This window comes from Molossus molossus, unplaced genomic scaffold, assembly GCF_014108415.1.
Source record: "Molossus molossus isolate mMolMol1 unplaced genomic scaffold, mMolMol1.p scaffold_m16_p_1, whole genome shotgun sequence".
NCBI classification, from domain to species: Eukaryota; Metazoa; Chordata; class Mammalia; order Chiroptera; family Molossidae; genus Molossus; species Molossus molossus.
The window spans coordinates 42,633,487-42,705,575 of NW_023425344.1; the positions used below are offsets into that span (position 1 = coordinate 42,633,487).

The window sequence follows — 72,089 nt, forward strand, 5'->3', positions numbered from 1 at the left end:
GGTTAAATTCACTCAGTCATTTCCAAGATCCAATCTTCATCTTTCAACAAGAAATCCTTCTATACCACATTTTCCCTTCCCCCAGATGGTTAAAATGCTCATTTTCCATTATATCAGTAATGTGACTTCTCAGGAGAATGTGAGTTTCTAGATTACAGTGGTAATTTATTTATTTCTCTATGCTCAGTATACAGGAGAGCACATGTAAAAGAAGCATTATAGGTACTTGCTAAACGGTGGCATTCATAGTATAGCTATAATTATTTAAAGGGAACTATTAAATCCAATTGTTAAAGTTTAACTAGATCTCCAATCAAAAAGAAAAATAGATTTTGGGATGCATCATTTGTTCCAGCATGCAGTATGTCATCCATATCTGTGGTGCTGTAATTTAAAACCATTTCCCACTCAATTCTGGAGGCAATTTGAATATTATTCAACCTTATGCGAGACTCTGAGAAGAGATTTGAGCTTCAGAAATTTTGACTCCCCTTAGGGGCATGAGAATTAGAAAGGAAATGTTTATCTTTCACCGTATTCTTCTAAACTGTCTTTGTTAATATAAATGTCTCATAAATATTGGGTTCTCAGTACCCCTTTTCCCCATCACCTTTTATTCCCTCTATACCTCTACCACCCCACTCCTCCCCCTCCACCTCTATAATCTCCTCACTCAATATGCTTTTAGACAATACTTGCTGAATCTTTGAGCTACTTGTACTGTTCTTCATTCTGTCTTGTGCATCTTAAGCTGAAAAAATCTTAAATTACAAGAAAATTATATCATTTGTACTTCTCTTTCTCTTATCTTACAAGAAAAAAAATATCTTTCCATTCTGATAGCCATAGGTTGAACAGAAATCATTGAAAAAAGTAGCAAATAGTGAGACATAGCAAGTCACTGTTTTCAGAGGATATGGCCAAAGGAAAAAAAGTAATTATGCATCTTTAGAAATATTACTTATTGGCTGTATTATTACATCTACCTTTTAGTGTCAGGTTGTTGATTTTCATACACTTCCACTAACATTTTTGCAAGGGTTTCTTTTTGTTTCTAATTACAATTTAATAATATTTACTTTAGTCTAATTATAAGTGTAAATATCAGTGATTTTTTAAAAAAAATAAACACATCAATCAAACGCCCTCTCTGATAAAATATCTGAGTGTTGGCAGCCCTCAAGAAGTCCCCCGTGTGCCTTCAAAGTTACTGCTCCACACAACAGTAAACAAGCTTCTTCGTAAGGGAGCGAAGTGCTGGGTCTCTCTGGCTCCATCTGGTTTGGGCCTGAGGTGTTCCCATGGCTTCCGGGCTCATAGCTCCTGCGTTAGGCACTCTCATCATTATAGGAATTCTGCTCGGGACTGGAGTTTTTGTAAAAACAGCTTTCCCATTTTCCTTCCCTTGATTTAAAAAATCCCTGAACCTTGTGCTTACTTAAGGTGAATTAGAGAACCTGCTAGCACTCCATCGTCTTGATTTGGGGCCTTCTCCTTACACCACACTGACATTTTCAGCTTCGTCCTTTTCAAATATTAGGTATAACTGCATAGTGACTCCACTTCGTTAACATGACCTTGCTCCTTTATGTTTGTTCACCTCCTTTCCTTCTTTTTCTTCTTTTTCCCCATCACTATTTACCACCACCCCCTATACCCTCTTCCACCTCCATCTCCCATCACCCTTTCTTAATCATTAAACCCTTCAGACATCAGATTCTAGTCAGTCTCAAAGGGTCTTGAAAACAAAGTCTCAAGTCTGTTGACCACAGAAACAAAGTTTCAGTCAAGCTTAAGGTAACATTTTGACTTCAATTGTGTTTCATCCCCAATCCAAGAAAGCAGAATGAACCTACAGACCACAATCTCACAAAACCTGACAGAACCATGCCCTGGCTGACATTAGAAGCTGATACAATGATCCACTATTCTGGACCCTGGCTCCAACCAATCAGTAGAGCCCATGATTAATTCTTTCCCCACTACATAACCCATCCTCTAGCAGACGTCAGAGATCCAGGTCTTTTAGTATCAACTTACCGATGTCTCTGGCTTGGCACCATTTCCTCAATTGATAAACCTCTACATTCTTTGCTGCAAACATCTGTTTGCTTTGGATTGGGCTTTGATGCACACAGTTGAATAGACACCCCTTTAGTCTGGTAACATAGGCACATGGAACTTTGTACTGGTAATAATTACTTTTGTCACTATGGATTAGTCTGCAGATTTTGACTATGTATGGAATACCTAGGTATATGTGAGTATATGGAATCTTACATTATGTCATGTTTTATGTCTGATTTTAATTGCTTAACATTACTTTGTAAGAATTATACAGATCATTGAAGGAAGCAAGAATTTTTTTTCTCATTTCTCTATAGTATTCACTGGTTGACAATAACACAATTCATTTATTTATCTCTCACCTTGAATGGTTATATCAGTTTCATCTACATTTAGGTTAATACAAATAATCCAATGAAAAGCATCCTATACCTTGTATTTTGGTGTACACATATATGTATTTTAAATTCTATACTTAAGATAAAATTCCTGGGCCATAGGGAATGCATAAATCAAGTTTAATAGAAAAAGATACAATATTCAAAAGTGGTTTATATCATTTTAACTTATACATGAATTATATGTATAATTCATTTATTTTACATTTGCCAACAATGGCATAAAAGAGCTTCTTCTTTTTTTGTTTTTAAATCCTCACCCAAGGACATTTTTACATTAATCTTCAGATAGAGCTGAAGGGAGAGAGGGAGGAAGAGAGACAGAGAGAGAAACATCAACATGAGAGAGACACATCAATTGGTTGCCACTCGCACAACCCCAACCGGGGCCTGGGTCTAATTGCAACCTAGGTACATGCCCTTGGTCAAAATCAAACCCGGACTCCTTAGTCTGTGGGTGACATTCTTACCATTGAGCCACACTGGCCAAGGCAAGAGTTTCATCTTTAAATTGTAATAGTTCATTTTAAGATTATAACACAATGTGTATTTTTTAATGTTTTTTTTTCTTTATTGATTTGAGAGAGAGAGAGAGAGAAAGAGATGGAAACATCAATGAGAGAGAACACTGACTAGGCACCTCCTGCATGCCTCCCACTGTGGATTTGACCCACAACCTGGGCATGTGTCCTGACTGCAAATTGAACCAGTGACCTCTTGGTGCACAACCACTGAGCTACACTAGCTGGGCACAATGTGGTTTTAATTTGCGTTTTCATGGCAACAAATGAGTTTGAACAAAATGTCATGTGATTATTGGCCATTTAAACATCATCTTTTGAAATATGAAGTGCTTGTTCAACCTTTAACCCATTTCTATTGGATTCCTTTTTTTATATACATATTCATATGTAGGATGTTCTTACATTTTTATTTGAAAATGACTTCTATGACTCCTTGACTTACATTTTTAGGCTTAATGGTTTCTTGTAATAAATATAATTTCTTATGTTAAATATATTCCAATTTATCAGTCTTTTTCTTTATAGTCAATACTATTTTGTCCTGATTAAGAAATCGTTGCCTATTGAAGGACATAAAGGTATTCTCCTATGTTATATTAGCAGCTTTCCCTTCCCAATTTATGCATATTGTTTATTTAATGTATATGTATTTATGGTGCAAAGTGGAACACAGTATACAATATGGTAGCCACAGACAATAGGTTTACTTAAATTAAAATTTGGTAAAGTTAAAAATGTAATTTCTCTTTCACACGCATATATCAAGTGTTCAACAACCATATGTGGCTAGTGGCTACCATATCAAAGAGATGTAGAAAATATCCATCTTATAGAAATTTTTGGACTGTACTGGTCTACAGTCACTTTTTTGGCCTCATAATTTTTTTTTTTTTATCCTCAGCCGAGGACATTTTTTTGCATTTATCTTCAGATAGAGCGGGAGGGAGAGAGGGGGCGAGAGAGAGAGAGAGAGAGAAGCACCCATGTGAGAGAGACATATCGACTGGCTACCACCCCCATGACCCCAACTGGGGCCAGGGACAAACTGCAACTGAGGTATGTGCTCCTAATGGGAACCTAACCCTGGACTTTCTGGTCTGCAGATCGACCCTCTAACTGCTGAGCCAAACTGGCCAGGGCTTGGCCTCATAAATATTTAATTTACCGAACATCATTTATTAAAACTACTCTTCCTCCCAAATCAATTTACAAAGAATATTTGCTATAAAACAGCTGCCAATATATGTATAGGCTTGTTCCTAGAGTCTCAATTCTGTTTCAGTAAATTATTAACTATTCTTATGACAAAACCATATTCTGTGTATTATGTGACATATTTAGTAATTCAGTAATAGAAAGTCTCTAAATGGGTTTTTCCATTTTTTTTCAAGATTTTCTGGCTATTCTTACCCTGATAAATTTCCACAAAAACTACCAGAGAAACTTGCCACTCTCTGTAGCCACCCGGAGGCAAACTGTTTGGTTTGTCGGTTGGTTAGTTGGTTTTTGGTATTGCAGTTAATCTAAAGAAAAAGTTAAGGATAATTAACATTTTATAGTATTTGATTTCTTCAGTCCATAAATTTGCATTCATTTTATTTACTAAGGTTTTAAAATTCTCTCAGTAATACTTTATAGTTGTCTTTACAGATGTCTTTCATATCTTTTTAAAAGTTGAATTTTCAGGTATTTAATGCTTAGATATTGTTTCAAATAGTGTCACCAAAATATTGACTATTTATTTCTTATCTATAGAAATGCAATTAATATTTTTTAATACTGACATTGTAGTCTATAATCTGGTTAATCAGGTCATATTAATTCAAAAAATGTGTAGTTTAAAAATATTTTCTTATTAAATAATCATGTCATCTTCAAGTAATAATGCCTTTACTCATTTTTTTTTTCAGAATGTTTTACATTTTACTTTTCTTCGCTTTATTTCAATAAGTGAAAATGTCAATAGTGAAGATGCTTTCCTTGCTCCTGAGGGGGTGAGCATTTGTCACCCTAAAATATGCCTTTTGAGATTATTTTAAGACTCAGAAAGAACCTTTGTTCCTCACCCTTTAGGTGTCCAAATGAATTCACATAGAAAACCTGCTTAAGGTCCAGCTGGTGTGGCTCAGTGGTTGAGCCTCGACCCATGCACCAAGAGGTTGCCAGTTCGATTCCTGGTCAGGGCACATGCCCAAGTTGTGAGCCTGAGCCCCAGAGGGGGCATGCAGGAAGCAGCCAATAGAGTTCGCTCATCGATGTTTCCATCTCTCTCTCCCAAGGGAGAAATCTAGCAAAACCTCTATCTTGGATTCCGTTCTGTGTCCCATAATTTCTGAGTGGCCCCATGAGAATATGTTTACCACAAGCTTGCTTTTCTTCATCTTCCTAGGAATTGCTTATTTTCCCTTTGAAATCCTAACCCCCTGCCTCCCTCTCCTTTATCCAGAATGGTATATAAACTTCAACTGCCCATGTGTCCTCAGGTCTCATATTTTATGGAAGGCCTATATGTATATACATAATAAATATGGTCATTTTCTCCCATTAATCTGTTTCATGTTAATTAATCAGTCCAGCCAGAAGAATTTAGACAGCCTGAGTAAAGTTATTTTTCTGCCCCCATACTCCCAATCTTAAAAAAAGGTCTCATTGATTTTTGCCATTAAACATTGTAACCAACACTGCAAATACTCTGCCCTTATTCCACAATCCTTACATTAGTATCATGGTCCATAAGAATCCCAATATCCCATATCTGCGTCATTAATGGGGAGGGTTTTTCTATTGAAAGCTGCCAAACCTAAACATTTGACAGGCATGTTAATGCCAGGAAATTACAATTCAAGGCCATAGCCCTTAACTTGTCACTGAACCACAGTGGTGTATAAATACTCTTCTCCCTTGAGAGATGTATTTTGAAAAATTTCCCATTAAATTAAACTTTAATCACCCACTATAGTAGCCAGTTCAAAAACCTACCCTGTATGGAGTTCCTTCCATATATCCATTTTCCTTATTTCTATTGGTGTTCCCTACATCACCCAAGTAAAATATATAGTCTTGGATCTTTGTCTCTGCTTTTGAAATATATAGTCTTGGATCTTTGTCTCTGCTTTTGTTTATAGTCTTGGATCTTTGTCTCTGCTTTTGTTTCTGAGGCACTGAAACTAGGGAGTGTGTCCCCCCCCCCCCCCCCCCGCTACCTTTGATCAGATTAAGGAATTTCCTTTGTATTCTTACATGTGAAAGATTTGTTTCATGAATGGATGTTAAATTTAAACAAATGCTTTCTCCTTTATTCTGTGAATGTGGTAAATTACCTTGATTATTTTCTGATAACCAGGTAAAATGCATGTCTAGAATAAATACAAGCTGACCATCAGGTATTATTTACTTAATAGGTCACATATTTGGTTTGCTAATACTTTCTTTAGGATTTTTCTATCTGTGTTCAAAAGAGATCAGTCTATAACTTTCCTTTCTTGCAATGTATGTACTATGTCTTGCTATTGTCAAAGAAAAATTGCACCAAATGAAGTTAAAAAGGCACAGAAGACTCTCCAAGGCTATTGAAATAGAGGAAATATATTGAAGTCAACTCCACTAAAACAAAGTGCAGAAGAGTTTTTAAACACTGGGCGAGTTAGAAGAAAGGCACTAGAAAACATTAGCGAGAATCTGGTAAGTCTACTTAGGACATATTGTTGGCTAAAATTTTACTGGATATAGGCTTTCTACAGAGGCATGAAGATAGAAGTATTATCTTTCTTGATGTTCCATTTCATAGGGATAGCTCCTATATAGTTGGGGTGGGGGGTAATCCTGGGCTCTAAACTAGCAAGAGGCTGGGAGAAAGTTTGCATTGCAAAGCAACATGGAAAACATTGACAGTTACAGATTTTCTGAAGTCAATGCTCTATGAAAAGGGAGGCCAGACCTATAGCCAAGACGAGGCCTATCAAATACTTACTGAAGCTGAAGTAGTAAATCAAACTTCATGTCTTTAACCCTCCTAGATTCTGCCCTATGTATCTTTTGGCTGGTTCTAATTTGCATGCTTTTGCTATAATAAAACAATAATTATAAGCATAGTTCCTTCCTCTGTTCTGGGAGTCATTCTAGTCAATTACCAAACCTGATTTCTGTTCCTTCAAACTTGAAACTGATGTCAGTAGCCTGGAGTACTGTTGCCTTAACCTTGAGTTAGGCTAATTTCAGACTATTCAGATTAATCAAGTATTTTTGCTCCTCTCAGTTTCATTAGCACATTCATTTTTATTATTTTACTTTTATTTTAGTGATTATTCTAGACTTTATATATGCATAACTGACTTGGTTTCCTTTTAGTTCAGGACTGTGAGCAATGAGTCTTTTCAGTTTTGGTCAGCCCAAAATGACTTCATTTCTGCTTCACTTTTGGAGAATATTTTCAGAGCATAGAAATCTAGGTGGATTTTATTTTTCTACAAATTTGAAACATATTGATTTATCCATCATCATCTTGATTACAGTTTTTTTTTTTTTTTTTTCCCTGTTGATAAACCAGCTGTTACTGTGATGACTGCTTATTTAATTGTAATGTGTTTTAATTTCTGGCTTCATTTTAATGTTTTACTTTGTTTTTCATCTTCATTGTTTTACTATATACCTCAATATTGTTTTTGCTGTAATTTTATTGTTTGAATTTATAGTTCTTTTTTGAATCTGTAGATTGATTTTTTTTTTTTTAATATTTTCAGTCATCATATATTCCATTATTGTTACTACCCCATTTTTCTGTTGCAGAAGAGGGATGATGAGTCAGGTACAGAAATGCATCAGGGAAGAAAGCCCCAGATGCCTAGCAAGGAGCAAAACAGGGAAAACAAGAACCTGCCCCCCAGGGTAAACTTTCCTCCCTAGCATATCGATGGTCAGGCGGTTTGGAATCCCTCACCTTTTCCTCCCTGAAGGTAACATCTAGGCCTCATTTGTATTTAAGTCCCAGGCCCCCAAAAGTAGCACAACCAGACAAATGACACTGTGGCTGCCTCAGGTCCAGCAGCATTGACTAATGACCCCCTGCCCTGGCACAGGCCAATCAGTGGAGAGCACAACCCCGAAAGCGCACACTTGGGAAGCTGATGAATATTCTATTAAGATCCTCCTATGAGACCTCCCCTAAGATTCCCACCTGCAAGTGAAAGATAAATACCCTCAACACAAAGGACCCAGTGCTCGCTCTCCCCCATTCCCACTCCCCTTCTTCTCTCTAAGGGAACCCATGAAATTTGCAACCAGGGGAGCAACGGGCAGTCACAGTTAATCCTAGGCTAACCCCCTGAACTGTCCCCAAGGACCCCTTTCCTCTGAACTCTCAATGAGCCAAAGCCTAGGCTGTCCTGTTGCTTTTGCTATATCCTTCCTCATCTCACTGTCCTAAGTGTGTTTTTGCTGCAGCAAATAAATTCTTGCTTGCTCTTCTACACTTTGTCTCTTGATTGAAATGTTTCCTTAAAGAAGAACCAGGTCTTATCTTCTAGCTCGTAACTTGAAAGACATAAACATTCAACTTTTCCTCAAATTCTCATATATCCTTTATATTATTTTTGTTGTGTCTCAATGCTTTTTGCTTTCTGTGGTAGAATCTGAAATTTTTTTTCTTGATCTATTTCTCAATGCACTGCTTTTCTCTGCAAAAAGCAAAATATACAGACAATTAAGGAGGTGATTTTATTCAGGTATGAGATAAGGAGCACATTCATTAATAAAATTTATCTCAATGAAATAAGGGGAACTATGGATTTTTAGAGGCAAACAAATATAGGCTTCATCAGTGAGTCTTACAGGGGTTATAAGAAAGAATAGAGTTGGCCTCACCTGAGTCCTGAGAAGAGGTGAAATTGATCCTAGGATATGTAAAAACACTGGTTTTGTTGTTGTTGTTGTTGTTGTTTTGTTTCAGCAGCCTTTTTTCAGAATACAAAAGCTCAGTAAAATTTCTCAATTCTCCCTGCTTCTGAGAATATCAGCCTTAAAGTTAAACTGGCATCTCTAGCAGTGTTTAACCTATCTGATAAACTCACATATTAAGCACATTAAGTTGTTAATTTCATTTATTTTGTGTCTGTCACAGTACATTTTTTTAAATGTTTAAATGTCTCCCACTAACCTAATGAAATATGGCATTTTGTCATTATTTTCTTGAATATTTTAATCATAACAATTTCAATGGGTCTGTATAATATTTCAATAACGATGTTATCTATGGCTATATTTCTATTTTCTATTTTTTTTCAACATGGTACTCTTTCTTGATATAGATGGCAATTTTTGACTGATTTTAGGAAAAACTGTAAAACCTCTTTAAGATATTTTCATCCCTAGAGGAGATTTCCTATCCTCTGCCAGGCCCTAGTGTAGAGAGGATCACTACTATCCCATCAGTGACTACCTGATTCAAGGTAAGGTTTTAGTTTTTGTACAGCTCAGTGTACCTCTATTTTGTTTCATTCTCTTCATAAACCCTCAGGTTTTTACTGTGGCTCTCTTCCTCGACCTCCTTATCAAATAATAATGCTCCCTAAAGGTCTCTCTGTTTTGAATATATTTTTCTCCTCAGATCCTTAGCATTCTCTTCCACAGAGTCTCTTTTCCTGCTCCTGAAGCATTGGCTGCTTTGTCATATTTATGATGCCTTCGAACCAAACCTTTCTCCAAATTAATTTTAATGGTTTTTCAAGTTATTCACGGCAGAAGAAATGCCTATTACAAGCTACTTCATTATAGCCTGAAGAAGAAATCTGCTTTCACTTATTTCCTTTGCTTCTTTCCTTAAATTGAAACAAATTTGTTTTTAAAATATTTCAGAACTATATTGACCTGCAATTTGTTTTTATTACAGTGGTAAGTAACTCTGTCTCTTGATGATTGTGCTCAAGTATATTAGCTAAAATTTTAAGCTATATTCAATCTTAAAAAGATAATCTGCAGAATCAGAGTAAGGTTATTATTATTATTTTTTAAAGCAAACCAACTGGACTGAAAACAACAGATAATGTCTTTTTATAGAATGTAGTTGTTTTCTTTGGGTTGCTCCTATTTCCACCCATGAGTAGAACTATTATGTATTTTGAATAATTTTAAAAAAGATCTGTTGCTTGTTGATTTAGAATCTGTTTGCCTGACATATTGAATTAAATATTCAGTTAGTGAATGACATATGGCATTTCTTCACCGAAAGATGGCAAATATGTTTTCTTCTTGGAGCACAGACCCTGTTTTTAACCAATTTTTTAAGCTGTGCAAGATAAACAAATTCAAGAATAGATTGTTCAACATTTATAAATAACATATATTCGATGATTGTCTTCCACCACAAAGGAAATCTAGACTCGTGGATAATAAATATTTATGAAGATGAAAACCTTTTCAGAATTCTAAATTTAGAAGCCATACATTAGTTCTCTCTTTGTAACTTTTTTCTATCTTTGTTAAGTTAATATTGTTCAGTTTACAACATTTTTCAAGGCTCCTCACAGTTCAGTTTTAAATGTATACCACTGTGATATCCAACAAAGTATTAACTAGTGCAATACAATAATTCACACTGATATTGCATATACATGTTAAATAAATACGATTTTGTGTTTTAGTCTTAGTCTTAGAGAATTTTGCAGACATTTTATCTTGTATCACTTGAGTATTTTCCCATATTTAAGTACCTAGATAATTAAAACACATGAAGGAAAAACAAAAGACTCGTATTAAATGTCATTGTATGTAAATATGTAGAAACTAGTTAGGAGTGATAATAATTAACATTTTTTTCTATTTTTCATATAACTCCATCAGGTAATCATGATGGGGAATGCTAGAACACAAGAATAATAGCTGTAACTGAGAGACAGTAAAGACCAGTGTTCTATGAACAAAAAAGGTGGTGGCACGTACGACCAGAGCAGGGGTGAGTGTACAAGAGTGTGAGTGACTGTGAGAGAGAGTGAGTGGACATGAGTGTAGATGAGCAACCTGGAGATGTACAGAAAAGTGGCGCAGAGGGTTCCTGCACTGTGGATGGGCAGCAGCCAGCTACCACTGTAAGTGGCCAGGAGGCCTCACCATTGTGGAAGATCCTGGTCTTCTCTGGGAAGAGGCAGCAGGAGCAGCTAGGGCCCAGTGACCTGAGTCCACCAGAGTGCCTTGCACCATCGGACCAGTGGACCCCTCTGTGTCAACATGGACCAGCACAGAGTAGCAGCACTGTCGAGGGTCCTGCTGCAGATGCCCCAACCGGTCAAAAGCTAAGCACCATCCCCCACAGCAATAGTGACTGGGCAGGAGGGAGCCCCACCCCCAACAGCAGCTGAGGTTCTGGAGTTGAGACACACACCAGCAGCAGTAGCTTCAGCTTGGAAGCCCAGCATCTTCCCCCACAGCAGCAGTGACTGGGTGGGAGTGGAGCCCCCTCCCCCAGAGCAGCTGAGGCTCAGGAGCTGAGCATCCTCAGCCCCCAACAGCAGCGAATTGGATGCTGAGAGCACACCTTGGCAAGAGCAGTAGCAGCACAAACCAGAAGCTGACACTCGCCCCCAGCAGCACCAACAGCAGCTAATCAGGAGCTGAATTCCACCAGGCAGCAGTGTGCCCCAGCAGAGTACTGGTGGCCGGGACCAATGCAGCCCAGCAGCGCCTAACACGACAGATCAATACCAGCCACCAGTAGTCAATCCTCCAGGACCCACAGCAGGCAAGAGGTGCCACACACCAAAACAGTCTGGGAGGCACGGCAGCCTTATTTGATACACACTGACCTGCCCACACATCTCAACGTCCCGCACCAGGCCTAGAACTACCAGACAGCTAAAATGGGAAGACAAAGAAACAATAGCCCCAAAAAAGAAAAGGAGGAATAACCAGAAAAGAAACTACATGAAATGGAAGAAAGCAATTTGTCAGATAAAGAATTCAAAGTAATGATTTTAAGGGTGCTAAAACAATTTAGTAAGAACTACAAGCAACTTAATGAGAATTATAAAGAGCTCAGTGAGAACCACAATAGCTTAAAAAAAGAGGTAGAAGCTATGAATAAAAATCATAAGGAAATAAAGAATGACATAGCTGATATGAAAAATACCTTAGAAGGATTTAATAGTAGATTAGAAGAAGCTGATGACTAAATCAGCGAGATAGAAGACAAGGTAGAAAAAAAATGGCCAAATAGAGTAGCATATAGAAAAAAAATAATTTAAAAGCAAGAGGAGAGTTTAAGGGAGCTTTGGGATAATACAAAATGTAACAACATTCGCATCATAGGCATACCAAAATGAGAAGAATCAGATACAGGACAGAGTACCTGTTCAAAGAAATAATGGCAGAAAACTTCCCCAATTTGGTGAAGGAAAAAGCCACACAAGTCCAGGAAACACAGAGAGTCCCTAGCAAGATGAACCCCAAAAAACCCACAGCTAGATACATCATAATTAAAATGGCAAACATTAAAGACCAAAAAAAAGAATCTTAAAGGAAACAAGAGAGAGACAGAAAGTTACCTACAAGGGAGCCCCCATTAGAGTGTCAGCTGATTTCTCAATAGAAACACTGCAGTCCAGAAGGGAGTGGCATAAAATATACAAAGTAATGAAAGACAAGGGTCTGAATCCAAGACTACTCTATCTAGCAAGGCTATCATCTAAAACTGAAGGTGAAATAAAGAGCTTCACAGACCAAAAAAAAAAAACAAAAAAGGCTAAAAGAATTTATCACCACCAAACCATTACTGCAAGAAATGCTGATAGGACTGTTGTAAGAAGAAGAAACAGAGAGGGAGAGAGAGAAAGAGAGAGAGGAACACAGGCATAAATTAAAATGACAACTAATAACTATCTATCAAGTATTACCTTAAAGGTAAATAGCTTAAATGCTCCAATCAAAATACATAGGGTAGCCCTGGCCGGTTTGGCTCAGCGGTTGGAGCGTCGACCTGTGGTACAGAGAGACCCGGGTTCGGTTCCCGCTAAGAGCATGTACCTCGGTTGCAGTTTGTCCCCGGCCCTGGTTGGTTGTGCGGGTGGCGGCCACTCGATGTGTCCCTTCACATCGATGTTTCTCTCTCTCTCTCTTCCTCTCTCTCCCTCCCACTCTACCTGAACAAAAAATGGAAAAATGTCCTCGGGTGAGGATAAAAGAAAAAAAAAAAAAGACATAGGGTAGCTGATTGGATAAGAAAACATGACCCATATATATGCTGTCTACAAGAGACCCACCTCACAACAAAAGAATCACACAGGATGAAATTGAAGGAATGGAATACAATTTTCCAGAAAAATGAAAATTAAAAACAAAACAAACAAACAACAAAAAAAACTGGTGTAGCAATACTCCATAAGATAAGATAAACTTCAAAATGAGGGCCATAATAAAAGACAAAAAAGGTCACAACATAATATTAAAGGAATCGATCCAACAAGAGGATATAAACCTGATAAACAAATATGCACCAAAAACAGGAGCACCAAATTATATCAAAAAACCTCTAGAGGACTTCAAGGGAAAGATCAATTGCAATACAATCATAATGGGTGACTTTAACACCCCACTGACACCACTGAATAGATTATTTGGACAAAATAAGTTGGACTTAATTGGTATTTATAGAACATTTCATCCCAAAGCTGCAGAATATACATTTCTCTCAAGTCCACACAGAACATTCTCAAACATAGACCACATGTTAGGATACAAAGTAAGTCTCCACAAATTCAAGAAGATTCAAATCATACTAAGCATCTTCTGAGATTACAATGGCATAAAACTAGAAATTAATTGCAGCAAAACATTCAAACATATTGAGACTAAATAGCATGTTATTAAACAATGAATGGGTTACCAAGGAGATCAAGGAAGAAATTAAAAACTTCCTGGAAACCAATAAAAATGAACACACAACAACACAAAACTTATGGAACACAGCAAAAGCAGTCCCAAGAGGAAAGTTCCTAGCACTACAGTCCTACCTCAAGAAACAAGAAAAATTCCTAATTGACTTTCTAACTCTACAACTTAAAAAACTAGAAAGTAGCCCTGGCCGGTTTGGCTCAGCAGTTAGAGCATCGGCCTGCGGTCCGGAGAGACCCGGGGTCGGTTCCCGCTAAGGGCACGTACTTCGGTTGCAGTTTGTCCCCGGCCCTGGTTGGTCGTGCGGTGGCAGCCACTAGATGTGTCCCTTTCACATCGATGTTTCTCTCTCTCTGTCTCTTCCTCTCTCTCCCTCCCACTCTATCTGTACAAAAAATGGAAAAATGTCCTCGGGTGAGGATTCACCGATACAATGCCTAAGGCAAGAGAAACAAAAGAAAAAAATGAACACATGGGACTATAGCAAACTCAAAAGCTTCTGCATAGCAAAAGAAACAACCATGAAAAGGGAAAGAGAACCCACTATATGGGAGAGCATAATTGGCAACAATACATCAAATAAGCGGTTAATTTTCAAAATATTGAGTACTCATACAACTCAACAAAAGGAAGACAATGAACCCAATTTAAAAATGGGCAGAGGAACTAAATAGACACCTCTCCTAAAAGGATATACAAATAGTCAAAAGACATAAAAAAATGTTCAATGTCTCTAATCACAAGAGAGATGCAAATTAAAACAACTAGGAGGTATCACCTCACACCTGCCAAAATGGCCGCCATCAACAAATCATCGAACAGCAAGTGCTGGCGAGGGTGTGGAGAAAAGGGGACTCTAGTGCACTGCTGGTGGGAATGCAGACTGGTGCAACCACTGTGGAAAACAATATGGTGTTTTCTTAAAAAATTAAAAATGAAACTACCATTTGACCAGTGATCACACTTGTAGGAATATACCCTAAGAAGCCTGAAACACCAATCAGAAAGAATATATTCATAGCAGCATTATTTACAATCACTAAGATCTAGAAATAGCCCAGTTGTCCATCAATAGATGAGTGAATGAAAAAGCTGTGGTACGTACACACAATGGAACACTATGCAGCTTTAAGAAAAAAAAGATCTTTTATCCTTTGAGGTGACATGGAGGGATCTGGAGAGTGGAGAGTATTATCCTAAGCAAAACAAGCCAATCAGAGAAAGACAAATATCACATGACCTCACTTATTTGTGGAATATAACGAACAAAACAACCTGAGAAAAAAATAGACCCAGAGACACAGAAGTGGGGTGCAGAAAGACAAACCTCAGAAGAGGTGAAAGGGAAGGAGGGAAGAGATAAACCACAGAACTTACATGCATGTATGCATAAACTAGGACATAGACAATAATGCTGGGGGCAGGGGACTGGGAGGAGAGTGTCAATGAGGGGAAAAGGAGAAACATCTGTAACAAAAATACATAAATAAACATTGAAAAAAAAAAAAAAAAGACCAGTGTTCTTTCATTACTACTATTGGAAAGAACTAATTGTTGAAATTACTTGGTTTCTAGTCTTCCTAACCTACTCATAGGAATTTGTATTGTGTCAATTTTGCTAAGTTACATTTCTTAGATTTCCCTTTCTCTTATGATTCTGGGTAAAATCAACCATAAGAAAAAGTTGTGTTAGATGAAGAAAGTTGAAGTCAGTAGTTGACTTTTTTTTTTTTTTTTTTAACACTCTGAAGGTTGAAGTAGTGCCAAGACCTTTACAACTCATGTTTTTATCGATGTCAAGATCATCTGGTTGTGGGAAACAGCTGGGCCATTGGTTTGTGAGCTTCTTGATAGACCTTGTGCTTCAGTTTCTGTACAACATGGCCAAGGCACATATGCATCTCTTTGTTGAAGGGTGCCCAGATTACATAAATTACCCACATCATCAAGATTGGGGGCAAACAGCAACAGATGTGTGTTCTACTTTGTTCTTATGGGATCTACTTTGTCTGAATGGGTTCCTGTTTATCTCCTAAATTTCCATTTATCCTCATAATTTTATTTTGTCCTTATTTGTCCTAAATTCACATTCAATTTTCTTCCCATATCCTGACCCTGACCTCAAGTCCAACATCAGATGCAGAGGCAACAGCCTTAAATAACCTGCTTATTTGCTCTGATAATTATGTAAGGTCTAACTCCTATAACAAGTACTTTACTCTATATCACTCATTGTGCTTATTATTCCCTGAACAAACTATATCATACAGAACCATGAGTGTTTCTAGGAGATTATGACCTTAAGAATCAGTTATTTGAATCGGCTCTGGGTTATACAGAACTGTTTCTCTGGTCTTATTAATTTTAAAAACATTAAAGACCTGTTTTCTGTAGTAATTGAGTTCGTGGTAGTCCATGACATATATTGACAAAACAGTTTTTTAAATTATCATCTGGAGGTGTCTACAATCAATTACTATAAAAGGTTAATCTATGGATGGCCATGTAGTGGCTGCCATAGAAAAACAGTAGTAAAAACATGGAATGTAGTTGGGTTGGTTGGTTATTTCTAAATATGCGGAAGCTTGAGAAAATAAATTGATGAACTTGGTACTTGAACGTGTTAGCTCAATTCTGGGTCTAGTTAAGAAATCAGAACACTTCTATGGTCTCCTGAAATGAAACCTTTTCCTCCTCTTTCACTAGATTTCAGATTTCTAAAAATGAAACTTAACTCTTATTCCACAAATGAGTAAATTACAATGTGAATTAATCCTTATGAGCACATTCTGTTGAAGCTGGGGACTCTGAAACCAGGAATTATTGTGAAGTGTTTTTACCATTGAAAGTAGATTTTCCTCCCTTAGAAAGAGGTTAGTGTTTCTCTGGTTGAATAATCTGCAGTAGCCTCCCTGAAGTATCTGATTTGTATCACAGAACTGCTGATACTCCTTAACAACCATCCCAACATTTCTCCTTGCTTCTGAACTTATAATCAGATTCAAGTTCTGGAAGGCCAAAGGGGGGTAAACACAAAAGTGTAACACATTAGGAAGCACAATAAGCATTTAAAATGTGCAAGATTGCTGCTAATATATATCAGCAAAAGTCTTTAGAATTTGTATGAGAATGAATCCTAGCAGTATTGGAACAGAGCGGAATGAATATAATGTTGGAATTCTTTCACATGAGTACACTAAGCATAGATTCTGGATTCATCATCTTACCATGAAGGACTGAGAATGGGTCTAGCACTGTGTTTTGGTAACTGAAACGTAGACCCAGAGATAAGAGATGAACAAAATTGAAATGCTAGAACTTCCTTGGTATACTATAGAGAAAGGTACTTAAATGCTTAGGATGTTTGAAAATCTAGAATGGATTAATCATATAAGACTTATCTACAAAGCCCAATCCTAACTACAATTACTGAGAGGATGCAGAGGATGTTCCCTTCATCAAGATTACAAGAAATATATCTATGAGAGAAATTTCAGAGTTCTTGAGTCCATGGATGTCTGTTGTCTTAAGCAGAAGCTAGAGGAGCTGCAGGCTCTGCTCTGAAGGTCTGTGAAAAACCAAGTAAAGCTGCAGTTCACACATACTGCTTCTGATGTACCAGCTCACCTTGTTGCCATGGGGCAGCAGCCATACCTGCATTTCCCCCAGTTCCCACTGAATCCTGTCATTCACTTTCACAATCCTGAGCCAGATGTGTGTGTAACTCCATGGTGAAGCTTTTCCCGAAGGTCACTAATACTCTGGAAATTTGAATCAGTCAGAGATAGATGTGATGTTTAGTTTGAACTCCTGAGTTCCAACATGCCCTTAGGGATTTTAGTTTTTCCAGTTTTTTTTTCCCCCCAATCTTCCACATTATATGTCTACCTTTTCTTTTCAACTGTCAGCTTGATGACTTCAGGTTCTGTATCAGACATAAAAGCAATGGTCTTATATAAAGTCTGTAACTAACTTCCACAATTCTATAAGGTCTAATTCCTATTATAAATTTTATATTCTATGTGACTTATAGTAGCTCTGATTCTCTGATAAATCCTAACTGATACATCCATCTATAAGTAAAATATAGGGATAATAAAAAGGTTCTCATCAGCATCATTATAGTGTTAAATTTTAATATCTAATCACTATGTCTAAAATAATTTATTTATTTTTCTGTATCTCTGTCAACATCATCTATTAGCAAACTCATTGTCTCTGAGCAAGATAGAAAAACATGGCTCAGCATAAACCAAAATGAGAAATATAACTGGGAGGAGTTCCTGCTCATTTTAGAGTAAAATGTCTCTTTAAGGCAAAAGTAATGAATAAAAGTCTTGATCACTTTTAGTTTTGTGGGCAGTGACATTAAGGAGTCAACTTCAGAGATATACTTGTCCATTTTATTAGTCAGTAAATATATATGAGAAGTGTCATATTTGGAAAAGCAATTTTGTAAAAAAAATCAACAGCATTTTAATTCTGTAAAGTCCAATGAAAGAATCGTCAAAAATATATTTGGATATCGCATAATTCATGACTATTGGCCCACATCTTCGGCCCATGTTTATGCTCCAAATGATGACAGCCTAAAGTTCTTACAACAATTGAAGTTGGGAGGGCAAAGAAGCAGAGTGGTAAAATGTAGATTAGAAGGTAGTTTTGGTTGGGGAAATTGTAGAAAACCTCTTATTGGGATACAAAAATTCAAGTATGGATCCCTGTTTCCTTAGCATTCACCCAGTCCATTCTCCTTGGATAGGCTAAATAAAATTAAGTGCCAACTATAGAACGCTTAGAATTTGTTTCTACTAGAAATTCTAACTATTTACATGATTAAAACAGTCCCCACTCATATTCAAACCAGACTGGGTAACGACCACCAGCTGCTGTCAAAATATAACCAGGATAAGGATAGATTTGGATTGTTCAGCCATTCTTTTCCTACTCAATTCCCAGTAAGCAACCTTTGTACTTTCACCCAGACTGATTAATTAAACTTCAGTAATATCAGCCCAGATTTTTGAAACATACTTTTTGCATTATGATTGTGTTTATTTGTATTTGATAGATCTCCTCTCGGGTATGACAGCTATAATGATGGATAACCAAAAGTCTCCATCATTTAATATTTTCAGTCTGAAAGAACAGAATAGTGAATGCTAAAAGCTTTCTCTCATTCCGTCTCATGCCCCCCTCTGGGAAATGATGGTATTTATCTGCACACAGGTTAAAATGGGCTTACTCCAAGAGCATTAATCAGTTACTTAATAGTAACTGCAATAAGTGGTTATGGAATCTATTTAAGATTATGTGGCCATAGAAGTCCTTAGCTAGGAGGTAAGAAGCTTTAATATCAAATCATGTCAAACTTTTAAAATCACTACATAGGACTGCACATTTTAAATTACTAAACTAAGACAATGTTTTCAGCTTAAAATGGGTATAAGGCTTTTTTTCCCTCCTTCAGAATCACGAGATGATCATGGATACTCTCTGACATTTTAGCTAAGAGCAAGGGAAAAAAATTTCCCTGAGTAAATATTTTATAATATTCTCCAAGACATGCTTACACAAAGCCCTGATTAAATGTTATATACAAATTCATCTTTATTTTAAAAATATGTGCATATACAATAATATGCATAGGTGTGTACCTATATACATTTGTGCATATACTATATCTGCATCTTTATATCTATGATATTTATCTATACACAGTAAATATATGTAAATATCTATATCTACAAATTTAGGTATTTACATATACAAACCAAATATATATGTTCACAGTTAAAAAGTGGTAATAAATAGGGTAAATAAATGCATAAAAAATATGTTTCTATTAATTTTTTTAGAGAGAGGAAGAGAGAAACATCGTTCGACTGCTTCCTGCATGCCCCTACTGAGGACAGAGCCTACAACCCAGGCATGTGCCCTGACTGGGAATCGAACCAAGACCTCTCAGTTCATGGGACGATGCTCAATCCACTGTGCCACACTGACCAGGCTGTATTTTAAAATATTCTTTGAAACTTTTTCTTATTTATCTATAACATCGTGGTGTCTAAAAGCACAGATTCCAGAAACAGTCCAGATCTAAATTCTAACTCCACAATTGAGTGAAATCGCTCAAATTACTTAGCTTCTCAATGCCTCAGTTTACTTTTTTTCATATTAGTGATAACAATAGTGACTATTCCATAAAGTAGTTGTGAAGACTTCAGAAGTTAAAAAATTAAAGATCTGAGAACAGTGTCAAGCACACATTAAACATATTAAACTCTCTATATGTAACTCTTTGGTTTTATCTGAATTTTTATGTTTTTTCTCTGCAAAAATAGAATGAATTTATACTTTTTTTAAAAAGTTAGAGATCATAGATTTGATTTACAAAAGGATAAGGTAATGCAACTTATTTGCAATGATTAATGCTCACTCTATGCCTATTGCTCAAATTTGCAAGAAACATTTTCTAAAATTTCTGGTACAATACCCTATTCCCCCAAACTGGCTTTGGTCATAATGAAATCAACAGCTGGTCTTTCAGGTGACATTCTGTTTAATTTGAATGCCATAGGAATACAACATAGGCATTTGATTTTATCCCGCTGATTTATCTAGATGAAGAAGTAATTTTGACATTGCATGAATTGCAAGTGAGATAATTATATAACTCAGAAGACTCAAGTTAAGATAAACTGCATCTCATGAGACCATAATAGAAAGTTGAAAGATGTTTGAGCCCTTAACATATTTTATAATAAAAGAATATTTTGAAAAGGAAAGATACAAATTATTAACTCTACTTTGAATTTACCAAGAGGAATAAAATAAGGTGGAAAATATGTAAAAATATAGGAAAAACTTTCTTTTTGATTTTTGTATCTTTAAAATTAGATTATTTTCTATCTAATTTAATATTGGGTGCCTTTACAAATAAATATGCTACCAGAACAATAATATGAATATTAAAATATGTAGCAATGCAAGCATATTTATTTTATATTTTTACATTTCTCGATATTGTTATATCTATTCCTACATAATACATTAGGTGAAATCCATAAAACTACATTAGAAAGGTAGATACAGGCAAAGATACATACACAAATATAATAAAATTATCTATGAATCTCTATTATCATTAAACTCTGCGTTAAATAAAGGATAGGAAAATAATAAAGTTCTTGAAAATATAAGTATTTCTTTTTCAGAACAAAAATTTGAAAATCAAGTTCTGTGTGTTTGTGTGTGTATTTCAACTACGTAATCCTATATACTTGAGGTATAAACATTTTGCTTAAAACAGTCTGTCAATAAAATAATACATTCTCTTTTCTGTCTTAGAATAAACATAAACATAACGCTTTATGGGAAATCACATGTATTCACTGGAAGGAGAGAAGGTATAATGTACAATAGAGCCATCAGCCAGGTGTGATGACCATCACAGAAAGGAACAAACACTTTTTTACACTTTCCAGGAAAAGTTATAGTGTCAAATTTTCCTCCATATATATATATATATATATATATATATATATATATATATATTTGTTCACAAATAAGATTATTTTAATATGGTTTACTCATTTTTTCTGAGGAAAAAATTATTTAACTGGTATTAAAATTGCAATTCAAATATTATTAAAAAAATAATACAAAGACTCTAACCCCTAGTTTTATTATTTAATACAAGAAGTCAATTATATTAAACGACATTTTGCCTTAAGATTAAATGAGTTCCTGACGTTAATCTTTATTACCATGGCTGATGGTATTATTAATTCCAAGGACTCTTTTTATTGGACATAATTATTCAGATTTATCAGGTGTCTCTGAAGAACGTGTTATCAAATAACTTGTCCAACTTCAGTGTTGTAAATAATTGGAACAAGATGGTTTTCAGCCAAGGTAGTTCCGAAAATAAAGCACACAGGAATATCAGACAAAGTACTGTGTCCATAAAGTCTATCAACCTTCCTAAGGCACTGATAAATTTCTATTGTCATCATAATATTTTCTATTACATTTAAATAAGAATATAGTACAATTTTTAAAATGAGTAGATTGAAACATATCTAAGGTATGCTTTCTTAATAGTGGGATTAGAGCTAAGAGAATAGAAATATTTTGAAGTAAATAATGTTAAAAAGGTAAATGTAATAGAATGTGAATAGAAAAAAATATATTACCTTTCCCTTCCTCTTGACCATAGAAGTGAATTTCAACTTTTTAGAAAATTCATCTTTCAAAAAACATTTATAGTTGAAAAGAATTTGGATAGCAGCATGCCCTCTTGCATTCATCCCACGGCATAAGGAAGATGAGCTGGTCTTGCTTACAGCTACAGAAACATCACCATCTTTAGACAATTACGAATATTCATGTGCAATATAAAAATTTATTACAATTGAAAAAAAAAAGACCCAAGACATGTTAAGAGCTTGACTCAAATAATCAAATAAAAATAAATGAATTATAACAACATGGAAGGACCTGGAAAGTATTATGCAAAGTGAAATAAGCCAATCAGAGAAAAAAAAGTATCACATGCTCTCACTTATTTGTGGAATATAATGAACAAAATAAGCTGATGAACCAAATAGATCCAAAGACAAGGAAGTCGGGAACAGACTGATGAACCTCACAGGAAAGAGGGCTGGGGGGGAGGGGGGGGATAAACCAAAAAACTGATATGCATATAAGCATAACAAATGGACACAGACAACAGTGTGGTGAAGCCAGGGGTGGGGGGAGCAGGAGCGAGGAAGAAGGTGTCAATGGGGGGAAAAAGGAGGGACATCTGTAATACTTTCAACAATAAAGGTAAATTTTTAAAAAATAATAAAAATTAAAAAATGAATTATGATGAGGTTAATGTTAACAATTGTATATTACAAAGTTTATTTTAAGACAGATCCATTGAACCTCAAATCAGACAAAATCTGTTGGTAAATTGCACAAACAAAAGCATAAATAACTCTTCAATGTTTAGCTCAGGATCCCACTGAGATTCTGTTTCTCTGGTAAATGCTATCTCATCTCTAGTTAGCTGTAATTTCTGAGTCCTCTGAATTCCTCAAACACTTTTTTATCTTTTTTACTCATTTGTAAATTAATCCAGGATGGCAGGATAACATTTATTTTAATCATGCCATACTGATACATTTTGAGTGAGTGTTTTGTTTTACTTTCTAGATATTAAACTTCCAGATGGCAATAAGTCATCTTTTACCTTTTCTACTGGGGTACCATGGCACATACTTGGTTGCTCATATATCTCTACATTATCATTATACATCTACATTAGCACTTTTTTCCCCTTTTTTCTTCAAAGATGAGCATCAAATACAATTCCTAATTAACGACCACCTCACTAATCTCATTAAGTATTAATTTATTTTGTGCTCGCTTAGGCAGCACATATGCTAAAATTGGAACGATACAGAGAAGATTAGCCTGTCCCCTTTGCAAGGATGACATGCAACTTCATGAAGCATTCCATATTTTTGGTGCCAATGGGGAAAAAAAGGAGAAACATCTGTAACAAAAATAAATTAATAAAAATAATAAAAGATAAAAAATTACTAATTTATTTTAATCCCAATTTCTTCAGAAAAATGAAACTGCCAAATGCATGATATATTGTTGTGAGCCTCATTTTTAAGATAACTTGCCCATGACATTTTACTATCTCTCCAGATAACATCTCCTCTAATACCCTACAAATTTGGGGAAAGCACATCAGAAGTCACCTCCTCCAGGAAGCCTTCACTAGTCTCACTCCCCCTCCCCGGACCAGCCTGCCTGTGCAAGTTGCCTCTCAGATATGTTTGCATAGTCACTCATATTTCACAGTGCATGTTATTTTGTAATACGTAGTCTCTTATCTATGTTCCCTCTATTCCATAGTTACTTTCCAGGCAAGACCTCTACTGCATTCTATCTGTGGCATAACACAGTATCTGGCTCATCCAGGACTTGGCCACCTCCACCTAAAATATGATTAGGGATTTCATTGATTTATCCAACTAACAAATCATGTGTCTATTTACCTGCACTCAGCATAGTGACTATTAAAATTTTATCAAATACATGCTGAATGATCTTTTGTAATAATTGTTATATATTTTGGGATGTTTAGCACAATAACTAACACATTGTGAGATCCCAATAAATAACGTATTTTGAATAAAGGTTATTTGAGGAGGTCCAGTAAATAACAGTATGAAAAGTAACAGAAAAGATCAAAGCTGGGCCAAAATATTAACAATACTGCTGAGGATGGTGAAGGGACTTATTCTATGAGGACATAGCTACTTCCCACCAGCTGCTACAGTGACATAGATTCACTCAGAATCGCAGGAACTGCAAGGCCAGTGGAGTCTCCTGCTGGGTATATGTGTAGATACATGAGATGGGTGAGAGCTGTCCTGGAAGGAGAAAACTTTTGCTCTCTGCAGGCAGACTGGCTCCACAGAGAGGAAAGAAAGACGTGGGCTGAAGGGGACCAAATGATTCTCCAAAGTTACCAGTCTTGCACAGTTTCTCACCACCCCTGAGAGTGAACGACAGGATGGGGAGAGACCATACTCATTTAACTTTTTGCATATGGAAAGAGGTAGTGGGAACAGGGAAGAGACATCTTCTGGACACACTGAATGAATATAACAAGTAAACAAGTATATTTTTATCAGATCCCTGCATCAAGGCGAAAAACATATATAGACAGCCATACAATTTCTCCATCATATTTTTCTCTGCCAAATTAGGGAACCGTGTGGCAACTGAAAATAGCAACAAACAGACCCCCCAAGCAAGTAAGTTCAGACCCAATTCCAAAAATAATCAGAAGGTGGCAAAACATAAAGTCACCACTTTTCATTGTGTCCTGCCAGCAAGTACGACTGGTAAATGGAAAGGCGTTGACTGTTTTCCACATTGCTCACAGTTTATCAACCCTTAGTTCATTCTCGTTCATTCTCCTCATTGTTTACATTCATTCCCCTGCTATCTTCCACCGAGTCCATTGCGCTGACATAATTACCTCATTCTACCTTTTCCATCTAGTCCCAGATCAGTTCTGTCTTAACCTTCAGTATTCTTTTTGTAAATACATGGTACTGCCCAGTCTCCCAGTTCTCAACCTCCCTGTTTTACTCTGAGGCAGATGCGCATATGTATATGTAATATGTTTAGGACCAAGTTTCCTTGATAGTTTTTTTTTTTTTTTTTTTTTACAGCTCAATAACTTTATACTGCTCTATCTTACAGAAAGCAGAATACTTTATGAGTTCAATTTAGTTTGAATTCTAAAGCAGTAACTGAAATCATGAATTTGCTCCATTTGCTTATAAATAAGCAACCTATGGCTTGAATGAACTATTTTAGTGATTACAGTCTTCAGCAGAAAGACATGTTATTTAATCTCAAAAAATAAACATAGCCCTAGTAAGTTGAGGGAGTCATATGATAACATGAGAATAATCATGCGGCAAAGGGACAAAATAAGTTTGTGTCACACAGAACAATTTCTATACAAGAAAAATGGACCAGTTGCCGTGGTATTATAGCCAATGCGGTGGCCTGTCTTATGAAGGTAGCTCCCTGAAATAAGTGCACATTCTACCTAATTAATGGAAAAACTCAAGTATGTGATGACGGTATTAGTAAACTTGGTTTTGCGCTGTCTGTGAGAAAAGCGTTATTTAAACAATATTTCACTGAATAAAGAATAACGCCTCACTTGCTTTTGAACATAGTATCTAGTCCTGTTTTCATTTTCTGTTTGTTAGGAGATACATGATTTTGATGAATTAGAGCATAAAGTTATTAGCATCTTGATGTGTGAATTTAAAGACAAACAACTAGTCCAGCTATCTATATTTATTAACTTTTGATATTTCTAATTGAAATTGACAAATCTGTTTCTAAATATTTAACTTACGTAATATTTTTGGTAAAAATATTTCTCTAATTTAAAAAATATGTTACTACATATTTATGTTAGTTATTTTCTAAAGTCTCTTTTCTACAAACTGCTCTTGCCTCAATATAAATTGTATAAAGTAGTTAAAATGCTTCAGAAAGTATCTTAGAAATTTTATTAATTAAAATTTAGTTCAGGATTTTGAAGCCTAAGTATTACTATTGTGTAAATTACCAAATAATAGTATAATTATAAGAGAAACTAAAATGGCATATCATTGACTGAATTATTTAAATGAAATGTAATAAATGATACATTTATTTTTGGTCAAATAATTTTGATATAAATATAGATGCTACATTGGCAATCATAAAAAATTATGTAAAGTATATGTTTTTAAGTTGTTACATGTGGTCATGTCATCAAATGTCTAATAACAGTATTTGATAGAAATTTATAGGTATGACTTTATTCAGTTTCTCTTTTTACTAGTTTGGGTGCTTTAAATGTTTTAGGGTAAATGTATGTAGAATCATAAAGTCAGCCCAAAAAGGATAAATATTTCCTCTTCATGCTTTGATTCTAAAGCAATAAATTGTGAAGCAACAAAAACAGATTATTTAATTGCAAGATAACAGTACCCTCTGCATATACCATATATATATGTGTGTGTGTGTATATATAATTCTGCCAGTATTTATGATTATTGGTAATAAATAGATCAAGACTATTTTTTTAAAATTATGACCATTAGAAATCCAGATATACCTTAGAATTAAACTTAATTTGACAAGTGTTAAGTTAGATGGTTTTACTGTCCTTATGCAGCAATAGACCTTCATAGAATAGGCAACCCAGGGCCCTACACTTGTCTCAAGTGTGCACATATTTTTTGCCCGCTCTTAGATAGTTCTCAAGACCTCTCTCCTGACAGAATATCAAACAAGCTTCTTTCAAGTTCAGCCCACTTCTGACATAACATCCATTGCACTTAATGGAGTAGCAGAATGAGAGAAATATTACCAGTAAGTCTGGATAAAACTACCTTCCAGGTGCCTTTCATCCTAGGAGAGATTCCCTCATTTTATCCTTGTCAACTTTCTTGGCATTTTGCAATTTTTAGCATTAGTTCATAAGCACACAAGACTCTGGAACATGGGTTTCTCTTCCTAGTACAAAAGACTGTTAGGCAAATTAAAAGTTAACAATATTCCAAGTCCAGGGAAATAGCATTTAGCTTAAGGGAGAGGGGGGTGGGATTTAAGAAAAATTAAGCAGAAGAACTTAAAGCAGAATGAGCAGGAACCAGATCAGTGTGTTTCTCATCAACAATAGCTTATGTCAGGACCCCAGAATATTACTGTAATTTGTGCAATGACCAGCCTGTCATCTATTATTTAACTTCAAAAAAATATCAAACAAACAAAACACCATAATTGATCATTCTTTTTTGAGCAGTGTGTCAATAACCAAAAATTAACTAACAATAATACTTGATGGAAATCCTTAAAAACTACTGCTTACAATTAAGCAAAAAGAGATTCAGAACACATGAAGAGAAATGTAATAATTAAAACATGTCTACAAAGTTCAGTTGAACACTGAAGCAATAGTTCTTGTCTATTTTTGGTTTTCCAGCATTATTCTTGCTTGATCTTATTAATCCTTAATAGTGTTGATATTTGAAGTGCTGGGACATTTTGCAATGATTTCTACTATGGTCATCTTTGGGTAGCTGAGAAAATAATTGCAATCAGTAAAATTAAAGCCTTAATTTATTTAATGTTGAAAAAATATATAATTAGCTGTCAGAGAACTTACTGAAATGACCTAGAAAATTTTGTGGGTTAGAATGAAGCGAAATTACGATGTAAGGAATGGAGTGAGTATTCATATCTGCCAATGACCCACAAAAATCACTCAACTTAGTCACTAACCAGAAATGTGGAACTCAGTATGGTACCAGATATCCTTGCTTTTCCTTGTATCAATATGTACTGCTCATGGAGCTCATCCGTTTATAGGATGTAAAATCTTAGCTCTGTGGAGATGACGCATGCCATTCACCAGCTCTATGTTTTACCTGGATGCCCTATGATCACCTAACATGCATTTTATCATCTTTTCTATGCTGAAATCCCCATTGTAAGTTACTCAGCCTCAAAAATGAAAAATTGATTTGTGTTACTTCATTTACCCCAGTATACAATAAAGCATCCTTCTTTCATTTCATATACCTATGGACTATTTTGTCTTCCTCATAGCCTCAGACTTCTATTATCATCTATAAGCCTACACAAATGGCTTAGACCTAATTCCAACTTTCCCCTATCCAATTAATTTAATATAATTTTTTTATTTTTTATCATTATTATTGAAAGTATTACAGATGCCCTCCCCTTTTACTCCTATTGACCCCCTCCTCCCCACTCCCTAATATCCTTTTTAAAATAAGCTATTTAAAAATTTAGAATAATTTCAGCACATAACATTTTTAACATTGTTTTCTCTAAAACATTGCTTTACTCATGTCAACCACTGACTTCCAATATCTCACTAAAATCTTTTCTCTAATATTTTAAAAATAAGTTCATATGTTCCTTATATACCTTTTAAATCTTATCTCCCTCTATATTACAATTTTTTTTTTTTTACAAAATTGATATTTATACTTTCTCAATGTATACTGGGAGCATTTTGCACTTGCCTTTGTGGCTTTTATCACACCATTCTTCTAGTCTGAAGTAAATTCTTCTCTATTTTCTACTCCCCATATATTTCCTTCCTGATGAAGGAGAAAAATCCATCAGTGATATCACTTAGAGACCATCAGTATCTTTGGCAAGATCCTTTCTTCTTTCATTTACACTTAGCATAGGTATGTTTATATGGATTATCATTTTTACGTTGTTTAACGCAAACCTTTTTTTGTTTTGTTCTTTTTCAACCTGGATTTTGAAGTAAGGAGCCATGTTTTTCTCAAAATGTACGCTCTCAGGGCTGAAACACTGTGCTCACAATGTGTAATCAGTAAACGTATTTTAACATTAGAGACAACTGGTGATAACACATATAGGACAGCCATCTCCACTTAAATACTGAATACTCTGCAAACTACCAGACTCTGTATATTACTCTCAGAAAATATTTGGTGACTATTACCTCTTCTTGAGGATATATGAGTGAACACTAGGTTAAGATCATGCATACTTTAATGTAAATATTAAATGTGGTCCTGTATGTGACAAAGTCTGATATTTTAATCAGTTTCTCTACAGATATATTCTGTAACTTTGGTTAAATCACAAGTGTTTAAATACAGTCATTACTAATCTATAGGTAATAATACTATATTTGTATAATGATATAAACTCATCAAAAATAGCACATTCAAGCCCGGCCAGTGTGGTTCAGTGGTTGGTTGAGCATCGACCTATTCACCAAGAGGTCGCCAGTTTGATTCCCGGTCAGGGCACATGCCCAGGTTGTGGGCCAAATCCCTAGTGGGGGGCAAGTAGGGGGTGGCCAGTCAATGTTCTCTCTCATTGATGTTTCCATCTCTCTCTCCTTCTCCCTTCCTCTCTCTATAAAATCAATAAAGAAAAATTTAAAAAATAGCACACTCAATAAATTCAAAATATAATTATTGTTAATACACATTTTAAAAATCAAGTATACTAAAACAACAGTATATAAACTGTGTCTGCATATTACTTGATACATTACTGCTCATTATAAATTTTAAAAGTGTTAAATTAATTCATATGGCTTATATGAGAATTTACATTTTCTGTAAGAAAAAATTATATTAAAAATGCTGTAAGTATTTTTTTTTCACCAAGTTCAGATTGGTTTATTCGTGGTCACATAGATCCTCAGTATCAAATGCAATATCTGCAGATGGCATGTCACATGAACAAGCAGAAAAGTAAATGTGAAAGATTTAATGATGAACTGTAGAATTTAGTACAGGTATGAAATACACATGCTTAAAAGTTTTAATTCATTTGCTATTTAATTATAGATAGGAAATAATAACTGGAAAATGAGTAATTATGTTTGATAATACAATTCCCAAAATTTAATTATGTTTACTGTATATATGTTATACTTTTTAACAACTCAGGGTATCTAAATCTGGAAAGAGCAGTTTTAACAATCAGGGTAAGCCTAGAACTGGACAAGTCAAACTGATCTCTTGCTTAACTTCTTTCCAGAATTTAGTATTTATCAACATAGTCTTCAATCTAAAAATTGACCTCCTTTTCTATATTGGACCCATTTCTGGATGCTGTTTATCTCTTTACATTCTTTTTTCCCGTTCTGCCTTCCAAGATTCCTCTGATCCTACCTGATAGACCCATCAGTGACATGGCTAGTCATATTGGCTGATGAAACTGCAAAGTTATGCAACTGTATTGACTGAAGTCAGAATTACTACTTCCAACTTTCTCATATCTAGTGGAGATTCAAATAAGTAAACAGATAATTTCAATAAGGCACGAAATAGGTAACTTCTGAGTGTTAGGGCTCACTCTAACATCAGAAGACTGCCTTATAAGATACAGCCATAACATACAAGGTTAAAGTAAGAGTGTTTGCAAAATAGAAACGCATTAAAGAACAAAAAGGAGAAATGCAAATCACATATGCAGAGACAGGTTATAAGTTGTGAAAGTAGCACAAGAACAAAAAAAACATTTCCCAGTCTGTGTGGCTCAGTGGACTGAGCATTGTCCCATGGACTGAGAGATCCCAGTTCTATTCCCGGTCAGGCATATGCCCAGGTTGAGGGCTCAGTCCACAGTAGGGGCATGCAGGAGGCAGCTGATCAATGTTTCTCTCTCACAGCGATGCTTCTATCTCTGTCTTCCTTACTCTCTCTCTAAAAAAATAATAAAAAAAAAAAAGAATGACTAAAACACCAAAAAAATAAGAATTCAATAAAGGGCTTAAGAAAAATATGGTTAGAACACCAATTATTTAATATTTTAATTTATTTTTCTTTATTGATTTTAGACAGAAAGTGAAAGGAAGAGAGAGATAGAAACATTGATGAGAGAGAACATCAATTGGCCACCTCCTACACGTCCCCTGCTGGGGATTGGACCCACAACCTGAGCATGTGTCCTGACCAGGAATTGAACTGGCGACCTCTTCATGCCTGGGTCAACGCTCAACCAGTGAGCCATAATGGCCGGACAATTTTTTTTATATTTTAATATTTTTTATTATGCTTTATAGTCAATATTATTATGTATTAATGTCAGATGTATAGCATAGTGATTAGACAATCGCATACTTTTCAAAGTGGAAACACCAATTTAAAAAAAAAACATACGGAATATAATGAACATAACAGTCTGAGGAATACAGTAGACCCAGACACATGGAAGTAGGGCACAGACTGACATCCCTCAGAAGAGGGGATGGGGGGTGGGGGGGTGGGAAGAGATAAACCACAGAACTTATATGCATGTATGCATGACCAATGGACATGGACAACTAAGCCGGGGACAGGGTGGAGGGGGTGGGGTGGGGGGTGCCAATGGGGTAAAAAGGTAAAATATCTGTAACAAAAAAATAAATAAAAATTCATAAAAAAAAAAACCTCAGACTAAAGAATTATTATAACAGAGTAGGTTAAGAGTCATAGCAAGCATACATAGCATAATGGGAACAAAGCAGTGCCGTCTGAACTAAAACAATGGAAGAGAGAAGTTGAAAAATAAAATACAGTAAATAGTATACATGATAAATCAGTAAGTCTTGAAGACTTCTTAATATCAGAAGGTACAAAGGGGAGGTCATGGAAGAGTTATGGCCTGGTCAAGTGGGTAGATTCTAAGCCTCTAATCCATGAAAAAATAAAATACAGTAATACAGGCGGAGAAGAAGAATTTGGATTTACTCATTCAGCAAATATGCACACCTAATATGTTTTAGTCATTGAGTATGTCTATAGATCTAAGCAAAGAAATATTGTCCCCAACTCCATGAAAATGTAAGTTTGAGGCATCCCATTCAAGAAAGTTTAGAAATAGATGCAACTGTAACACAGGATTAAAAGTAAAATCGTCATTTAATGAGAAAGTGTAAAGCTGAGGGCAGGATGTTTAAACCTAAAATTAGAAATTTTATATTTAAAGAATGACATTTTCTGCGTCCTGAAAGTTGATAACTTGGTCAAATCAACTGTCATGTCAAAAGCTTTTCAATCACGTGGGAGTGAAAACCCAGAAGTAAAAAACCCAAAGTAGCTGAATTAGGATTCTTTTGTCTTTTCTCAGCAATGTTTTGATTTTTCAGTATAGAGGACCTCAATATATTTGTGGGAGTATTAAATAATTATTTCCCACTATTTTACCTCCTAACATAAGATATTAATATTAGTCAAACTTATATCTGAGTATTTAGGATGCAGTGTAACAAAGGAGCCTATTACTCAGAAGAGAACTGATAATTGCTTAAACATGGATAAAGAGAGTGTATATTGATTTTGGGAAAGCTATTTGCATGTCGTCATTGTATCTGGGAGAGTTGTATCACACTACAGAGAGGCATGTCTTTGGTATTGTCTTTATGTGTAAGTACGGTTAGAAAAGACAGTTCTGAATGTTATATTGCCTAGGGATGGACCATATTGGCTTTGTTTTGCATAAACAGTGGTAAATGTGAAGTACATTTTCCTGCATTCCCTTATGTACATGATTCTATTGAAGTTGGCTGAGTGGAGCAGGCCACTGGGTTCTGGAGATTGATATAGGTACCAGATGCTGCTGGAATTGGTGCATGGTACTCTAATCTGCTGGCTGATCTTGTTGCAATGTAAAGGCTGAGCCTAGAGTACTTTTAGCTCCTGAATTACTCCTTTTTTAGCTCTTCAGTTTTTCAGGACAGGCATAGCTCTATGGTGGTGTTTAACTTCTATTACAAATCACCTAATTTATCAGTGTATCTGGTGAAAGATGTCTGTTCAGTTTTTCTTCCTGGGGTGCAGGTTGCCCTGATATGTTTCAGTTAATGTCCAGCTTACTCAGAATTCTGGTACTGCTGATTCAGAAACTTCAGGTAGAACACCAGAATCAGAAATAATAGTCTTACATAGGCTTCTTCATCAGATCTCAAAATTGTAACGGTATGATCCTTACACCAAATTCACTATTTAATAGCACTATTAGTGGTTCTATCATCATTCTGTTCAATCCAAGTCTGACTAAGTGTTTCTTCATAATATCAATTTTGAAAAAAATTGTGTAAAAGTCATTTTATTTCTTCCTTAAATGATTGATGTAAGTTACAATGACACCACATATAACTGGTATATTTTGTTGTAAGAAAGTTTTTATTACAAATTTAATTTTTTAATAAACCTAGAACTAGTTATATTTTGTATTTCTTTATGATAACTTGTTTTTCAAGGAATTTACACATTTAAGTCATAAATTTATTGACATATAGTTGTTAATGCTCCCTTTTCTCTCTTCAAGTATATCTAAAAGTATATAATAATAAAGCCAAGTTTTAAAAATATAAGTATATTTGAATGCACATATAAAATGTATATTTTATTTATTACAAATTTTATTATCATTACAATGTTATTTTATTTTCATATGATTTTATCTCTATACAAAACTTCTAAAATATTTAAATTCACTCCTTATACCTGAAGAAACTAAAATACAAAAGACATTACTTGTCTTAAGTGCCACATAACTAGTGAGTAGCAAATCTAAGACTCGAACCAAACAGCTTTCATGATCCTATTGTCCTGTTTGTCACATCATGCTGCTTTTTTCTAATGCCTGTGCATTTCAGGAACCAGGCAAATGCAGCCATCAAACAAGGCTTGAAACTTAGATAGAAAAAATTAAATAAATTCTCATTTACTCTTGACAGAGTAAATGTTTTTCAGTATTTAAGGTACAAACTATCATTTAGTTGTGGCTCCTATGATGTAGTCATCAATGTCAACAGAGTCTACAATTACAGTACCCATTTGCCTCATTTGACTGATAGTAATTGAGTTTGCAAAGCTTGGAATATATCCCTGTAAGAGGGCTCTCTCTCCACTTTCTTGTTGTCTCCTCCTGCTGTTCTAGATGACGGAAGTTAAAGGAACTTTTTGTTGTTCTTTCACATGGAATTTTTAGTTTCAATCAGTAGAGGTTTTTTGTGAAAATTAATAGCATTTACCAAGACACAATTGTAAGTGGACATTCAGTAATATATGGATTCATTTTTTTTATTTATTTATTTATTTATTTATTTATTTATTTATTTATTTATTTTATCCTTACCCAAGGACATCTTTCTACTTTTTTCTTCAGATAGAGTGGGAGGGAGAGAGAGGAATAGAGAAAGAGAGAAACATCAACGTGAAAGGGACACATCGAGTGGCTGCCTCCTGCACGACCCAACCAGGGCCAGGGACCAACTGCGACTGAGGTACATGCCCTTATTGGGAAGCAACCCCAGGTCTCTCTGGACCATAGGCCAACACTCCAACCACTGAGTCAAAACAGCCAGGGCTATGGATTCATTTTAAATGAGGATTGAATAATATACTACTAAAAAGTCTCATATACATATTTTATCTTATAATGCAGACTAGAGAACTGTAACTACAAGAAAAAACAATATAGAGCATCTTTAAAAAAATGAAAGGGTCTCCTCCCGCCGAGTGAGCATGATTTGTTGATTTATAGCCATGAGAATATAAACGTATTATAGTGAAGATTTTTTTTGTAGGCATTTAGATGACTGCATTTTATAGAAGAATAAATAAATTCATTGTCCACTGGCACATTTATAATTAGATGGCAACTTCAAATAGAACATTTTTCATGAGTTACTATCCATCATTAAATTTTGATACTCATTATTCTAAAACAGTGTTATTCTAAAACCTACACAGTGTCGATTCAGAATTAAAGAAGTCAAACTCAGTCACAAAAATAAAGGGAGCTTAGATATATTAATCCCCCCAGTCAAAGAATACCTAAGGGAGCTCTGGAAAATTCAAATATCAAGGAGATTGGTAGCATAACTATAGATTTAAATATGTGTTCATCATTCTCAGTTTCCCAAAATGTGTTGCAATAAGCTGTATAAAATTAGTGGATTAGTTAAGAATATCATTCTAATTAATTAATTGATACATAAATAAAATTTTAAATAGATGTATTATATTATTACTATTCTCTAATGCATACCAGTTTATGCTGTGAGCCTGTATACATTCTTGTATAATAAATACAAATATACTTTATATGATATGAGAGCCCAATGTTTCAGATAATTATTAACTCTCAATGATTCCTAAACCAACTAAGGCCTGTGTTATTTAGTCCCATACAATTCTGTATTTCTAAGTTCTGTAATAGAACTTATTAACAATTTTTATTCATTAAATATTTATTTTTTTAATGTGTATGTATGTCTCCTTAGCCTATAGCCCCTTGTGGGTAGGACTGGGAATGCCTTATATAGTTGCATCCCAATGTTCAGCAGAAAATGAGAGATCAATAAATATTTATTGGATGAATGAATCAACAAATAAATAAATAGAAATCTCATCCAATAAGAAAAATATAAAATAACTTTAAGGATGATCACAAATGCACAAGAAAGCCCAATTAAACCAGGCCAAGAGCAAAACCACATAACTAACTCATACTCTTATGAGTAGCAATATATGTTCACTACTTTAATTTGCTGAGTCTTTGGGTTCATTTATTACACAGCAATGACTAACTGATACATGACTTTTCCAACAGTTGAAAAGGAAATCATGTTACCAATTAAAGTTTTGAGTATTACAATTTTCAGTAATCTATAACATAAAGCCATGTTACTATAATTCAGAAGATATTCTTTCTCTTAACCGTGTATGGGTTACATATGATATAAACTTATTAAGAAAACATAAAATAAGGGATGTTAGAACACCTTCTTGCTTTACTCAGGTTTGAATTATGACACATTTTTTCTAAAAATTATTGCTCCAATTTTTCTCTACCCTTACCATAACCTCTATATACTCAGTTATTCTATGTATACATTGAACTGTCATAACCCTCTGTAAAATATGTGATAACCTTTATTTTATCTCAGAACTTTAAGTGTGTTATTTTCTCACTCATGAATAAGTTTAAGACTAATTTGTCTAATTCCTACACAATGTTTAGAACTCAGCTAAAAATTCAGCTTTTTATAAATGCCTATCTATGCTCAGTATGTTTTTCTGAACTGGCTGTTTTCTATTTACAAATAATTGCTCTTTCAGGACTGAGAACATATTTAAATAATACCTTATTACCAACAACTAAAATAATGTCAAGTTTTAAATGATAATAAATAATAACATTTAATAAATGTTTGTTAAATATGTAAATTAAAAGTTTATTAAATGTAAAATTTAATTATATTTGTCTAAGTGACCCTTGTACTGTTTGTTTCAGGCCATTCTAATTAGGAATATGTAACACTGGCTGCAATAACACAATTTTCTAAAATCTCAGTTGCTTATTACATTAGAAGTTTATTTCTCACTCATAAATGGTTAAAACATGCATTCCCTATTGACAAGAAGCTTCACTGACATTTGACTTTCTCAATCCTGACAATAGTAACATTTTTGGCCTAGACAAGTATTTGTTGTTGTTGACTCTCCTTGTAAGATGTAATAATAATACCTATGGCTAAATGCCAATAGCACCTTCCTAGTAATGAGAACTAAAAAATACATCCAGAGCTTGTCATATATTCCCTTAGGGGGCAAATCATCCCCAGTAAAGAACCACTGATATAATTGATTACAAGGGATTAAGGCTCCTTCAATCTTGTGGTTACAGATTCTTCAAATCATGACTTTGGAGTTCTTTCAGCTCACAGGCATCAAGGTGCAGAAGAAAAAGAGCACTGAGATTCAAATATGAGAGAATTTTGTGGCCCATGCATAGAGATGAGGCAACTTCCTTCTATCACATGCCATTGGAGGGACGCAGTCACCTGGGTGCACACCCAGCGGCAATGAGGTTTGGGAAAGTGGAATGGCATTGTTGGATATACCTGCTACACCAGGGACAGTATTTTTCAAAAACTTCTACATTTACATGAGGCCATGTGACTCATTCTTTGTGAAGAAAAGTCAGCATAAATGATGTGTCATTCCTAGTATGAAACATTTAAGAAGTGTACATGTCTTCTCCACATAATTTTTCACCAGTCATTAGCTGGAATGAATGCACATGGAATGCAAAGAACCTGAATAACTATGATGAAAGCCATCTGTCTAACACTTGTGGCGGCCAGTTACATGAAAGAGTAGTAAATTTTTATTGTACCAAGCCAGTGCAATTTTGAGGGTTGTTTGTTATACAAGGTAGAAGTCTATTAAGCATGTGATATTCTATATCTGTTCCAAGGCTGTTGCTTTCCACTGTCACTTTTAACTGAATTGTTTTTTCCTGTCAATGATCCTGTGTTCATACATTTGCTTTTTAGTTAATAATCTTTGTTTATCTTTCCTCAAATAGCTTCAACAGAGAGAATATACAGATTTCACAATCTCTGGATTCTAGTAATGCTTCATTATCGTTACTTTGCCCTGTACTTTTATCTTAGTGGACATCAAGTTATTTTTAATTTATAGTCTGTAAATGTCACTTCAATGTTGTCCAGCTTCCAAAGCTGTTAATGGCAAATCCAATAACACAAATTGTTTATGTGTTACCCTTGCATAGAGAGTAGAAAGATTTTTTTTCCTTCTCCAGTATCTATACAGTTAAGGAAATTCGCAATCAACTTGGAAATCAGTATCAATAACTTTTTTTCTACTATATTTTAATTTTTATTTCTCTACCATCTATACTTTATTGTTGTTGGAGAATACATACTTTCCCAAGTAAAATCTTCCAAATATAGCATCTACTTCCCTGCTTGTTTTATTTATGATTGTAGCCTACTTATAATTGTGTTTAGTTCTTAGAAATATTTCTTGTACTTTAACATCCTGGATGTCAATATCTTCCTGACTTTGATCATCCTCTTTAATTCATCTATTAATTGTTTTACATTTTAATGCTCAAAAGTTTTCTTTCTCTTTCATTCTTTATTGTCCTTCATCCGGATCTTCTTAAACACACTGGTTTTATTTATTATTATTGAATAGCTCATCTACCTCATCCAGAACTTGATTATACTGGGTTTGTGTTCTGACTCTTCATTCTGATCTGCTCTTCTCTGGTTGCCAATCCTATTTACACGGATTGCTAACTTACGTTGGCAGCTAATGCACCTGGTTATTGGGACCATCTAAAGGCTGATGATTTGCATATGCAAAAATGGATGTCATATATCTTAAAAGGACTTGACAGTATTCAAGAGAAACAATGAAATAGATAATAACTAATAGTAACCAAAGTAGTAAAGTGTATGCTCTTGTAGCTGCCCTGCTTAAATTCAAGTATCACCAAACAAGATTGTCTTTGTTTAATTAATACTGATATTTAGGGGATATTAAGCAGGCCTTCATTTCAGCAATGTATTATCAGTGTGACTGAATAATGTTTCATTTGGGCCATTCAAAACAGCAAGAGCCAGCAATAGCAAAAAAAAAAAAACCAACAAAAGCAGTAAAATTAATCTCAATGAATAATTTGAAAATAATAAAATAACATCTGAAAAAAAAGTAGACTAAACTCTAATCATTTGGAGAGTTATTTTATTTTCAAACTTATGTTCAAGGAAATAAGTGAATGAATCAATACATTTTGCTTTAAACTTACAACATTAATTCACTGCTTTTTAAAAACATAATACAGTACACACAAAAATGAAAATCACCTTTCTGGGACCTCACTATTTACATCAAAGAGAAAGTTTGCCTATTTATTAGAACCTCTCAATATTGCAAGTATACTTTTTGTTGAAATTTTTTCAGTATTTAGTAGAAAAATAAATTATTCATATTTAATATGGAGCAAAATATATCAAATAGCTTAATGTTAGGTAGTGAACTCAGAGAATAAAACTATTCCTCTTTGGAAATGTTTTGCCCCTGATTTGAAAGCTAAAGTATAAAATACGTATTACTGAAGAAGATGTATAAAAAAGTATATTACTTAAATGTATGATGTTTTTCAGATTTAAAAATATCAATGTAATAAAAGTTTCATTTTGAAGATTCAAATTGCTGTGTACCCCTATTTGCAAACTCGATGTTAAAATTCAAAAAGAGTGACTGAATGGAGGCTGAAGGTGTGCTGAGTAGGTCCCATTATTGAGAACATAATTACCATACACAGTGCCTTGCCCAGTTAATAATGCAAGAAAACTAAATGACAGGGCTGCAGTGAGAGGTGGGCACAGTTTTAATGACTGCATGTAAAGGTTTCATAAATCTCCACTCAAATAAATGGCTAACTTCTGAAAGAAAGTGACATTGAAGTTGGATAGTGCTGGCAGAACTGATTATATATGGATTGAATCGTAATATCCATACACATCCCTTTTAGCACTTTTTCTCTTGATACTGAGAGGTATACCTATTACATTATTTGACCACTAACTCAGAAAAAGAAGATGAAATGCAGATCCAGCTGTCATTTCTCATTTAATATATGTCTTATCTCTAGATATAAACAGAGATCTAAATAGAGATATATACATATTTATATTACTACATATTATATATATTAAGTATATATCCCAACATACTTGCATATGTATTGATTTTGTGATTTTTTTTCCCTTTATATAAACAGAATGATGACAGGTATATGTATAATCCTTGCCCCTGAAATAAATGTGAGCATTCAAATCCTAGGAAAATTATGTCCATGAATTCATAGATGCAGATGTCTGGTAATTAAGGAGCTGTAATTGCCATACAATTAACACTCCATTTAATAATAGAGAAGATATCATTTTTTTTTGTCACAAACAGCACTGCAATTTTTTATAGATAATGTGTCTTTAAATTTCCTGAAGGGATTTTTCTACCCGAGTTCAGTGTAGGAAACAGAAACCACTTCAGGCAATATTAAACATAAAGAAAGTCAGACAGGAAATTAGGTGCTTACCAAAGCATTGCCAGGGCTAAACGAACAGTCTCTAAGTTGGGTCTCCTGGAAAAACTCCTGGATCCACACAGAAGTGACTGCCTCCAGGAGCACTCCCTCTGAGGCTACCACTGGAGATATGCCAGACACAAAAGTCTCTCTGCCTTTGCCAATGCAGCCCAGCCCCGAGGAGGCTGGAACACGTGCCCTCGGATGCTACAGTCCAGGGAACAGACTCGGGGTCATGGTGCTGTACCCTTCTGCTTGTCAACACTCGGGACATTTGGACTTTGGAACCTACAACACTCCTGTTGGGGACACTCACATCTCCCAAGAGTTAGAGTTGTTGGCCAGAAGTAACAGCAAAACAGGAAGATGGTATCTACTTGACTGTGGCCATTCAAATCTTACTACACCTACTTGGCATCCAAATGGTCGAACCAAAGTTGCATTCAGGATCTCAGCTGAAAGGGAGTCTGGGAAATGTTGGCTTCAGATTTCAACCTTGTAGCAAATGAAGGTTCACATAAAATAATGTATTGTATGCCTGATGTGACTTACTTATAATAAGCATGAATAAAATATATTTTAAATATACTATAACAGCCTACTATACTAATATTTACTCCACGAAAATATATGCATCTCAAATCTCATAGAGTCTTTTTGTTCTGGCAGAAAAGAACAATTATTCTGGTGGGGAAAATATTAATAAAACAAGAAACTAAATAAATTTGGCAAAGAGAAGTAAGACTAGGAGACAATGCAGGAATATCATAAAAGACTATTAAAAGTTTGGTGGAGACAAATTGAGGTTGAGATCGGCAGCAACTGGGGGTCCCATGAAAATTAAAGTCAATCTGAGACCACTCGTAATTAAGATAATTTCCAAAATGTTCGCCTCCTTATACACAGAAGGCAGTGCGAGATTCATGAATGTGTGGAAGCATATTTTAACTAGCTATGTACTATATCATAGTAACATATTCTAAGCCTTATTAAAAAATAAATATTTCCATGGAAGTTATTTCATCTGCTATATTTTATTTTGCTGCCACATATTTAGTGGCTTAACATTAACACTAATCTACTATTTTAAAGTTTTGTAGGTTAGAAGTTTGACACTATCTCACTGGCTAAAATGAATGTAAAGGCAGGACGGTGTTCCTGTCTGGAGGTTGTAGGGGAAAACTGTTTTCCTTATGGATTCCTAGGGTATTCCTGAATTTGTTGGTCCCCTTTATCTTTAAAGCCATAATAAGGTGTGTACCCAGAATTACACAAGCAAAGTTCCTTTTGCCATGTAAAGAAACATAATCACAGGTTCTGGAAATTAGAACATTAACATTTTGGGGTGCCCGTTATTCTGTCTGCCACATCTCCTAAATATAATAATAATAATAACTGAAATTTTTTATGCAGAGAAAAACCTTAGTTGTGATAACTTACTCTCATGTATGTTATTGCATGTATGATCAAAGAAGTCCATTTTTATAGATCTGTCAGAAATATCTGAAAGTTTCTATCCTATTCAGTTGTTATTCATCAAATATATGCAGTGTAGATTAATCTAGGTGGACTACTCAAAGAGAGAGCTTCATGGTAATGACTGCATGTCGAAAATAAATATTTTAAAATAATTTTATTAAGATAACTTTGTTCATGTGCTAAGAAAATTGTTATGGGAAATTTCTGAACACCTACATTATTTAAACTTTCAGCTGTAAAGTAAACCTAACACTTGAATCTATTTACTTACTACCAATAATATGCAATGTCAGTGTTACAAAATATTTAGAAATGTGCTTATTATTTGTGTCGGTATTATTGCATCCATTTTAGGATACTGGTTTAAATAATATTAACCTAAGGTGATTTCAATTTGAAATAGAATACAAGAGTTACAACATGCAATTTAGAGGTTATAGTTTTGGGGGTAAAAACAAAACAAACCAGACTTTACTGTTGACTGAAACATAACATGGGAATGTGAAGGCGGAGATTAAACAGGGACACAAAACAAACCCTGCTTAGTATGTGTAAACTGAAAAAATACAGATGCATGATCCCCCCAATTCGAATCAGTTTGGATACAAAGTATCCATGCATAATGGGTAATTCTCAAAGGCAGTGGAAGTATACATGTGTAATTCACATGTCTGTCAAAACAGATTAAGAATAGCACCTCTGCTGTGAGTAGAGTTAACACAGACCTCACCAGCCTGTGGGCACCATTAAAAGGGATAACTTATATTTCTCTGCCCCTTTTCCCTACTGGCTCATGTAGAACATTGGTCTCCCTTCTGGTGCCTACTCTTTCCACCTAAACATCTTGGATTTGCCAGATTGTCTCACATATGGAACAAGTCCAGACAATGGCATCCTGACGGCCACTGCCACTTGTGTTGAGTACCATCGCTGCTGTCACTCAGTGAGGTTGAGTTCACTGGAGAAAGGCCCTCCTAAAGCAGCCACACCTGTCTGCTGGACCTGCGGTTTCTTTCCATGGACACCACTCCATTTACTGCCTCCCAGATGACTCCATGGATGCACCAGAAATATACAGAAGCTCGTTGGGAGGACACGTGGGAGGGTGATGTCCTACTGTTTTTTTAGTGTTGGATTCTGTTTAAAAACTACTAAATCCTTGTGCTCGGATCTTGAAATGGAGCATTTTGTTGAAACGCATTTTCCTGTTTGCAGACAGTCCTCCCTTTCCTTAGATTTAGAGGGGAAATGTCCAAATGTCTCTTTAAATTCATGTACTCTCTTCTCCCTGACATCAAGGCTTTATTATTCAGACAACTAACTGTCTTCTTGCTTTCTGTCCGGAGAGCCCTACACCTCCACGCCAGTGGACTTCTACTTAAGCTGCCCTGCCAACCCACCAGACACCTGGGTGCTAAGACAGTTAAGATTTAAGCTAAAATCTACATGCATGCATGCATGCCACATGCTGCCTTTAATATCAGAGTTGTCACAGGACATGGAATCTTTCAAAAAGCACAGAAAATTTTTTAAAAAGCGGGGGGGGGGGGGGGGGAGAGGGATGGTGAGTAAACCCCAGTGACATGAAACTATAAAAATACAGCCACCAGTTATCAAGCTGCTCTGGCTAGTACTTGGGAAACTTTTAATCCAACCATATAATAACCATAACTCTATTTCCAAGTTTGGGAGAGATAAGTATCTGCAAAGTGGTTCTTGGATATATTGGGCATATCTGTGCCTGAATGCAGAAAGACAATTTCTAAACCTACCTTCACTTCATCCAGACTTGAGATATGTGCTGCTTTGTGATCATTCTGCATTCTGCAGAATCTGCGAGCAAATTCCCAGAATAGCTCTGTAGGTGAAGGGATTTTGTGGAATTCACTTTATCTCTGTGAAGCATTTCTGCAATGACATTTTCCCCTGACAATACTTCCAGTCTCTCTGCTGAAGAAAATGTTCGCGGTTCATTTAAATTGAATACAATTCTTTTCCTAAGCATGAATTTAAAAAGAAAGGAAAAGATCTGAAGCTGACATTACCTCTCTATCCTCATAGGAAGTATGTTTTGAAAATAATTGAAAAGTTGATTAGCTATTTAAGGTTAATATTTGACATACTAAACTTAGGTATGGTTTAAAATGTTAAGTCAAGTATTGGGAAGGAATACAGGTTATCTTAAATATCCCAGAATTTAATGCCATATTTTGATAGTAAACTTAAAAGAAGTTTTTTGTGTGTGTCCCTTTCCCTTTAAATGTTATTTTTAGCATTTTTGTTATGATGTTAGTTTAACATGGTCACAGGCTTGACAAGAAACCCTTATTCAACTTAAAATACAGTTAAATTGTTAAACCTTTATTTAAAACTAACAAAATATGTTTCCTATTCATTTCATATTTATAATGTCATTTGAGATATTTAAACTTAATGGTACCCTAAAGCTTTTTTTAAAAGCAAGTTTAAGTTGTGTAGATAGTAAAAGTAGATGAAAATTAAAGGATCTTACAAACAAGTCCCATCACAATCGCTCCAGAGTACAAAATATAAATATCTCACTTGTTAGTGAAACTCATTTGTCAGTTATACCTGATTCAATATGAAATTATCATTTTAGAGCATTTATCAAGGATGATAAATGTGTCTACCATGAACATTTTGAACTAGGAGAACCGGGAAAAACAATGGAAACCTGTATGAAACTAATAAATATGGTTGGAAAGTTAAACATAGCACAAGTAAACAAATGTGTCCTGTATGCAATCTACAAGGCATTTTCCACCCCCAGTATGATCCCTGGCTCAATATAGATTGCTACCTCATTATTTCGTGCTTGCAAAAAATAAAGGAAGATGTTATTTTTATACCTATTTTCATAAATATTCTATATATTTTGACACACATTCAAGTATACTGTCTATGTTCTTTGTTAGCTCCCTTATGTTTCAGCCTTTTGCATTGTGATATGATGAACCCGGTTTTAATCATTGTTAAAATAGATGCATCAGCCAGAGCAGTTTTGAAAGGTAGGTAGGTTGACAGGCACAAAGTCATTGCAAATCTCACATCCCCAGCATCTCCTGTGACATTGAGCTGACAAAAAAGTTTAGTAAAATTACAAACTATAATGCCACACACACACACACACACACACACACACACATTTTTCTTTAATATAAATCTGCACTAATTATTCCTTTTGCAGGTGCATTTTTATAAAAGAACACAATTTCAGAACACAAATCATTCTTATGAAAAGCAAAGTAGATGTGGGAGACAGAATATTTATATTAAAATAGAAAAAACAATAATACCAAACAATTCAGCCAAAGAACTAGAAAGTTTCACTGAAACAACTAGGAAATAACTATTCATTTCTGCATGTTGGGGCATGACTGGAGGTTTGTCCACAGTCTTCCCTTACAACAGTAATATCTACCTCTGGCATCCATTGTTCAGATGAGAAGTCAGCCATTAACCTTGTTGTGGTTTATTTGTATGTAATGAATCATGAATGACTCATTTCAAGATTTTTCCCTTTTTCTTCTTGTAGTTTTATTTCAGTGTGTCTAGGAGCAGATCTCTGAGTTTTACTTACAGAGTGTTTTAGATGTGCAAAGGAACATTTCTTCATCACATTTGAGGAGCTTTGGCTATTATTTCTTCAAATATATTGTATGCTCCCTTTAATCTCTCCTCTCCTCTTGGGACTCTCATGACAAGCATCCCAGTGTGACAATGTCGCATAAGTCTCTGAGCTTCTGTTCATTTCTTTTCTTAATCTTCATTCATTTATCTTTTGGTTTTCAGATTAGATAAGAACTAATGATCTGGCTTCAAGTGGCTGATTCTTTTGCCTCAAATCTTCTACTGAATCTCTTCTAGTGAATTTTTCATTACAGTTATTATACTTTTCCACTTCTTCATGATTTCTATTTGTTTTTTTTTTTATTTTCAACTTACCATCTCTTTAGTAAAATTTTCTATTTTATGATGTATTGTCATATATTCCTCTAATGCTTTAAATATGGTTTACTTTGGTTCTTTGAAAATATTTATTATAGCTGTTTTTGAAGGTTTTGCTTATGACTTCTAATAACTGTGTCCTCTTAGATCATTGGTTCTCAACCTTCCTAATGCCACGGCCCTTTAATACAGTTCTCATGTGGTGACCCCCAACCATAAAATTATTTTTGTTGCTACTTCATAACTTAATTTTGCTACTGTTATGTCTTACGTGACCCCTGTGAAAGGGTTGTTTAACCCCCAAAGGGGTCACGACCCACAGGTTGAGAACCATTTCCTTGGACGTTCTTTTTTTAAAAAAAAATTTTATTGATTTTTTAGAGAAAGAAACATTAATGTGAGAAAGAAACACCCATCAGCTGCCTCCTGCATGCCCCCTACTGGGGATTGAGCTCACAACCTTGGCATTTTCCCTGGCTAGGAATCGAACCAGGACCTCTCCGTCCATGGGACAACACTCAATCTACTGAGTCACACTGGCCAGGCTTAGATGTTCTTTGAGTCATGGTTTGCCTGTGCATGGCCACACTCTCCTATTTCTTTCTTGTCATTTTGTTGTTCATAAATGGATAGTTAAGATACTATATTGTAATGAAACTGGATGCTGATTTTCCTTAAATTTTTTTCTTTATTATTTGTTTTTATTTTTCTTTAGTGACTTTCCTGAACCAATTCTATAGAGACTGTCTCCTCTGCAGTGCAGTCATTAATGCCTTTGTTTATTTTTGTTTAGTTCTTTTTTAAATATCTGGACTGTTTATGTTAGCTTCCTTGGCTGGCCAGTGGGTCAGCACAGCATATTGGCTAGCCAGAGATTAAACTTAAACACCTTGAACCAGTAAGGTTTTGGAGCATGAATTGATAGTTCAGGCAGTGCACAAGTCTGACCAAGTTTTCCCTTCTTCTTGTGCAGGACTTTGTATTCAGTGAGGATAAGTATACAACTGGAACTCTCTCCAGTCTCTCCTGAATAGTACGCAAGCCTTTGCATGTATGAAGACTTACAGATACTGACCAACGTGTGAACGTTTATCAGTGTCCCTGTGATGGCCTTGTTCCCAGAACTTCCTGTTAGATTCTTCTTGGTCTGTTACTTGCCCTAACTTGTATTGAATATTCACTCAGGCAGCAGTGATGGTGGCTTTTCCCAATTGCCAATGACATTGCTACTGTTTTCAATAGTAAATCTGGGCCCAAGACTTTTCCTTGGAGGTCAGAGAAGTCAGCCGTCTCTGGTGACAGGGTAGGCCATTTTTGCAACTAAGTTTCCCCCCCTCCCATCTTGTTTCTTGCCCTTCAAAGTTTAGGGGCTCAGATACTTATTGCCATTAGAGTCTCTCTGATACAATTACTTAAAAAACATATTTTGGATTTCTTATTAATTGAAATATAACCATTAGGGAAAAATCCCTACACCCACCAGTTTCATCAACATAAGCCTTTTTTTTTATTTTGGCCTCCTGTACGAATGCTCTGGGATTTCAAACTTCAATTCTTAGAGGGGCTTTTATTTAATTAAGAGGCATGCCTTTAAGCTCCTCGAAGGGCCTTTTCCTCAGTGAATAATGCTCTGAAACACAATCTCCTTTCCGAGATTCTAACAAAGAATCTAATAATTCTGTTAACGGTGAAGGAGAAAGTGTTATTTTCAAACCTATCATTGTGTGGCTTCTTTATATTTCACAAATCTTTCTTCAACTTATTTGCTCCTTCTCATACTATTCAATACGTAGTAAGAAGCCAGACAGCACTTTCAACTCTGCCTATTCTTATTGGTTAGATCATTAGGCTCATTTGCTTCATTTGCTTCTACTTTTCATATTATCACAGTCAACATTATTGTTAAATTTTCAGCCACACCATAAAACATGTTTTTGTTTAATTGTCAGCACTTTCTGCACTTATACTTACGTCCTCGCTGACAGTGTCCTCTGGTCGCCGTGGTTCTCTCTCGATGGCGTCTTCAGGGCCACGGTCTCAAAGCCCCTGACAGGTTATTAGTTTTTTGTTATGGACTGCCTGCTCAGGGAACTGAAATCAATTTCAGTTTCTCTTACTGCATAACACATCATCACATCACCCCAAACAGAGTAGTATTAGGCAACTCTTTTTCTTTTTTTTCTTTTTTTGTTCTCAGTAGTTCTGTGGATTAATAATTAAGACAAGGAACAGCAAGAATGACTTTCTGGTTAAGAATATATGGGCCAGATAGAAAACTGGGGGTTCACTTTAACTGCAGTCTTGTTCACTCATATTTGGTACAGATCCTGGGTGTGCGCTGGCCATCCTAGTGCTTCTACGGGACTCTGCATGGACTAGGTCAGGCCTCCCTACAGCAAGGAGACTGGGATTCAGGAGCAAGATTCTGAAAATAGAGTGTACACCACCTTTTCTGACCTAGCTTCAGAGTCACACAGTGTCATTGCCACTACATTCTGTTCATCAAGTCACTCTTAAAGTCTTCATCTTCAAGGAAAAGAGGGAATGAATTCTACTACTTGTTGGGAAATGAAGACGCTTGGGAATAGAAATATTTCTGTGGTTGTCTTTTAGAAATGAAATCTGTCACACAGTGATACAGCATAGAAAAATATTTTTTAAAACAATCTGTTATAATTTACAAATAGTTTGTATATAAACAATGTATTGGTACATTGCAGTCAATTAGATACAAAAGAATACAACTGGAATTTTTATCCATAACCCCGACATCAGTTTTACATATGAAAAAACAGTATTATTATTCTCAATTGATGATGTTAAATAATCATTATGGTACAGAATACAATAGCACCTTTTTATATTTGTGTAGTTAAAACATTATTTCAAATAAAAAGGATTCTTCTGCTAAAATATTTACCAATCACTATAATGTCAAAGAAAAACAATTTCAATCATATGCAAAAAATGAAACTTTCAGTTTGAGTATTAATGAACTTCATTAACTACTGTCAAGAAAATGGCTTAGCAGCAATTTTAAAGAGCCAGGAAATCCAACGTTCTATCAACTTTGGCTTTATTGACATGTTGGACTTGATAATTCTTGGTGTGGAAGGCTGTCTATGTATTATCAGGTGCTTAAGCAGCATCTTTAGCCTCTACCCACCACCATCCCCTCCAAGTTGTGACAATAAAAAATGTTTCCAGAAATTACAAAAATTCCCTGAGGGTAAAATCACTCTGAGTTTAGAACTATTGTCTATGGTAAATGAAGCTATTTTAAAGAAAAGTAGTGGAGCTGGATGAAAGAAGGTGAAGGAATTGAGCAAAAAATACAGTAGATAGATGACAGTGGATATAGATATAAGTATAAGGATATATAGATATAGATATATCGATACAGATGATATAGATATAGATATAGATATAGATATAGATATAGATATAGATATACAGGTATGGATATATATAAAACACATAGACACAAAGTGTGGTGATAGCCAGAGGGAAAGGGGGTGGAGTAGGCAGAGATGGGCAAAGAGGGTGTTGGGGATGGAAAGATTTAGCTTGGGAAGACATGATACAGTGTGCAGATGATGTTTTGATAAATTGTGCACTTGAAACCTGTATAGTTTAGCAAACCAAGGTCACCTCAGTAATTTCAATTAAAAATTAAATAAATAAATAAAAGTATTTGTTTCTTGTCTGTGTTTATGAAAGTCAGACTTAGAAATTCAGAAAAGTTATATTCTTCCATCAAATGCCCATTCATTGAAGATGATAAAGACCATTATTTATAACATGAATATACAATTTACTTAATTTATAGTTCATTAAATAATATAAGACTAAGCATAATATGAACAACATTTAATTACTCTATCAGGGTAATTATCTGTATTTATAAGATTGATTGACAGATATAAAACAGAAATATAGTTAATTAATTAGCAGTGTTATCATCCAAATCTTATCGATAACAGAAAGACAGATAATAAACTCACTGTTTCAAACTTTACATCTTTGATTCCAGAGTGCTTACATTAGAAGTGGGCCACCTGAGAAGCGTAATGATAAAGATCCTATGTGTCGCCCTGGCCGGTTTGGCTCAGCGGTCAGAGCATCGGCCTGCGGTCCAGAGAGACCCGGGTTCGGTTACCGCTAAGGGCATGTACCTCGGTTGCAGTTTGTCCCCGGCCCTGGTCGGTCATGTGGGTGGCAGCTACTCGATGTGTTCCTTTCATATCGATGTTTCTCTCTCTCTCTCTCTGTTCCTCTCTCTCCCTCCCACTCTACCTGAACAAAAAATAGAAAAATGGCCTCAGGTGAGGATAAAAAAAAAAATAATAATCCTATGTGTCTACCCTAGTTACATCCTCTATTACAACTGAGGTCTGTTTTATCCTCAAACAAACCTTTGGATTATATTTTGGATATCCATTTTTAATATAAGAAGAGTGAGGGTTGTAGATTTTCAGTAACTTTTTTGTGAGCACATAAACAGAAATAAAAATTTAATATTTAAATCCAAATTTCTCTTACCCATCCACCACACTACAGTGCCTCCTTTCTTCCTACATAAAGAAAGCACATAGGTAACTAAATGCAACCAAGCGTTCCAGGACCCCAGAGGGTCTGATACATAAGTATGCAAATTCAGGAGATGTGGCACAGCCTACTGTTTGTCTCCACTGTTTATTTTCACTCTGTATTCCCAGAATCCTCTGACTTCTATCCAGACATGTAGCGTCCCTATACTTCTCATTCTCTATTGTAGCCAGGTGTTACCATGAAAAGAACTAAATTTAGAGCCAAAGATATTTGTTAAAGTGACATGTGCAAATTCAAGGTATGCTTTTGAAAGACAAAGCCGTTTATTTGAAAGAATCTTGGAAGGCATGACTTAAGAACATTAATATTTCCCATTAGCTATGGGTAGCTTAGGTTTAGACTACTAATATGAGCATAAAATATTTAATTTACTGTACAATGAGTTTCTTTGCTACAGCAACTTAGCCAGTACTCCAGTAAAAAGAGGGGGCATAACGCAGAAGTGCCCAGGTGAGGTTTAATGCACAAATGCCAAATAGAAAACTTAATTCTCTAATATCAGATCTACATATTATTTCTATTTCTCTGATGGCATACCTTTTTTATTATTCCGAATTGAATTCTTATTTGTAAAATAAATGGTAAAACATCAATTTTTATAAATCAAAAATATTATGACAGACTTCCATTATTATTTATGATGTTGTCCTTAGTACCAGACTTATCTTTTCCCCAAAAATACCTACAGATCTTGGAAACATGTAAGAGATAATTATCTTCAAGAACTGAAGAGCAGAGTGCAGGGCTGTGATCTTTAAGTCTCCCAAATCATCCCATTATTGCCTTCTCTTTCTTCTTGGGATTCATCTTGCTATAAAGCAGGGAGGTAGAATCTAAGCAAAGAGTGGCTCTTATTGTGTTGAAGAGAGAATGGGGGATCGAGTTCTAAGCTACATAAAAGACTAGTATGTATGAACCAGAGTACCTAAGAGGTGAGACCTCCACCGAGGGCTTCTCTAAAAGTCTGGATGTTCATTATGTTATCTTGGCATATGTAGAGGCCAAGATTTTAGTGAGTCCTCTGTAGAGCTTATGAGGCTAAGAGATAAACAGTGACAAAGTCTTCCAGTGATGGGATATATTAGATTCAATCCCAACTAAAGTGAGAGCTTCACTGAGTACCTTAGGTATTCAATTGAAACTACATTAGAAGTTACATTAGAAAATCATGCTCTAGAAAAAAAAGTATTCCTTAAGTGTAAGTTCAAAACTAAAATAGACCTGTTAAAGAATAAAATCATATCTAAAGGGCTAAAGTTAATAAAATAAACTGATTTTCAGAAAAGATAATCAACACTATTTAAAGGGAAAATATATAACCTATTGTCTTAGCTTATTTCTAGTGTATAATCAATATTTATAACATAAAAAGAAAATAGAAGAAAGTGGAAAAAAAAGGAGTCAACAGAAACTAATCCTAAGTAAAACAGATGTTCTATTTAACAACAAGAACATTATAGCAGTAATTATGTTTTCAAGGACAATTGCTAATCATGAATGAACAGATAAAAATATCTGAAAAGAAATACCAAATGAAACTGTCAAATAAAAATAACATATTATAGGGCTTAATATAAGTCTATAGATAGTAGGAGAACTGTTAATTTATTGAAGATATAAATTTACTTATCCTATCAAAAAATAAAAACTTTTTAAAGGAAGTGAAACAATGTTAATTTTTGTGTTACAATTTAATATGACCTAACATACATATTACTGGAGTGTAAGACAGAGAAGAGAGAGAAGGAACAGAAAAAAATTGAGAAATCAATGAATGAAAAATGTTCAAGTTTGAAGACAAAGCATAAACTTATATAGAAGATCAGATACTCACAAAGAAAATAAACACAATCAAAAACACATTTTTGCAACTTACAGTCAAATTACAGGAAATCAAAGATAAAGAACAACATAAAAAGTGTTACACACAGGAGAAATATAGGTATGGTGTATAATTCCTCATTAGAAACAGTGGAGGCCAGACTGCAATAAATTAACATCACTGAAGTGCTAAAATATAAAATAATAATAATTCATAATAAAGTAATGTTATACTATGATACCTAAAAATCTAAAATTATTTGATAAGTGAAAGTAAAATAAAAGCATTTCAAATTTAAAATAAAGTGGCACAATTTGTATTCAGCAGGCTTATGATTGAAGAATTTATTTAAACTAAGAGACAGTGATTTCAGATGGATATAACATCTACAGACACAAAAGAAGAATACCAAATACGGTAAATATAAAATCCAATGCATTTTATATTTATCTCTTAATATATTAAATATATGACAGCTTTAAAAAAATGTATAGCCATGTATTGTAGGTATATTCAATATATACATAATAATAGCACAAATATCAAGGTATTAAAATAATACTGTTGGTTTTACATTCTTAGATTGTAAGTGAGGTAATAAAACATTGACTAGAAGTAGAATACATTAGTTAAGGTTGTGTAGTGTAATTCTAAAAGCAACTACAAAAATGTCATGTAAGGAGGTATAGCAAAAAAGCCAATATAGGATTAAAATGAAAGTAAGAAGCTCTGCCAGTATGGTTCAGTGGTTGAGCATGGACCCGTGCACCAAGAGGCTGCCAGTTCAATTCCTGGTCAGGGCACATGCCCAGGTTGTGGGCCAAATCTCTAGTGGGGGCATGCAGGAGGTGGCCAATCGATGTTCTCTCTCATTGATGGTTCTATCTCTCTCTCCCTCTCCCTTTCTCTCTCTCTCTAAAATCAATGGAGAAAAAGCATTTTAAAAAAAGCAAGTAAGAAAAAGGATTTATCCCCCAAAATGCTGAAAATAAGGAACATGGAACAAAAGCCTACAAACAAACACAAAAATTTAGAAAAATTATTGATATACTCAAACATTATCAAAAATTACATTAAATATCAATGGAATAAATCAAGTAAAATACAGCAATTCTCTGCCTGGATAATATCCCAAATAAATCTTAGTAACTCTCATCTAGTAATATACTTTAATTATAAAAACACAGAATAGATATAAAGTAAGAAAATGTAGATAGAAATACTATGCAAATATTTAAAAAGCTGGGATGACTATATTAAGAGCAGGCAAAATATCTTCAAAGAGGAGTATACCAGTGCTAAAAATTAGTATTTCATAATGATAGAAGGGTAATTCATCTGAGAGACATATCAGCCATAAACTTATATGTACCTGATAACAGAGTTAAAAATATATATTAAGCAGCATTTGACAGAAATAAAGGGTGAAGTACACAATTCAAAAATCTTATTTGGAAATTTTAGCACTATTTTTTCATCAAATAATAAACAAGCCAGAAAGTAGTTTGTAAGGATGTTGAAAATCTGAACAACATTATCAAATATCGTGACACATTAACACAGAAAACTATAATCTTACATTCCTTGCAAGTGATCATAGAATATTCATCAAGTTAGGCCATTTGCTTGTTCATACTGTAAGACTCAACTAATGTCAAATAACTGAAATCAAAGAATGTGTGGTCTAATATTTGACAAATTTGGGCACCAAAATAAATAATTATAGTAATAGATAATAACCTACAAAATTAAATTAGAATAAGTGTATTTGAATATATGAAGATGGAAGGAAATCTTCTAATAATAGAGTGCTAATGTATATTATGTTGAAGGTAACACATTATCAATGGATGCTAAGACTAGTATAATAAACTTTGATAAGGAACAGGATTTTGAGACAATGGAGTCTCAGACTATATCCCTCCATGTTATGTATTAATTATGAGAAGAAAAGTAGTAAGTGTACAGTAGACAGTCCTAGCATATACTAATTTATACAAATGATAGTTTAATATCACCAATATTGAGATGTCATCAACATGTACAAACTGATATCATGCACCGAGACAAATCTTGTAAATGCAAAGCTCAAATATCACCAGGAGGAAACATCAGACAAACCAAAATTCCACAAAACCACTAGTATGCAGTCTTTGAATGACTACTGACACATAGTCTTCAAAGTCCCCAAAAGAAAACTGTTCTATGTTAAAGGATATAAAGACAAATAGTAACTATATGTAATATTTTTCCTAGAGTGAATTTGGGACAAGGACAAAAAAAACATGTAAAACATTTTATTGGCACAATTGATAACTGATAGTTTATTTGAATAACTATTAAATAACAAGATTTATAAATGTGAAATTTATAATTATAATATTTTAGTGTGGTTATATAAGAAAATGGGCTTGTTCTTAGGAAATGTGCAATGAGGTTTTTAGTGGTAAAGAAAAACACTGTCTCCAACTAACTCTCCAGTAGTTCATAATGGTTTCTATATTTTAAAATTACAATTAAATAAAAGTTACAGCATAGTGCAAGGATCACGGAATATAATTTACTTTCAGTTCTTAAATTAAAGATTGATATATCCAGAATATGTTTGATCTTAGCAAAGTCTACAGAAACAGTGAAAACAGATTAACAGTGGTTTCTTAGTGTTAACTATTCCTAACCTATTTTGATATTCTTGAATCAGGTCAAGTTATATGTATCAATCTTTCTCGTATTTTAATGTTTATGTTAACAATCTGAAATAGTTCTATTTTTAAAGCCAGAAAAATCTAATCAATCACATCTGTTTTTCATTTAATTGCTTAGAGCAATTATAATTAATTAGTTTCATTTTAAATTCAGTATAGGTCTTCTATTTTCAGATTTTTCTATATTTTTCCACATTTTGCTGGCTGCCAGGCTTTGGATTGCTCCTTGTCCTCCCACTGTGTCAGTTTCATCAGTATAGTAATAGTTCTTGTATCATAGAGATGTTGTAATTAACCACAAACATAACTGAGCACATAGGTTGTTGCCAATTGTTATTAAATACACGCAGTATGTATGTTTTTTCCAGAGACGAGACCCATATTTCCTGAGTTCAAGTCCAGCTTTGTCACCTCTTGGCGAGTGGGTTAGCCTCTCTTTGACACAATTTCCTCATCTGTAAAATGCAAATAGTAATAATGCCTCCTTAGTGGGGTTATTTTGTGAATAAAATTAATCATTGTTTAGAGCATTATGTGGAAACTAGAATACCACTCTTACATTGAATATCACTATTATTTCATCAATCACAGGCCAATATATGTTACTTCACATTTCTTTCCTTATCTTTGGCCAGCTCAACTTACCATCTTAGGCCCTCTGCAGCACCATATTACTGTAGAGTAATTTATTTGAGTGTAGTTCTTTTAAATTCATATAAAATAAATCCCTTTGGGCTATTAGACATCTGTGGTCCCAAAGTTTTCACAACGTCAAAAAAGATAAATACTTTATTTGGCTTCCCTTACTAGAAACCCTTTCTTAATTTAAAGAGCTTTCAATACATTATTTGGTAAAAACTTCTGGACTAAAATTATATTGGGTTTAAGTTTCACCCAATATATTTACTTCAATTTCAATAACTGTTTCAGTAACTATCTGAATGATGAAGTAGGTGCATTTTAATGTCTTTAAAAGATATGCAATCAAAGCATAAAAGAAAATTGACAAACTTTATAGGAATTATGGTAGGCAGCTTTCCAAGTTGGTGCTCAGTGAGGTCCACCCCTTGGTATTCACCCACTTGTGTAATAGCCTCTCCTTAGTTACTTCTAATCGATAGTCAACCACAGTGATGATAAGACATAACTTCCATGATTGGGTTAAAACAAAATGTGCCTTTTATCTCTTGCTAGCAGACTTGTTCTATTGCCTCCTTGGCTTTCATGCTTTAATGAATAAGCTGCCATATTGAAGAGACCTACTTGGCAAGTAAGGGAAGGCAGAATCAATCCAACAAACCACCAGGAACTGATTTCTGCTAATATCCTGTCCAGTTAAGCATTGTGATAACTTTGGCCCAGTCAACAGTTTAATTGCTACTTGTGAGAGACACTGAAGTAGAGAATCTAGTAAAAGTGTGCACAGATATTTGGCTCCAGAAACTGTGACATAATACATGCATTGTTTTAACTTGTTAAGTTTTGGGGCAATACACTATGCAAAAATTAAAAAGTAAACACAATATTTTAACCATAAAGCAACTAAAGGACCATGTTGGAATACACCTGACTATTTGGGGATAAAATATAGCCAGAAGTGATTTCTTAAAAAAGATCCTCTTAGTAGAGCACAACTGCATGTTAATTTTAGTTGGACTCTCATTTCATCATAGATAATCCTCTCTTACATAGTCCAAAATCAAAGAACAAAACTTTTGTTTTAAACCACCGTGTTTTTACTCTATATAAGCAAAGCGTTAGCTGAAGAACTCAATGAGCTATCATCCAGAGTCTGTATATTTTAAGACTAGAGTTTTTCAAGTATATAAGCTAACACCTAGAATAAGTAACCTGGCCATTCTGAAGATTGAAAAGCCCAAAGCTGCCTGTGGAAGTTGCTCGACCATAAGTAACATCATATCTGTCCCTTCTGGCAAGCCACAATTAAAATGTATTATTAGATGGATGCTAGTTATGGGAAGTTAGAGTCCTAAAATATCCTCCTTGCTTGTAATTTCACTTCACATTGATGATATCTATATTGTGTTATCAAAAATATTCCCTGGAGGGAAATTTGAAAATATGGAGTCCATGGTGGGTATATCTAATTTCCAAAAATTTTTGTACATTTGTTTCAATCTAATTTTCCTTATATTTATGTCATTGAGAAGGACAATTCATCTACTAGTTTTTTTTCATATTATCTCTTAGTGACTTGATTTTATGCCTGCTATATTTCCTGCAAGATATTTCAACTAAGTGAACCACACAACTCAACATACTGAATTCATGAACTATTTTAGAAAAATACTTTTAGCCTGATGTTGGACTAGTTACTTTAATATAAAAATATTTCCCCTAATTATCTCTAAGTAGCAATTTGTTATATTTATATAGGTTCAATTGAACAGTATTACATCATTGCTGCCATATTTCAACATGCTTTTCATGGAGATTCTATATTTTTAATTTCTTTATTAAAGATAATAAGGCTAAAAGAACCTTAATCATAAGTGCACATAAACTCAAAGTAAAGAATAATATTTTATATTTTAATAAACATTTTGACATTGTACTCTGAGCCCTATCCTGGCTAGACTAACAAAAAGTGTTGTGTGTGTGTGTGTGTGTGTGTGTGTGTGTGTGTGTGTGTTTAATGTGATGTGTTAGTTCATTCATTAGTTCTCTGCTGTAAATAAATACTCAGCACTAGGATCAGCCATCATTCTCGTGTGAGATAACAAGTAAGTTCTTAATTAAACACATGACTGTCTTAATCATTGCTCCATATAGCCTTTGTCTTAGTCTGCTCAGCTCATAATAACAAAATACCATACACCATGTGGCTTAAAAAACAAATTTATTCACAGTTCTGAAGGTTGAAAATCTAAGATCAGGTGCCAACAAGATATATTTTTAACCCTTACTTTTCATGTATCAATAAATGCTACTTGGGGAACACATGAAATGGTTATTCTTCATCTAGATTTAAGTAGGCAGCACATAACTCAACGTTTATCGGACCTCTTCAGTGTAATTCAACAAAATTCATTTTAATGACCTCTACCAATATATTCTAGGAACAGAAAGTTGCTACTGACACTTTTCTAGATGAATGAAGTAAATGAGGTATAACAAAGACCGTTCTGCCTTAACTTAAGGCAACTTCTCCAGGAGAATGTGGATGTTTCAGGGAGAAATTCATTACAGCATGCAGGATAACGGTTTCTCAGCTGCAGAAAAGACTGCCCTGCTCCGCACTCCAGGAAAACAGTATTTGAAGCTGTTACCTTTAAGTAACGCAATATTTAAAAGCAATTTAGGTGGATTTTAAAAAATAGCACAATATGTTTATAGGTAAATAAGGAAATTACCATTTTGGTATCTGAAAAATCTGCATCTAACTTCAGTATTCAAGTTTAAATAATTATTGCTTAGATTTTAGTTCAGAGATTTCAAAGAATAAACAACATCTCAAAAGAGAACAGATATTAATAGAGTTATAAAAAACCTAGGCTCAATTAATATAAAATCCCAGAGAATACAAGACTACAATATCATATGAAACCATTCACATTTAAATGCTGTGGTTAAGAGGACAAAAGTGAGAAAAAGATCTTTTCTATGCTAAACATTCAAGAATACACTTTCTTAATATGAAAAAGACACAAAAAGAAGAAAGCAATTTAATCATATCCTATAATTTAGGGATTCTTTAAATATTTTCTCATATATTTTAGCTTTCTAATATTCTCTTTTAATGCAGATAAACCCAAGTAATGATTTGATATCTATATTTATAAGCTCTAATAATCCTTTAAAAATGTTTGTTGAATATATATATATGTATGCATATTTAGACTTTCTAAATAGTTTGTAATGACTTTCCCTATGTCCCTGCTTTCTTTCTTTATATATATATAAATGTTCATATAAATATTCATATATATGATATGCATGTACTTAAATTATTGTTTTTAATAGTAGTAAATTTAACAGTACTATGTATAAAGATGTGAAATTATTTGACAAGTTTTTTTATAAAAAACTCATTTTTATAAATAATTTTCAACTAATACAGAAATTGATTACTAACTCTGTTGCCTTAGAGTTCATTATCTGGAACTCTAAGATTAAGACAGAAGAATATTTCTTTCACTATATGTGTTTGCACATGTGTGTGTTTATTTATTTACTTTTATTATAATAAAGGCTCCTAAAATTATTTTACTTATTTGATCATTTCTTAAAAGAAAATATAAAATGCTAAATAAATGTCAACAGACATCATTTAAGAATTTGCTTTTCTTTTAAAACATGAAAGTGATAGAAAAATTGATAATTTTCTAATTAGAAATATCTCAAGATAGTGCATGTAGCTATTAATTATTTATATATTTATATGTGTGTATGTTTAGATTAAACACTACTAACAACTTTTTTATTTTTATAAAAGTATGTATTAAACAATCTTTATAAAAACTTTCATTATTCTAGCTGCATATAGTCTAGCTTTTATTACATAATCGTGTTGCAAGTTTCCCCATGTTACTTACATGTTTGGTGTTAAAAAAGTTTTTAAGTACAAATATGTTCTTTTACATGATAAAGGTACATATTGATTAATGTTAATAACTACAGGCTGGTTGCAAAATGATATTCTGTTAGTAATCTCAAATTGCAGGCAGATGAAAAGAAAGAAACTAATTGTCCATAACACGATATAAACCAATAAAAATCCAGTAAAAATATCTGTTTCTTTTTGAGTTTATTGTGCATTGGTTATTGTTTTACAAAGGAATTTCACCACTAAAATAAAGTACTTTCTTTTTATAATCCTGGATATTGAGGTGCTGTAGTTAATACTTTAGAGATAGAATCACTATCTATTCAGTCTATAAGGGCTATTGCCTTAAAGAATTAATACCATCCTTAAATTCAAGAAAAGTGAAAGTTTCAGCATCATCATCTTGATCAAAGTATAATCTGACATTAAATGTTTTCTTTTATTATTTATTTTGTTATCACGCTGCAGGGTCAACATGTTCTTCTGAATTATCAAAACATAATATCCCTCCATTTATAGTGAATGAACAATCAATGATAATTCTTTTAACTGGTGCAATACTGTGACACATTTTCACATCTTACTATTACCCTTTTTCTGAATATGCACTTTTGAATCTTTATTGAAATTAGAAGATGAAATTACCATTTTTTAAGAAACAAAAAAAGTATCAGGGTTATTTTTACTATGTTTCCAGACTCCAATACACACAGTCTCACACTCTACACACCGATAACTTGTAGAAGTAGTTTGCAAATTGTGCCCTCACTATTCCAAAGATCTGGCTCCCTCAGTGCCCCTCCTGGGAAAAGGGACTAAGGGAAAGACCAATGAGATGATGATGGATCACGCCATCTGTTTTAATGTGAATGGCTCTGCTTTCATCTGTGCTAAATAACTTAGATTTCTGAGTAACCTTTCTTTAAATAAGGGATTCTCTGTTTAAAACATTTGAAGAGCTGGGAAAAAAACTCTACTCTGTCCCACTTTTAACTTTAAATGAATGGTGACTTTTTTGCTATTGTACAGTTACTTGGAGAGTTTTAAGAATTCTCTTAAAATCAAGTGAACTACAATACACATGGGTGTTAGGAAGTCAGATTTTGTCCTATAGTTTTATGGTATTACACACACACACGCACACGCACCCATACACCAGCTAGGAAAGAAGTTAAGTCGATTCATGGAGACACAGTATGAATCTTCCCTGAGAAGTTCAAGGGGTCCTTAATACCCTACATCCCTCAAAGAGGTGATATGGAGAAAATAGGGGCTAGGGACTGAGGGACAGGACCATGGGGAAAAAGATGGAATGAGGAGGTCTAAGAAAAACGGGATCTTGTAACACGTTGAAAGGATGCAGCTTGCCTGCAGAGATTACGCCCTGTATGAAAAACAAGATGACTGAGCTGAACGCAACTAGGCAGGAAACACAAGCCTTAAAATGTATAGTTGTTGCTAAGGCAGAATTTCTTCAAAAGAGTCAATCACAAGCTAGGAAGGTATGTATCTATCCCAAGACAAAGGAGCTTTACAGGCAACCGACTTGGGCCCAATTCCCGCTGAGGGGAGTCTGTCTATCTTTCAAACAAAAGTTCCTTTAGCCTGCCCCTTTGTCTGTGAACTCATTCTTCAAATTTTTGAGACAATGAACTCAGACCCAAACACCGCCATTTAGTTTCAATATCTGCTACTATCTCCTTTACATAAATATTTGTATAACTCAAATCCAAACATCTCTACTGCACAGATTAATATTTCTGAAATTTTATTCTAAGAACTAGATATCTAGGTAATTTTCCTGATTACCCATTTACTTTATTTGCATAAGGTCTTAGATATACTTCTATAGGACCAAATGATTTGTGACATAGAGAAACCAGAAAAAGAAAGGAGAGAGAAATAAAACTAATGTTATAAGTGCTAGGGTAAGGTATATATACTCTATTACATCAATTGTATGACACAGCATTAATGCATGCACCTCTAAGGGGGAAAAATTATCAATTAAATTATGGCATGCTATCTATGGCAGGACTGATTCTAATTATGGAAATGTCATTATGTTAAATATATGTACCCAGAACAGAAACAAATGTATAAATAATTTGATTTTTACAAAATACCACATAAAAATGCATTTTTAGCCCTGTTTCTAAGATAGATAAAATTAGTATAGAACTATAAGTAATAATCACAAGAGCACAAAACTAATATATGGTGCAGTCAGAATTTAGAATCAAATTTGTCTGGCTGTATGGACATTCTTATCCTGCAAATTTCTATTTCTTAAGAATTCATCAATGATGATGTTCCACTGGTTTTTTGCACTTCTAGAAATGCATCCCATGACACTTATTTAAAAGCCTTCTATGCCATCATTTATTATGAGACCACAGTGCAATCATGGTGTAATCAATGGTATAACCAAATAACAGATTTCAACATATTCTAAATTATAATTACTAAGAAAAATATACTTCTTCTCTACTCCAAAATCTCAAGACTTTTTTGAACATTTTCATTTCATGATATTTATGCCATGTGTAGTACTTTATACTTAATAGCTTTACAATGCTTTGGTCATTTGGACAAACTGTCAAAGCAACTATGGGGCTGAGCAACCAAAACTGTTTTAATCAATAAACCATGTAATCCAATACATGTGGCCGTAGTTATGGTGGTACATATAATGAGGGTAATTCATTTTTAAATAAGAAATAAATTACAGAACACAGAATACATTTTGTGTGTTTTAACATTGAGGCCTCATAAATAGTCAATATCTTATAAACTTAAACAGGGAGTAATATCAATGAGGCAAATACTTATTATGAACCAAGGACTAATCTAAGTGACTTTTTGCCATATTTCATTTACTTTTCACAGCAAACCATGGAGAAAATCACTATTATTACATACATTTTTTTTATATAAGATAATAAGGATTCAACAAATAACCTGTTTATAGAGTTAAACCTAGAACATGGAAGATTCATACAAGTTCCACCGCTGAGGCTTTTAATCTACCCACAATATTTCTCTCCAAGGAAGATGGAGAAATAGACTGAAACTGGAGACTAACAACAAAGTTTCAGTTACAAAGTGAGTGCCAGTCACCCTAGCTGACTCAATGTGACCTTTGTAAAATGTTTGCTTTGCCCTGATTTTTCCAGGTTTGCCTATACCTTAACGTGGGTTTTCCTGTGCTTGTATTTCCTGCTTCTTTGCCTAAGCCAAACCTCTTGGCCTAGGCTCCCTACTGACTCTGCATAAACACAATCCTTTTAGCTCCCAGGTCTCCAAATTCCATTCTTCATTTAGAACATGGTGATCGTTGTTCTCTGTGCCCAGAGCACACCTCTATTGGCCCATTTGTTAATTTATGATATTCCTCAAAGTCTCTGGACTTCTTTAAAGCAGAAATGGTACCTTGTTTTTCATATATAAACAGAGAGCTCAGTACACATGAGAATGACACACATGAAGCACTTCGTAAATGAATGTTAAATGCATAAAGAAATGAATGAATGGACATCAACTTATTCATTCATAAAATAAGAAATTTGGTTGAGCTGAATGCTAGAATTCTTCCTAACTCTAAAAACCACTTACTTCTGCCTCTATCAACATATCAGAGCAATTAGTAGACACTTATTGTTGATCTTTTCAACCTCAATCTCCATTACACATTAATATATATATTTTTTTTACTGTCACACTTTCTCAATCTGAGGCAGCTATGGCAGAGACTATTATTGTATTGAAGTATGTGCTCCTTTCCATCTGTCAGCCTCCCTTGCAAATAATTACTCCCTATGATTGACATCTTGTCAAAGAATATTAGGAGCATTACATTACATTCAGACCTGGCCCCTAAAATATCCTGAAGTGTCTAATGGATATTTTTGGCTCTACAGTCTCCATGATGAGGTGAGTCATCAAGAGTATGCCATGGAGGCCCTGTGGGACAGCAGAGCAACACGATGAATGACCTCTTGCTTCCAGAGTCCTTTCTTAAATGAGAGTGACCCAGGAAATCCACACACTTGTGTCAGGCTATGTAATGAAATAAATAAATAAATAAATAAGTAAATAAATAAATAAATAAATAAATATTTATGATGTAAGCTAAGAAAAAAAAACAATTTATATGGATGCTAACATGAATTACTCTAATTCCAAAGCAAACAAATACCTTCAATTCCTTAAAGATTGATTTCTTGTGTTTCTTTTTGTTTTCTTAATTTTTTTTTTCCTTTATTGACTTTAGAGAGAGAGAAAGGGAGAGGGAGAGAGAGATAGAAACATCGATAAGAGAGAACATCGATTGGCTGCCTCCTGCATGCCCCACACTGTGGATTGGGCCCACAATCTGGCATGTGCCCTGACTGGGAATCAAACCAGTGACCTCTTGGTGCATGGGTCGACACTCCACTACTGAGCCACACGAGCCAGGCTATGCTAGACATTTTGTAGATATACTAAATAAACAAGCAAAAAATTAGCATTTAGGATGTTTATCTCCAGGTGGGTGATATATAAATGTATATACAAATACATTTATTTTCTCTACCCGCTGTTTCAATTTTGCTTTGTTGTGAATATGTAAATATTGTGACGGTAATATGGAATATATGTGAGATAGACCATACTACGAGGAAATCATTTATGATTTATTTGTTACCTCCAAGATCAAATATTCTAAAAAGCTTGATATATTGTACATAAGTTTTAACTTCCTGAACTGTAATAAAATATATCTCATAGAGAGAGAAATATATAAATATATATATGGTTCATTATTTTAATTCCTTAAAGAGTCTTTAAAACCAGTGATACTTTAGGCCAATTGTATATTAAATCATTAGCTGGAGTACTTAATATTGACTCCTAAATATCTAAAATATTACACTAAATTGGTTTTACAGTAATGTTTCTTTCAAATTTTTCTTTCATATGGGACTTATGACAAAGAAAGTTATTCCTTATCTATTTAATTATTTAGCAATCTAAATAAATAATCTCAAGAATAATATTAATATCTAATATATGGTCTTAAATTTCTTTATTCCTTTTTCTGCCTCCTAACATTTCGCAGGCTTCTTGATTTATCTATTAGAACAGAGACAGACAAAAGATGGAAAGAAGGAAAAAGGGAGGGAGGAATAAAGGAAGGAAGGAAGGAAGGAAGGAAGGAAGGAAGGAAGGAAGGAAGGAAGGAAGGAAGGAAGGAAGGAAGGAGGGAAGGGGAAGGAAGGAAGGAAGGAAGGAATAGATAAATAAGGAGGAATAAAAGGAGAGGGAGAAAGATAAAGAGAGAGAAAATGAGAGGGACAGAGAGAGCCAGAGAAATAGCAGAGAGGAAAGAAGGAAAGAAGAATGAAGGGAGGAAGAGAAAATCTATTACTTTTGTTTCTTGTGTACAGAAAAGGTCTGGAAACCTAAGTGTCCCGCTCAGAAAAAGAACATGATAGTGAAACATCCACAGGTATAAATTGAGACTATGCAATATCTTGCAAGATGCTCAGAATAACAGAGAGTTAGGCATACATTGTGTGATGGGTCATTTGAAGTTGACCCTGGAGATTACTGTCTGAGTACAAACTGATCCAATTACACACTTAAAATATTGGATTGGAAAAGGAATAACAGCCCTGGCCAGTTTGGCTCAGCGGTTAGAGTGTCGGCCTGCGGTCCGGAGAGACCCAGGTTCAGTTCCCGCTAGGGGCATGTACCTCGGTTGCAGTTTGTCCCCGGCCCTGGTTGGTCGTGCGGGTGGCAGCCACTCGATGTGTCCATTCACGTCGATGTTTCTATCTCTCTCTCTCTCCCATCCTCTCTCTCTCTCCCATCCTCTCTCTCCTTCCCTTCCTCTCTCTCCCTCCCACTCTATCTGTACAAAAAAGGAAAAATATCCTCGGGTGATGATAAAAAAAAAAGAAAGAAAGAAATCACAATTTCCAGTATAAAATATTAAAAAAGAAAAGAAAAGGGATAACAAATAAAACACTGTTCAAATGAAAACTTTTTATTACCCTAGGAAAAAGGAAAAAAACCTGAAAGCAACACATTTTTTACTTTGTTTTTATTTCTTTTGTTTTAAAATATTGAAACTACTGATTGTATTTGGAAACTAGAAAAAAATCAGTTAATAAAGTTTAAAAACATTAGTAGCGGTAAACAGCCTGTCTCAAAGGAGATAATTAATTAACTGTTCTCATTATTAAGATCTTCTTCTAAAAGATAATAGACACAAATATCTGTGCTCAAATAAGAAAAAACCTATGATAAATTTTTCTAATTCACTTTTAATTGTATTCATTTATATGTAGAAAAATCTGATTATCACTACATGAGTCAGCAAAAATATGCTAATTAGTGATAAAAGTTTAACTGCACTATTGTTCTGAATCCCAATCTCAACACTAATCTCACCCTTTACTGCTCTGATGGGGATATATACCTTTGTCTTAGCTTCAGTTTGTCTACTATTTGAAAAAATAAAGATCAGCTCCCTAAATTTCCTAAAATTAAAAATCTATTTTATTAACTCCTCTTATGGGTCAAATTGTGCCTCCTCTCCACCAAATTCACCTGTCAAAATCCCAACACTAGTACCTCAGAATATAACTGAATTTGGATATTAAGTCTTTAAAAGGGTAATTAAGTTAAAATAAAGTTATTTGTTATTTCTTAGTGGGCTCTAATTCAATGTGACTATTATATTAATAAGGAGAGGCAATTTGGACATAGAGACACAGTCACATCGAAACCAAACAGCGGTGTTCAGGTTTGTTGTCTCACAAAACTGAAAAATGAGTTCATGGACCAAGCGGTGAGCAAAGGAAAGTTTATTTGAAAGACAGACAGATAACCTGAAGCAGGGAGGGGACCCAAGTGGGTTGCCCATGGGGCTCAGTTGTCTGGGGTAGATATATGTCTTGCTAGCCTCTGGAACTTCCAAGGAATTCTGCTTTAGCAACATCCATACATTTTCAAGCTTCTGTTTCCCACCTGACTGGGTTCAGCCCTAGGTCATCTACAGGGCCCTAGTGGCTTCCCTTTTTACAACAACTTCAACTTCTTCCAGGCTATTAGTGAGGAGGAGAGGAAACATCCTTGGAGCAACCCTATGTTTGCTTTTGGTTTCTCCCCCAAATCCAATATTGTTTTTCCATCATCTTTTTTAAGGTGACCTGGCTGTTTGCAACAGGAACACACTTTATAGTTTCACAGCAAAACTCATTTAGCAATCCTGTTGTCTTGCTCCCAGAAACCAGTAGGTATATTAATTGGGATAGGTCAGAACCCCCAGAACCATATTAATTAACAGTCAATAAAATTCCTTTGCAAACCCAACAGCCTTTCTGGTTTTTTTCTTATGTAATTGACCTGTGCTCCTGCCAGGAGTTTCTAATTTGCATTTCTATAAATGGGGGCTGGGAGTTTCTGGCCTTGAAGGCACAATCTCCCATGTTAATATTAGTTTTATTTTGAGATATGTAGAGTCCAAATAAACCTCCAGATATGCTGTGTACTGGGTTGCCAGCCTGAGTGCTGAGCCCCAAGTCATCTCAAACTTCCCAGGTGTCCTGGCCTTCCCTGCCCATGGTCCCGTCCCTCACTGCCTAACCTGCCTCTCTCTCTCCTCAACATGTGCACACAGAGGAATGACATGGGAAGGCACAGCAAGAAGGTGGACATCTGCCTGCCCAGGAGAGAGCACTCAGAAGACGTCAACCTTGGCAACACCTTGATCCTGGGCTTCCGGCCTCTAGAATTATTAGAAATTTAGCCCCCTAGCCTGTGGTATTTTGTTATGGTCATCTAAACAGACCAATCCTAGGTTTTCTGTCCTAATACTTTTATAAATACTGTGGAGGAAGTGTACACAATTTTATCTTACTTTCTTGGAAGAACTGATGTAAATATTTATAAGATAATAATTATAAAAGAATTATGGATTCATAAATACTGTAGACAATCATATTATTAGCGCTTTGTGCCTTTTATTTTTTAAATGTTCAAGTTTTTATGGATCTATCATATAGTTTTCAAAGTATGAGAGTATAGTATGCAAGAACATTGTGTCAAGATATTCACTGCCTCCTTACCTTCACAGAAGTGTACTTCCCTGACCCGTGATGTTGGACTCAGCAACGTGGCCTGTGTCAGCCAGTGGGATATTAACCACTACAAAGCCAAGGTTCGAACTGTGCTTGTTCAGTGAGTGGGGCACTTGTGACTCCGTCTCAGTGATGGGAAAAATGCCCCCTCCGTCTCATGGAATGGACCTGAGACCAAATCACACTGAAGAGCCAGGAGCCCTTGACCCCCAGCATAGAGGAGGGCTGCCCAGGTGGATTTAGGCAACATGAGCTGACTCACAAGTAAACCACCGAAGTGTGAGAGAGAACAGAGGACAGGTGTTTTACGTCACGCCATTTGGAAGTTTATACCATGCAGCATTCTGGAGGCCATGGTTGACTGACACAGAAAGCATGGTTGCACTCGATGAAATAAAAGTTAATTACATTGTAGGTAGGACCTGTCAATTATTTCCAACATAGTATTTAGGAAATCACTATATTAGTTGAACATTTAATTTAAAATATTATCATGTATTATCAATGCATAACAGAAGATAATGCTGACATCTAAAATTTCTTGAGAATTTATTATGTTTCAGGCATGATGATAACTTCTGATTATTTCATTTCATTTAAATAACAACCCCAAGGTTAAGTACAGTATAATGATTAGCACAGTTTACGAATGTTCAGTGATTTTCACAGTCTCATAGAACCAATATGTTGTGGAGCTGGAATTAAAACTCAGGCAATCTTCTTCCAATGTCTAGATTCTTAACTTTTATGGTATATCCAAATACCACAAATTATATATTATTCGAAGATAATTTTATGCATTTAATTGCCATTCTAACATATGATATTTTGCATAGAAAGATGTCTTCTCCATACTATATATACTAAATAACTTTATTATATATCTTACCATATATAAGAATTTTACCTATTTTTAAAATCTCTATCTTATCCTATGCCTAAGTAAACAAACGATTTATAAATATACTCTCAGATTCTTATCATTAAACATGGCTCCTTGCATCTCAACATAATAGAAATTTGGATTGACGGGGAATTGTCAGGTTAACAGTACTACTAAAGCCAAATAAGTTACCAGACCTTTGCTTTGATGCTAATATCAAACTGATGGAAACTGAGTAAAAGTGTTACTTCTTTCTAACCTTCTTCATATCTCACAGGTGGACTATTGGAGAGTTATTACTGGACAGAAAGAGATACATTTATGTTAAAGGGAATTATCTGAACACTTTAGTTATATTCAGAAAAACTGAATGCTGGAACCTTTATAGCATTTGAGAAGGTCTTTGAAACTGGGTCTAAAAGAATCCAGAACCCTCTTAGATCCTCTGAAAACTCTGAAATATAATAGTCTCATTGATCTCTATAAATTTGTCCTAAGTTCTATCCCCTACCTTTTACCACATTCAAATCTCCAGGCCCAGCTAAACAAAATACAGGTTCTAGAGAATCTGCAGGGTGTGTTATAACTCAGTGCCATTGACCCAAACTCCCAGAGGCCTTCACGACAACCAAAGAGGTTGTCAGTTTACTCATTTACTGAAGAACATTCTTCACTAACTAATCCCTAAGTAATCGCTAACCCTGGGGTAATAACTAACCCTTGAGTAATCCTGGGCGTCACCAGGGATAATCTATCGAAAACATCTTGACCTTTGAGATGTCTGGGAAACTGAGTAACAGGTAATTAACTAACTGCTAAATTCCGCTTCTGTAACATGCTTGCTTACACGTAGCACCCCCCTTACAAAATCCTATAAAAAGGAGCCATTTCAGCTCTCCGGGGCCGCAGTTACTCCTGTGTGGGACATACTGCAGGTGCCTGCGGACTTAGCTCAATAAACTCCTTTTGTTAAACCCCATCTCAGCGTCTGAGTTTGGTCGATCTCCTGGGTTACAACATTTGGAGGCCCCAGCGAGATCACCTCGAGGTCCCCCTCTGAGAGGGGTCGACCTCCTCAGGCACAAGGCGAGGCGCCTCCATCCTCACCTCTACAAATTTGATCTTCTGACTGCGGCCAGTTTCGGCTTAGGGACTTTGCACCACGTGGTTTTGGTAAGTGGATCGATCCATTTGTTTCTTTGTGTCTTTGTCTCCGGAGCATTTGGCGAGGCTGTACAGGTGGGACGCCGCGCACTGTCTGCCTCTAATCAGAGTCAGGATGCTGACTTCTGATTTTGGAAGCCTAGGTGCTTCACTTTGAAGGTGTGTGTGTTCCGTGAGGGTGTGAGACTAGTCTCAGTGATTGTTCTTGTTTGTCTTCTGCTTTCGTGTTCTTGTATGTTCAGCCTCTCTTTCTGCGCTGAGGCAATTAAGGCTGTGGTCGGGGATGATGCTGGCCCCAAGGGCTTAGATGATGAACTGCCTCAACGACCCCCAGAATGGGATCCAAACACTGGGGAGGGGATGCAGAGGTTACGCACTTATCACTGAAACCTCCTCAGGGGTCTAAGGGGCGCTGCTAAGAAACCCACCAATTTAGCAAAAGTAGCAGCCACTATGCAAGGGAAGGACGAATCTCCCACGGCCTTTTTAGAAAGATTATTAGAGGCCTACAGAACTTATACCCCCTTAGACCCGGATGCAGATGGGAATAGACAGATGGTCAACATGGCCTTCATCTCACAGTCAACCCCAGACATCAGAAAGAAACTGCAGAAATTAGAAGGCTTTGAGGGAAAGAATAGAAGTGAGTTACTTGAAATAGCTCAGAAAGTTTTTCAGAACCGGGAGGATCCCATTAAGGAGCAAACTAGGCAACTGTCTCGAATCTTGCTGGCAACCCCTAACAAGGGACCACTAGCCACCTATAAGGGGAATAAAGAACCATCTAAAGATAGACCCCAACTTAAGAAAAATCAATGCGCCTTCTGCAAGGCTATGGGACACTGGAAGAAAGATTGCCCCAAGCTAATGGCAAGAAAAGCACAAGAAACCCCTGCACGCTTACTCCTAGAGACTGAGGAAGATTAGGGGGGTCAGGGTTCCATCAATTTAGCCCCCCAGGAACCCATGTTAACCCTGACGGTCGAGGGAAAACAAACTGACTTCCTTGTCGACACGGGGGCCACCTATTCGGTCCTGCAGCAGGCCTCTGGAAAGCTCTCCTCCCAAAAGACATCGATTATAGGGGCAACAGGAAAGCCAAAAGCATACCCATGGACTAAAGCCAGAATCACTGATCTCGGGAAGGGCACTATCACTCACTCCTTCCTTGTAATGCCTGACTGCCCCTACCCATTGCTTGGCAGAGACCTGCTGCGAAAGCTGAAAGCAACTATAACTTTTCAAGACAATAGCACAACTTTAAGCTTAGGGAACCAACAACCTTCCACTATCATGGTTACAGTACCCCTTTCTGAGGAATATCTCCTTCAAGAGGAAATGTCACCTCCCACTGGGGAAAGTAACTCACAGGATGTCTTGACTAAATTAGCCATACAGATCCCTGAAGTTTGGGCTGAAACAAACCCACCGGGGCTAGCCTCTCACCAGCCCCCTATCATTGTGCAATTGGCCAGCACTGCTACTCTCATTCAAGTCAGACAATACCCAATTCCCCAAAAGGCCAAGGAAGGGATTGCCAAACATATTAAGAGGCTGAGAGATGCAGGCATTTTAATTCCGTGTCAGTCCCCCTGGAACACCCCATTGTTGCCTGTGAAGAAACCGGGAACGGAAGATTATAGGCCAGTTCAGGATTTGCGGGAGGTAAACAAAAGGGTTGAGTCTATCCACCCTACTGTGCCTAACCCATATACCCTCCTGAGTCTTTTACCTCCAGACAAGGTTTACTACTCAGTCCTGGACCTCAAAGATGCCTTCTTCACCCTGCCGCTTGCTGCGAAGAGCCAACCCATCTTTGCCTTTGAATGGACAGACCCCGAAGGGGGTTTCTCAGGCCAGCTTACCTGGACCAGACTCCCTCAGGGCTTCAAGAACTCTCCCACCATTTTTGACGAAGCCCTGAGCTGGGACCTCCTCAACTTCCGAGACAGCCACCCACAGGTAACCCTGCTCCCATATGTAGATGACCTACTCCTAGCTGCCCGGACCTCCGATGAATGCCTTGCTGCCACTCGAGCCCTTCTCATTGAGTTAGGCAAACTTGGGTACCGGGTATCCATTAGAAAAGCCCAAATCTGTGTCAAGAAAGCCACCTACTTGGGTTACCATTTAGAGGAAGGGAAACGCACCTTATCCTCAGGAAGAATCCAAGCAATCCTTGGGATCCCAAGGCCAACCACCAAAAGGCAGGTACGAGAATTTCTAGGCGCGGTTGGATATTGCAGACTGTGGATTCTAGGGTTTGCAGAAATTGCAAGACCCCTCTATTCATGTACGGGGGGAAAGGAACCTGATTTAACTTGGACTAAAAGGGAAGAAGAGGCTTTTGAAAGACTTAAACAGGTGCTTGCCTCAGCCCCTGCCCTTGCCTTGCCAGATACCACCAAACCTTTCCAGCTTTTTGTTGCAGAATGCAAAGGCATAGCAAAAGGAGTCCTAACCCAGACTCTGGGACCATGGAAATGCCCGATTGCTTATCTCTCCAAACAGCTTGACCCTGTTGCTGCAGGCTGGCCGTCCTGCATGAGAGCAATAGCTGCAACCGCTCTCCTTGTCAAGGAGGCGCAGAAGCTGACCTTAGGCCAGGACCTCCAAATCATCAGAGGACACACCACTGAAGCCTTACTCAGGTCTCCTCCCGACAGATGGATTTCCAACGCTCGCCTCACTCAATATCAGGTACTATTATTGAACCCACCACAGGTTACCTTCTCCAAGTCTACTGCCCTCAACCCGGCTACCTTACTCCCTGACGGGAATCAAGGAGAACTGCTCCACGATTGCCACTCGTTACTAGACTCCATAGAGGGAACCAGACCGGACCTCAAAGACAAGCAAATAGCCAACTCTGACTATGACCTC

The 72,089-nt window shown here is 35.4% G+C and overlaps 1 non-coding gene across 1 annotated transcript; it reads left to right on the forward strand.

The window, feature by feature from the left end:
* Positions 1 to 23,274: 23,274 nt before the first annotated feature.
* LOC118621312 lies at positions 23,275 to 23,381 on the forward strand. The gene has a single exon (XR_004957669.1). It is a non-coding gene; the product is annotated as a U6 spliceosomal RNA (small nuclear RNA).
* The last annotated feature ends 48,708 nt before the right edge of the window (positions 23,382 to 72,089 follow it).